Source organism: Miscanthus floridulus, chromosome 8, assembly GCF_019320115.1.
Source record: "Miscanthus floridulus cultivar M001 chromosome 8, ASM1932011v1, whole genome shotgun sequence".
NCBI lineage: Eukaryota > Viridiplantae > Streptophyta > Magnoliopsida > Poales > Poaceae > Miscanthus > Miscanthus floridulus.
In genome coordinates, this window is record NC_089587.1 from 216,868,129 (window position 1) to 216,939,347 (window position 71,219).

The following is a 71,219-nucleotide window of genomic DNA, read 5'->3' on the forward strand; positions in this document are numbered from 1 at the left end:
TGATCATCGGCTAAGTTAGACCTATGCAATTGAGTAAATGATAATTGCCGATATGCTCATTTTTGTTTATCAGGCATCATAAATATGCTGGATATCGACTCTCTAGTTGATAGCCTTGTATCATCGGCTGCTTACAGTGTCCTATTAAGTCATAATCGAATTAAAACACTATTGTGATAGAAACATTTTTTGGAATAGAAGGAGTATATACTCGTGAACTGATCATAGATCACTTGGTTGGGTTTCTTATGGTGGAACCTGCCCACTTGGGTTCAAGTCCTCAACTTGGCACGACTGCTCGTATTTTCTTGGATTTAACGACGCTATGCTTTACGTGGTAGGCGACGTCCACGTCGACAGCGAGGCATTTGTGGTGACTTTATGAATCTCGAGACCTGTTGACGTCCACGTCGACAGCGAGACACCTGTGGTGACTTCGTGAATCTCAAGATCTGTTGGCTTAGTCCTTTAGACTAGAGGTGCTCATAGGGTAGAGTTTGTGTATGTGTGTTCAGATGGGTGAGTGTGCGTGCGTGTTGTGGACGTCTACGTTGTACTGTACAATTCTAATGACCAAATTTATAGAAAATAATATAATATTTCTATTTTTAATAAATTTATTATAAAATATATTTTATAATTAATCACATGATATTTATTTGGAATCATATAGTACTTTCATGTATCAATTTGATCAAACGTTAATTTGTTTGATTAATCGGAAAGTGAGAGTTACATCTTCTTCTTTTTTTGAAACGGAGGAGTAGTGGATAGAAGACCTTTTTTATTAATAGGTGTGGCATAAGTATATAAGAAAAATATTCCACGAAAAGGAAAGTATGTTGGAGCAAAAAGGAAAAAAATTGTTCGGGGTCGGTGTGGGTATATGGTAATATATAGAAATAAAATCATTTTGCACAATAATTACTCCTGATCGCCCTTGCATGCAAGATGTTTTTTTTTGTTAGTTTAATTTAAAGATAGAAGAGGGGAAGGGGGGAAGGCTCACGGCACCTGATCACCCGGTGGTTGTTCTCTTCTTCCTAAATTCCCCACACCTAGGTCAAATAGCCGCCAACCAGTCTCGCTAAAGAAAACCGAGTCGGTGGATATTCAATTCATCCTACAATCTATCAGTGGAATTGGCTCCGATCTGCCTCTGCCGGTGGTGTCGGTGGCCTACTGCACTTGCACGACGAGAAGCTCCACTCATATCGTTAACATCAGCTCTCATCCAGGTCTGCTTCGTCTTTATGGGTCTGTTCTTGCCTCCTTTCGTTTATGATCACAATCTGGATTATAACGAAATCTATCTATCGATCGATCCATCCATCTCTCTGTATATATGAGTATCCGAAATGCAGGCAGTTTTGATGTTGATTTTTGAAGAAAGCAATTGATTTTTTTTTACGTTAAAGCAATTGATATTATTGAATTGGAATATAATTTAATTTCAATCTTTGTTGCCATTTTTATTTTAATCTGGACGGGTTGTACTGTGTAATTGATCTTTTATATTTTTTTGTGTTAGATCTGTTTATAAACCCTGGAGGCTTATTCCATTCGCCTGTGGCACTACCAGACAATATGATGACAGCCATGCAGCCACCGTGATGGTGCCATTATACAACAAGAAGCGTCTATATACACTCTACAGGAAGAATTTTTTAAGGTGATCTTGCTGACCGTAAGGTGAGTAAGTGCTTCAAAAATGACCAAATCTGTTTTCCCATTTTTTTATCCATACTCACGAATGAGTCACGAATCTAGCCATTCAATTTTTCACCGTCTTGCACTGCATGCAACATTGCTAAGATGAGTAAATGCACCGGTCACTAGCTAAACAAGTCTAATCATCGTTCACCTGTGACACTAAAAATAGTTTTAAATGTGATTTGACCATTTATTTTATCATTTACCCTGTAAACTAGACTCATACCCTGCTTGTTAGCATTTAAATGTCGTTTAGACGTCTTAAACACTTGTTTATTAGGCGAAGATAGCGTGTCGTACTAGATACTTCGCCTTAATTCCTCCTAGGACACTGATATATTTCTGATTAAAATTTTGAGGTTTATATCTGCACCATTTTTCTTTATCTCTACCCCTATATAATACACCAAAATTTACTTAATTAAATTCACCCGCTCAACCACCCCCACAGTCATGCCTAATCTAAGTCCACCCAGAGTTTTATACCAAAGTAATCTAACTTCTAGGTACCAGCATTCTTGTACATGCAGCCCGATGGCTCGGCCCGAAGCCCGCCTTTTTGGCCCGGCCTTCTTCGTGCCTGTGCCGGCCCGACCCGGGGTATCAAGCCGTGCTTGGGCTGCTCCCCCAACCCGGCGGGCGGCACGGCACGGCCCAGCCAAAAAAGGGAGGCACGGAGCCAGCCCGCTAGCTAGGGGAAGCACGACGCGGCCACTCTCACCACTCCCCCTGTCAAACCCTAATCCCCATTCCCAGTGGGAATTTCCCACCCATCGGCCACCAATCGCGGCGCCTCTCTCTCTCTCTCTCTCTCTCTCTCTCTCTCTCTCTCTCTCTCCTCTCTCTCTCTCTCTGCCACCCCCCGCGCCCACCAGAGGGCAGAGGATCCTCACCTCCGCTCAGGCCCTCACCTCGACAGATCTGGCGTCATGCGTCAACCTCCACGTGGCCAGGGGCTCCTTACCTCCACGCGGTCGCGCCCTGGAAGCGCCGCCGCCGGCGTGCCCCTATGCCCCTACCTCCTCTTGCCGCACGTGGCCGTCGGCGTCGGGTGCGGCCGGATCCGCCACGGCCCTCTTCCTCGTCTTCACCCCCACGCCTCTGGAAGCCGACGACCCCGTGGAGCAGATCTGCGGGAACAGCAGCAGCCACTACACCGCAAACGACACCTACCATGCCAACATCCAGCGGCTCGCCGCCATGCTCCCCACGAACGCCTCCTCGTCCGGGAAGCTCTTCTCAACGGCCACCATCAGCAAGGTCCCCGACACCGTCTACGCACTTGCGCTCTGCCGCGGTGACGCCGACTCCTCCTCCTGTAGGGCCTGCGTCCCCACCGCCTTCCCGAACTCACAACTGTTGTGCCCCTACAACAGGGACGTCAGCGTCTTCTACAGCTCCTGCCTGGTCCGGTACTCCGACCAGAACTTTCTCTCCATCCCCTTCTCTTCTCGCTGGATCCGGCGTCGAGCGCCGCCACCGCCTCCCGCCTCTCTCAGCCAGCGCCGCCCTTTCACCACCCGCGCCCCGCTTGGAGGCGATGACGCCGCCTCTGTTCCCCTCTCGTTGGGCTGCTGGGTCGGCATGGCCTGCTAAGATGCTCAGGCTTTTCAGGCCGGCCCGGCCCAAAAAATGGCCCGACAGGCCGTGCCTTGGCCGTTGGCTAGGCCGGGCGCCCGGTTCGGCACGGCCCGGCAGGAACAACGTGTCGTGCCAGCCCGACCACCATCGGGCCGTGCCTGGCACGGGCTCGTGCCGTGCCGGCCCGGCCCGGCCCAATGGACATCTACAGGTACCAGTGAAAACTTCTTAATATTAATTGGAAGTAACACCCGCACTAGTAGAGTTTTATCTCAAATTTTCTATCATTAAATTAACAAAATTAACATTTGCATGATATTATACATATAATAATTATGGCAGCGACAAGTTTATCATATCGGCGTGTAAATACTTTTTGACCCTTGTATCAACTACATCATCTTTATAGTTCAATGCCACCTTAGGGTCTCCACCTTCTCTATGTTGTAGGTGTTCTTCATGCCAGATACAATGGATGTAAGCACTTAGGACCTGCAGATTTTTAATTTGACAGTAAAGAATTGAACCCAGACATTTGGTATACATCAACCAATGCAAAAAAAACAGTCTTAAACATACTTATAGCGCCATTCACTTGCTCGTCGTCATGGAAAAGACAATCCATGTCATCTCTATTTACCCAATTATTATCGATGTTGACGAGTACCCTTTTTTCTAGTGTTGGTTTCATGTATTCAATTATATCAGTATCTTCTTTTGTACACTCGTAATCTATAGAGAAATTGGGTAAATATTTGTAGATTTATATAGTAAAGAAAAATTTGGTGTAATAAAATAATTTCTCTGTAGATTACAAGTGTACAAAAGAAGATGTTGACATAATTGAATACATGAAAGAAACACCAGAAAAAAGGTACTCATCAATAACGATAATAATTGGGTAAACATAGATGATATGAATTGTCTTTTCCATGTCCGCGAGCAAGTGAATGGCGTTGTAAGTATGTTTAAGTCTGTCTTTTGCATTAATTGATGTATACCAAATATCTGGGTTCAATTCTTTACAGTCAAATAAAAAATATTGCAAGTCCTTAGTGCTTATATTCGTTGTATCCGGCATGAACACCTATAGCATAGAGAAGGTGATGTTTATTTAGAAAATACATTTATTTCCAGCTTGATAAAACGTGACAGAGACCTTAAGGTAGCATTGACCTATAAAGATGATGTAGTTGATACTAGGGTCGAAAAATATTTACACGCTGATATGCTAAACTTGTCGCTGCCATAATAATTATATATATAATATCATGCAGATGTTAATTTTGTTAATCAAAAGATAGAAAAAATGAGATAAACTCTATTAGTGCATGTGTTCCTTCCAATTAATATTGAAAAGTTTCACTAGTGCCTAGCACTAGAGATTGTGAATGCTACAAAATGTTAGATGTCTTGGATTCTTACGAACAAGAACTATGGGACCGTCGAGATTTCAAAACTACGGTACAACTTAATAATTAATATATAGTTTCATATTGTATTTTAATTCAAATATTCCTTTCTAAATCTTGGTGTTTCGGTCACAACAGTTAAGAGGACTGGAAAGAGTAATAAAACTTACAGCGGTGCTTCTACATTCACTCGTGAGGAGGCCTGTAGCCGCAACTGCAGCAGCAGCGGCTGTTTCCTGCACCCGAACGCCCCCGTGTTTAGCCTGGTCGCTTCTGGTAAATCGTGTGAAGATGTGGTGTCTTGAGGGCCTTTCTACTGCTTGTGCCATGTAGACCTCACTTTTTGTTGTTTGATCTGATTTTGCAATGTGCTCAGAAAAACACAAGAAGTTGTATTACTGGGGTTAATGTTAGCACCAAGTGGCATAAACCTTGTGAAATAGTAACATAGAATGCTTAAAAATTATATAGAAGTGTTTTGTTACTTGTGTCAACAACTTATTATATGGAATAAACTGAGACCTCAAAAAGAATGTGACTTTGTAAGTATATTTGTTTTCTCTTTTAAATGCACACAAAAAGAATAAATAAAGACAAACGGCACAACATGACCACAAATGGGTCATCATAAGACTAAGACATTTCTATTTTGAGATAAAATGGTGCACTATAGTAACTGGGTTTAACATTACTTAATTTACTATTGCAATCATTTTGTCTTGGTATATTGTTTTATCAAAGAATGGTTTAACATACATATTATATCTCCCTATAAGTGCCCTATGAAGTATAAGTATTTGTCCTGTCTAGGGATGAAAATGGATGAGATCGGTCAGGATAGACCCTTTTCTATTTTTCACTTTTACATTTTATTACGTAAATAAAATCAAAATCGGGAAGGCTGAGATTCACTGAAAATATAAAATAGATCAATTCGAACGGAAACATGTCGATCAGAATATGGAACGACAAAATCGGAACATCGGCGCATAGAACCAAGGATCATGGCTTCACATACTGACCTAACTGACTTGATATGGCAACACTGTTAACACATAAATAATTATAATTCTTATTGTAAGGTTTATAAGATGACAAGAGTATAATAAGAGCGTAGGACCATAATTAAGTCCATAACAAAACAAGCCAACCATTGGTCTACCATGACAGGGCTACTTACAGTGTGATATGGTCGATTAAGCTATATTATTGCTGTCTCTAAAACAGGATATCTTATGTGGGTAATAATGGAATATTATAGTAAAAAAAACAAAAAATGGTTGAAAAAAATCGTTGTTTGCGTCCTGTTTTTAGATTTAGCAAAACCTGAAAAATAAAAAACTATCAGACCGTCAATACAAATTTTAGCGGGTTAAATAAAGGGTAAAGTTCACTTTAGGACCTCCAACTATCGTAGAAGTATGGATTTCAACCTCCAACTTCAAAACCGGATAACATTGGCCCTCCAACTCTCGAAAAAGTTCACTTTAGGACCCTGGCCGGGTTCCCAGGCGGTTTTGCATGGCACTGTAGCAGTGCTGACGTCAGCAATGACGTCAGCACTCCTTTTTTATTTGCAAAATTGATATCTTTTTATTCGGAGCTCCAAATATAGCAAATAATATATCAATTTTGATCGTCTCGACGAGCTCTTTGCAATGGTGTACTCCGTCTTGTTGTTTGAGATAATTTTATTTCATGAAAAAATAAATATTTCTACAAAACAAGTTATGCAATTAAGCTAACGTATGCAAGTATTTTATATACTTTGTATATTTGTATATGTACAACACCAACGTAGTCAGTATATAAAACAGGGAGTTGGACGGTCAATCAGACCTGCCACGATCGCTTAGATATTTTTGAATTAACCTTCCCTAGCTGCGGTTAACTAACTGTCAACATATGACACGATCAAACGATATGTTTACTGCTCCTAGTGTAGTTTTTTTCTGTTTTTGTGGTGAAATTAAGTAGCTAGTGGTAGTAGTAGTAGTATATTTATCTTGTACCCAAATCCGATACAGTATACAATTCGTGTACACCTGTCCTTTTTCCTTTCCTACGGCTACTATTGCAGCACACAGGAACTGGACGACCATTCGGCCGACCTGTACGTATCTGTTTCCTGGCTGGCATGGCATGAGTATGACCGCATGAAGTGGCAGTGGATAGCTAGATTGAATTGAGGGAGCAGGTAGCAGCAATAGTGAGTGGCTTACTCGTGGTCTAGAATCTTGTGCGGCATCGGTAAGTTGAGCGCGTGCTCCCGCGGGAAGGTCGTCCGGGCGAGGATCTCCGTGGCGTCGGCGTTGCGGTGCGCCTCGTCGCCCTCGCGCCCGCCCGACGCGAGGTGGCAGCACACGAAGCAGAAGCTCGTGTCGTGCAGCCAGAACCGGACGGACACGGCGCCCTTGTTGAATTATTGCAGAAATATTTTGAATTATTGCAGAAATATTTGCGGACCGGGCGAACACGAAGCAGAAATATTTCTACAAAACAAGTTTTGAATTATTGCATTTCAAAAATGGTCAAACTTATATATTCTATGGTCAAATGAACCTAAAAAGACAACATTTCGTGTTACATAATAATAAAAATATTATTTATCTAACAAATTCCACGAGTTCTGTTATTCTAACTTGTTTTGTAGAAATATTTATTTTTTTCATGAAATAAAATTATCTCAAACAACAAAACGGAGTACACCATTGCAAAGAGCTAGTCGAGACGATCAAAATTGATATATTATTTGCTATATTTGAAGCTCCGAATAAAAAGATATCAATTTTGCAAATTAAAAAGAAGTGCTGACGTTATCGCTGACGTCAGCACTGCTACAGTCATGCAAAACCGCCAGGGAAACCGGCCAGGGTCCTAAAGTGAACTTTTTTGAGAGTTGGAGGACCAATGTTATTCGGTTTTGAAGTTGGAGGTTGAAATCCATACTTCTGTGATAGTTGGAGGTCCTAAAGTGAACTTTACCCTTAAATAAATACAAAAATCGGAACGGACCGAACAGAATTTATCCTGACCGTTTTCACCCATAATCGTGGTGTACTATAGATGCACGGTCCAGCAGTACTTAAACCGTCGTGACTTTTCATCTTACAACATGTTGAAAATGGTTGTTACATGCTCTAACCCTTTCCGCCCACGGAGAAATGTTAGATTGATCGAAGGCTTGATCTAGCGGTACTTAAATTCTTGTCACTGACCGTCGTCCTTGCTGTGACGGTGACCGACGACCACGTGACGCGATGACGTGAGGAGAGAATGGATAATAACTAGAGTGCCAATGTGTAGTAGTAGCAGGATCATTGGCAGTGCAGCGTGTTACTTTCGTACTTTATTTATATAGGCATTCTCTGTAAGACTGTAACGTGAATAAAGGGGCATTTTTTGCTACGACAATACCAAAACAAATCGTGCCATGGAAGAAGGCAGCGTCTACTTTACAACAAACAACACCTCATCTCTGGCCCTCTGGGCAAGAGGAAGGTCGGTGGATGATCACCGGGACAGCCACAGCCGGCGCTCGGCGCTCCTACTCCTCGTCCTCCTCCCTCTCCCTGGGCACTGCCCCGAACCGCTCCACCAGGAGGTCGGCCACGATGGGCACCAGGTCCTTGCACGGCACGGACTTCTTGTACACGTCCGCCAGGTGCGAGTCGCTGCCGACGCGGCCGCCCACGAAGATGTCCGCCGCCTCCACGACCTTGCCGTCGCTGTCCTTGGTGAGGCAGCCCATGAAGCCGATGTCCGCCACCTGCACCTGGCCGCAGCTGTTGGGGCAGCCGGTCCAGTGCATGCGCACCGGCCGCGGCACGGACACGCGCTTCTCCACCTCCTGCGTCACCTGCAGCGCCCGCGCCTTGGTCTCGATGATGGCCTGCCCGCAGAACTGGTTGCCCGTGCACGCCACCAGCCCCCTCAGCAGCAGCGACGGCTCCGGCGAGAACCGCTGCCGCAGCAGCGGCTCCGCGAGCAGCGCGTCGAGCCGCTCGTTGCTCACGTTGGGGAGCACGATGTTCTGCTCCACCGTGAGCCGGAGCTCGCCGGTGCCGTACTCGTCGGCGAGGCGCGCGAGCTCGAACATGTCCGCGGCCTGCAGCCGGCCCACGGGCACGTGTAGGCCCACGTACGACAGGCCTTCCTGCTTCTGCGGGTGCACGCCGAGGTAGTCCCGCCGCTCCCACGTCTTGTCGATGAGGTCCTCCGGCGCGGCGCGCTCCAGCACCCCGTTGGGCATCCTCTTCTCCACCTCCGACCGGAATACCTCCATCCCCTGCACGTACGCCGCATCGTGTTAGCCACCATTGTTCTTCTTTGTTATTGTCCAGCCGACACTTGTCCAGCATTATTATCTAACTGAATGAGGAGGATGAAACTTACGAGTTCGTCGATGAGCCACATCATGCGCGTCTTCTGCCGGTTGCCCCTGAAGCCGAGGTCCCGGTACGCCTCGAGAATGGCTTTGCACACGGGGATGACGTCGTCGCCGGCGACCCAGGCGTCGAGCGGCAAGGCCTCGGCCCACCTCTTGGGGCTGATGAACCCACCCACCAGAAGGTTGAAGCCGAACTTGCCGTCCTTGACGGCCGGCATGTACGCGAGGTCGTTGATGTGCGGGTGCTCGTACAGGTCGTGCGAGCCGATCACGCAGACGTTCCATTTCCTCGGCCTGCAGTTACCGGCAACAGCGTGCGTGTCAGATTGGTGACACAGTGTCAACGCAATAAGCAGAGAAACAGAGACACTACTCACAGGTTGGAGATGGTGGGGTTCCCCTGGGAGTTGTTGGTGATGTAGGAGGAGAGCAGGTTGGTGTAGGGGCGCGTGTCGACGATCTCGTGGGGGTCGACGCCGGCGAGCGGGTTGCCCACGGGGTTGCGCACGTTGTCCATGCCGCTCTGCAGGCTGGTGAGGCCGACGGCGCGGAGGCCGTTCAGGATGGCCGGCACGTCCGGGAGCGTCACCCCGCGGATCTGCCAGTTCTGCCGGGTCGTCACGTCCGCGCACCCGTCCGCGCCGTACGCCTCGATGACGCTTGCCAGGTACCGCGTCTGCTCGCTCGTCGTCACGCCATTGGGCAGCTTCAGCCGCATCATGAAGCGCCCGTCTGCAGCACGGCAAAGCCATGGAGAGGGGTCGTTACTCGTTAGTTAGCAAATCACCATTTCGTCTTCATGGTCTCAGGCCCAGAGTGAACCCAATCCGAGACGTCTCTATCCTCTGTAGGACCAATGAACGGATGGTCCAAGAAAGAACGAAACTGAAACCGCTGGTTCGGGATAACAGAAAGTATGAAAGATCGTTATTTGTGAATTGTGACGCAGGTATATTCGTTGTCTATAAAAAGCTACTATAAACAAACTTTTGATGTCACATTTGACCGCACAGATAACATAACTTTCACCAGTTCATCATGGAAAAAAAAATGCACGACGAATCAGGAATCTACAACTAGCATGTTTGAACTAGTGAGGAAGTGAGCCTAGCTCAATTAGTTGGGTGGGAGGTGTTGACATGCATCTAACCACCCAAGTTCAAGTCCTCTCCTGATTGAATTTGGGTGTCTATTTCTCTTCTTAATAAAAAAACCACCTATTTCCTTCTAAGTTGGATCTTGCAGGTTTGAACTAGTAGTACATTACCATTATAGAGGTAAGAAAGGAAAAAACAATTCCCAAGCGTTGGGTGTGTCATTTCCTTTGAATTTTGCACACCTGGGATGACCTTTGGCTCTTCAGGTGTATTTTATTAGGTACAGACATTTAGCTGGATGCTTCTATTAGTACAGTATGTACCAACCTCTTGATGCGAACAAGAAATTTTCTATTCCCTACTATAAGTCCAAGCTGAGACTTCTTTTTTCAGTTATGTCTGAGGGGGTTTTTAACAGTCGGCAGGAGATCTGCTGAACTTGTATTGATATACGGGAGACTATAGTACCGGACTATTGGTTGTGATTTTAGGACAGAAATTTTGTGCATCCGACTACAGGGCTCCCACGCAGCATACTCATACGTATGCGAATAACCACTTTGCAAACACGTTGACGTAATTACTCTAATATAATATGCATTAATCAGCTCTGAAACGAAAATAAACAAGATTCAGATTCCAGAACGAGGCCAAAAGTAACATGAGCGCGCGAAAATGATCAAATGGAAGCATCGAACGTGCAGGCTGTGTACGGAGCAGTCATGTATACGCCATTATCCACCAGAAGCGAGCTCTAAGCTGTTAAGCAATGATTGACACACATTGTATCTCGGAGACAACGTTGTGCAATCATCTATCTATCACAGATACAGTACGTGAAGTGCATCAAGAAGTAACAGACTCGTCTGAAATCGGGTTGCAAGTAAACTAGCATTGCAGGGGGCGCAGAGTGGACGTACACTGGTGCTTGCGGCGGTGGAAGAGGCCGAGCCACTTGAGGCGGACGTCGACGTCGTCCTTGGTGAGCTTGGCGGCGTCGATCTCCTCCATAGGGATCTTGGCGAGGTCCTTGATGCCGTCCTCCATGAACAACCCCATGGGCTCCTTCTCCAGCTTCACCTTCTCCTGCGGGTTCAGCCCCGTCCGGTTCTTCTCCTTGAGAACCCAGTACCCTCCCTCCCGCTCCTCGACCCTCGGCTCCAGCCGCTCCGCGGGGACCTCCCCCGTCGCCGGCGGAGACGATGATGGCATGGAGACGGCCGCTCGGGCGCGGCCGTTGCGGCGCCGGGACGACGACGCCGGCGTCGCGTGCGGGGAGGGCGGGAGGAAGCGCTGCAGGGACGCTGAGGAGGCCATGGTTGGCGGTGCCGGTGGCACTGCTGCTGCTGCTGCTGTGCCTGTGCTGTGGTGGTGGCCATGGGTGGCGAGCGTGTGGTTGTTTATTGTGGGGCGGGAGGGGGCGCGCCGCGCTGGTTTACTGGCTCTTGGGGAGTTCAAAAGGGCAGGCAGATGCAGCTCGAAAAGGCAGGCAGCCACCGAATGGGCTCTCAACTCGCATATAGAATGTGTTATATTCATGTTGTTTTTTTTTTGTCTCTTCTTTGCCCTGAAGCTGATTTTCCTTTGTCAGGTACTCATTCAGTCATACACTCTTACCGCTATCTCGTTGACATAAGCTACTCCCTCCGTCCCTAAACATATAATCGTTTTCGCTTCCTGAGAAACCACTTTAACTATATATATATATATAGAGAGAGAGTATATTCGGTAGCCAGCTACAAAATAAGTTATTCTGTAACCACCTTCATTTACGATAATTTTATATACTAATTTACGATAATGTCAATACATATTTACGATAGTTGGGTTACTATAACACATGGGGATATTTACCGTAACGTTATAGTAAACCACTTAGCAAGGAGTTACTATAATCTTATAAATTAACATAGTAATTATCGTAACTCAAAGTGGCTACAGAATAAGTTATTTTGTAACCAACTACAGGACAGTAGTTCTATATATATATATATATATATATATATATATATATATATATATATATATATATATATATATAGTACATAATTAATATTGTTAAATAGATATTTGAATATAGTTTTTTAATAACTACAAATTAAGTCAAACTTTCCGCCACTGTTCACCTAAACGGTCGTTTAGCCCGTTTAAACACCGTGTAAACGCTACACGGTGGTGCATCGTTTTTGTTTAATCACTCGTTTATCCCGTTTAATTGGCCGTTTAGCCCGCTTAATGGAACGTTTTGCCCGAATAATGGCTAAACGGTAGGTGACCGACTGTTTACCGTTTAGCGTTTCGAAAAACACTGCTTTTAGCACAGAAAACAACAACGACAGTTAATTGGGGACAGATACTGTCGGTGTTTCGGACCGGGGGGTCCTCAACCAACCAGTGAATTTGTTCTGCGTGCTCCCGATTCCGGACGGTGATACAAAGAGACACAAGGTTTATACTGGTTCAGGCAATCGAGGCCCTACGTCCAGTCTGAGAGATCGATCTTGTATTCCTTGCACCAAGGTGCTCATAGTAGGGGGTTACAAGCTAAAGGAGAGAGGGAGCTGGTCCCAGGTCTCGGCAGGGTGTCGTGCGGGCCGCTTGAGACGTTGCTCTCAGGCAGCAGGGATGTGCGTGTGTGTGTTACAAGGTGTTCTTTTTTCCCTCTTCAAACAGCCCAAGTCCTCTCCTTTTATAACATGAAGGGAGGACTAGAACGGTACATGAGCTAACTATACGGCGTCGTGTGAAAAGAGGCGGCGTGTCCGGGCCCTGTAGCCTGTTCCTGTGGCGGCGTAGTCGTCGGAGTAGTCCGTCCTTGGAGCACTGGGGCGGCGTGGCCGTCCCATCAGATCCTGTGCGTCGTGGGAGCCCCGGGACTGCCTCGGAGTGGATGTGGCGGTGAACGTGCAAACCACTGTGGACGGACTGTGCGCGAGGCCGAGACTTGGTCGGTGTCGAGGCTGCACCGTGGTGGAGGGGTCTCGGCAGGCACGAACCCCAAGATAGCCGAGACCTTGGTGTACAGTGCCGAGGCCTCGAGTGGGCGGCTGATCGTGGGTACAGTGTTAGGACACAGTGGCCGGTAATCCCCGCCGTGCCCTATCCCGGCCGGTATGGCGCTGATGTGACCTCGGGTCGCGTCGGCCATTCTGTGGCATTGAGCCGTCGTCCGGCTGAGATTGCGGGAGTGGTTGAAGCATTAATGGGACATGACGCGTTGTCTGGAGGGTCGGTCGAGGCGGGGGGTGACGGGCTGCGGGCGACCCGGCCTCGAGCGACACGGAGACTGAGGCCTCACGCGAGACGGAGATCGGGCTCCTTGCCGAGGCCTTGCACGAGACGCCTCGCGCGATACAGAGAATGTACCCCCTGTCGAGGCCTTCCCTAGAGAGCCTCAGGCGAGACGGAGATGGCGCTCCCTGCCGAGGCCTTCCCTGGGGAGCCTCGCGCGAGGCGGAGTTTGTTCCAGGATGCCGAGACCTCCTGCTCGAGGCTCGAGGCGTGGTGGAGGAGGACCCAGTGGGCCCGGTCGTGGTAGGTGAGGGGCCCACGGCTTACCTTCTAGCTTTATTTTTTAGATGGGATTTTAGCGACCAATTTGATGTTTGCTTGGGGTACCCCGTTCTAAGGTACCCGACAGTAGCCCCCGAGCCTCGGGGGGAGTGCGTGCACTCTCCCTGAGGGTTTGTCGAGGCTGGGTTTATGCCTGCTCCGTAGGAATTGGTTTGTTTTTTGAGGTTCCGGTGGGTGCGCGCGAGCGCACCCGCCGGGTGTAGCCCCCGAGCCCCTGGAGGAGTGAAGTTACTCCTCCAGGGGCTTTCTCCATTTTCGCGTTTGAGCGATTAGTTCTTATTGCATTTGCCGAGCCCATAAGCGCAAGTTCGGGTTGCGGGGGTCTCGGCGAGGATGCAGAAAGAAAAGCCCTCTAGCCTCCGCACGGAGCGAGAGGATCGTCAGGGGCCCCCCTGACTTTGGGTATGACCCTCACGCTTCCTTTCGCTCAGAAGAAGGGGTGGAATGTGCCAGGCTACCCTCGATGGGCGCGAGCGTGGACACTTCCGGTGAGCTGTTATCGGGTAGTCCGAGTGGAGGCCCGAGCCCCGTTCGCTAGGGGACGGCTAGCGGTCCAGAGACGTACTCCAAAAGTACCAGAGGGTTTCTCTAGTGGGTGCCGAGGCCGTTCGCTGGGCCTCGGTGGCTCGATGCCACCCTACGATGGGATCCCATTCGGATACTTCTCTGCCGGTCTCGGACACGACTTAGGACGCCCCGAGCGACTGTTCGCTCAGGCCTGGGCCATTCGTAGGCTCGCCCCGAAGTCGTCCCTGACTCTGTTGCCCTGGGGCGGCTGTCGAAACCTCTTGGAGGCCCAGCCTTTGAACCCCTGGACCGTAACGGGCTCGGTGCCCTTTATCGTGTTTTGTAATGAAACCTCTAGCATGGCTTTGAACCATTTGTCTTGGTCTTTGGGTGCAAGAGGAGCCCCCGAGCCTCCGCCTGGAGCCAGAGGACGGTCGGGGGTCCCCTGACTTTTTCATCCGCCCCTCACATATCCTTTTCGTTCGGACGGAGGGTTTGTTTGCGAGCCCATTCTGGTCTCGGTAAGGTTGCAGGAAGAGCCCCTAGCCTCTGCGCAGAGCGAGAGGGCCGTTGGGAGTTCCCCTGACTTTTTATACGCCCCTCGCGCGTGAGGGTTTGTTTGCCGAGGCCCCTTTTGGGCGCGGGCCCGAGTTGTGGGGTCTCGGCGTATTTGCAGGAAGAGCCCCCTAGCCTCTGCACAGGGTGAGAGGGCCGTCAGGAACTCCCCTATCTTTTTGTACGACCCTCACGCTTCCTTTTCGCTCGGAAGGAGGGTTTGTTTTGCCGAACCCCTTTGAGTGCGAGCTGGGGTCGCTGGGTCTCGGCAAGGTTGCAGGAAGAGCCCCCTAGCCTCTGCATAGAACGAGAAGGCCATCGGGGGTTCCCCTGACTTTTTGTGCGACCCTCGCGCTTCCTTTTCGCTCGGAAGGAGGGGTGGAATGTGCCTCGCTACCCTCGATGGGCACGAGCGGTGGCACTTCCGGTGAGCTATTATCGGGTAGTCCGAGTGGAGGCCCGTACCCCGTTCGCTAGGGAATGGCTAGCGGTCCAGAGACACACTCCAAGAGTACCAGAGGATGTCTCTAGTGGGTGCCGAGGCCGTTCGCTAGGCCTTGGTGGCTCGGTGCCTCCCTACGGTGGGATCCCATTCGGAGACTTTCCTCCGGTCTCGGACACAACTTTGGGCGTCCCAAGCGTTTCGCTTGCTTGGGCCTCAGCCCCGTATGGGCTCGCCCGCGGTCGTCCCTGACTCTATTATCCTAGGGCGGCTATCGAAACCCTTTGGGCCCAGCCTTCGAACCCCTAGATCGTAATAGGTTCGGTTCCTTCATACAAAAGGAATAGGCCGCAGGGAATATCTTCCCTATTGGCTCGGTACGGGCGGCGCGCCTTTTGAGGCAGTTTCATGGGGAGTCAAAACGACACCTGCTGCCGTAGTGGCCGAGCATGGCGTGGTGGATGGGACGTAACTGTCCTCGCATTTAATGCGGGAGACGTGGGCGCGTGGGCCGGCGAAATCGGCTCGTGGTTAACCGCGCCGGATCGGGGGGAAAACCTCCCCGATTTCGTCGCCCGTTCGTTTCGTCTCCTCCCCGCATAAATACCCGAAGACTCTCGCCCCTCCTCGTCTTACCTTGCCTGCATTAGCGCCGCCCCCGTCGAGCCGTCGCTAGAGCAGCGAGTGCCGAGAAGAAGAGGAGGAAGAGCGAGCCTAGGGAGAAAGCGAGAAAAAAGCGAGAGCGTGGGAGGGAGAGAAAAGACTCACCGCCGCACCTGATTCCTCCATCGCACCCATGGCCGGTGACATCGTTGTTGTCGAGGCGGACCCCTAGGATCCGTCGGACGTCACCGAGGAGATGCTCCAGTCGCTTGTCGACGGTGGGCTCCTCCGCCCGGTGACCAACTCCACTAGGCTGGAGTGGATTGCTCTGTACGGCGAGCCGGAGCCGAGGCCTCATGACGGCTACGTCGTAAGCTTCGTCTCCTTCCACGAGCGCGGCCTCGGCGTCCCGGCGGACCGGTTCATGCAGGCGCTCCTGCACTACTACGGCGTGGAGCTCCACAATTTTAATCCCAACTCCATCGCTCAGGCAGCTATCTTTGTTGCCGTCTGTGAGGGGTATTTAGGGATCGCTCCCCATTGGGAGTTGTGGCTTCATCTGTTCCGGGCGGGGCATACTACAAAGCCGACGGGTACGTCGGGTAAGAGGAAGGCGACGAGGGCCGGAGGCTGCACTCTCCAAGTGCGTCAGGACCGCCTGCACCTCTACATCCCGGCCCAACTCGCGTCCTCCAACCGCCGGTGGTACACGAGTTGGTTTTACCTTCGTAACGACGACGGAGGGCTTCCCCCCTACACCGGGCGGATTGTGGGGAGTTGCCCGGAGAAGTGGAAGTGGGGTGTCCCGAAGGTCGACCAGCCCAAGCTGGAGCCACTCCTGGAGGGGCTGGCGAGGCTGCGGGGCCATGGCCACACCGTGGCTATGGTTGTGGCCGCGTTCCACCACCGGAGGGTGCTGCCGCTGATGGCTCGGCGGCGGTGGCTGTTCGAGATGAAGCCGGGTGAGCCCATTGAGGGCACCCGGATGTCCTCCTCCACCCTTTCCGAGGAGGAGATTCTTCGTCGGGTGGGGGAGACGGTAGAGGCGAAGCTGAGGGGCGGCAACTTGACCCCTATCGCGATGCGGCCGTCGCGGGGGTTCCTTTCATTGGTAAGTCGTGCGCCGCTGTAGCCTCTGAACCTCCTCAGTCTCCCCTTACCCCTTGTTCCCTCATGTGCGTTTGTCGTTCCTTCAGGGGATGAGGGACGTGCGCTCCTCTCCACCGCCCGTTCCCGAGGACACGGGGCGGCGGGCGGTCAACCACGCTCACGCCGATGCGTAGAAGAGGCAAAAGGACGCCAAGGCGGTGAAGCGCATGAAGCACATCCTCACGTGCGAGGAGCTGGATAAGCGCCGCCGTCAACAATGGAAGGACGGTCTTCCGCTGGAGGAATCCCCGTCGACGTCGTTGTCGACGAAGGCCTCGGACGGGGACGACAAGGTCGAGGGAGGGCGAGGTCCCCTGGACCACCTTCCTGATGTCATGGAGGTGGCGCCCGAGGTGTCGGCAAGCAGCCCGGCACCCCCGGGAAGGGGAGGAGAAGCGGACCCGGGGCCGACGGTTGCCCGCTCCGGGGCCAAGGCCGACACGCCCGAGGCGCGGGCGTTAGGCAAACGCACCGTCAGCCCGGTAGGCTCGGCGGCTGTGGTGGAGCAGGTGGCGGCGGAGGCGACGCCACCGCCCCTACAGAGGACCGAAGGGGTGCCGAGGTCCGCTGAAGACCGACCGGCGTCGATGGATACGGAGGCGACGCCTCTGCCGCCGCCTCCGCCGCTGCGGATGAGGTTTGCCGTGGCGAAGCGGGGGCCGCCCCGTTCAAGGCAAGTGTATTCTTGGCAGGGTCATGGTGTCTTTCGGTCTCTTTTTTAGTTTTGCGCTGACCCTGTAGGTTAATTTTCCTTAGTCGGAAGCGGCCTACGGACGACCTCCCCTTGGCGCCCCTTAAGGCGCTTAAGGCGAGCCCCGGCTCCTCCGCCCACTGGGTGGCGGAGGCACAAGCCGCTATCCAACGCGGCGCGGCGTCGGCGAGGGTCGACCCAAAGGGGCCGGTAGCCCAAGGAGGGGCTGCCGAGGTAGCCCCTACACAGACGAGGGAGGGAGCGCTTCCGCCTCGTGGGGGCGAGGCTCACAAGTCGGATGGGGCCGGCGTGCCCTTTGTTGCCGAGGCTCCCGGGGTCTCCGAGGCTGAGGCGACGGAGGCTACGGCGCCCACGACCGCCGAGACCGCGGTGGCCACGGTCGGTGTCTCTGCGTCTGCCGAGGCCACGATGGCGGAGGCCAGAGCCCCCGAGACCGCCGAGGCCATAATTGCAGAGGCCGGAGCCCCCGAGGTCACCAAGGCCATCATGATGGCGGCAAGGCCGTCTGTGTAGGAGGCGAAGATGCAGGCGGCGGAGGCCTCGGTGGTGCCCTTGGTTCAGGGCCCGCCGTTGTTGCGAGAGAGCGCCCGGGAGGTGGTGGTCTATCCGATCTCCTCCGACGATACTTCTCGGGCGCGGGAGGTGGTCGACTCCGAGGAGACTGATGCCGTGGAGCAGCCGGCGCCGCTCTTGGACGAGGGAAGCTCGGCCCTCGTGCGGGTCCAGCCCGAGCCTCGCGGGTGGGATCACCCACGGGTACTGTGGCAGAGCCGGGACGACCCTAAGGGGGAGCCTCTGTTCGCCCTTGAGGACGTGGCCGAGGGCAGGCGCTGGAACACCTTCGAGCAGTACCGCCAGCTGGCGGAGCAGTCGCTATGGACGGCGCTGTCCGTGGTGGCCGACGAACCGCCCGGAGTCACCCAGGTTCGTGTTTTCCTTTCTCGCGCGACGTTTCCTTTCCTGATTTTGTTGCGACCAATGACCCTCGTTCTGCTTCCCCAGGAGCTCGAGACCCGGTCGCTTGGGAAGTCGGTCTTTCTCCGACGGGAGAGGGGCGTCTGGGACCAGCTTCAGCGGCAGAAGGGCCTTCTTGCCGACGCTAACGAGCTTCTGTCGGCGCGAAGCGCGGAGGTGGAGGACCTCCGCCTTCGCTGTGCCGACGCGAAGGTCGAGGCGGCCACGGTCCAGGCGTAGCTCGCCCCTTTGGCGGCGTGGGTCAAGGAGCTGGAGGAGGAGCTTACCCACGCGGTCAGCGATCGGGATGCCTTCAGGTCCCGGGCCGAAGAAGCGACGGCCTCGGGCAAGGCCCTCGCCGGGCGGCTGGGGGCAGAGGAGAGTGCGCACCGGTTGACAAAAGGCGCTCTGAACGAGGCCCTTGCTGCGGTTGAGGCCTCGCAAATCGAGGCTGTGGTTTTGAAGGGGGCGGTCGAGGGTGAGTTCCAGCCCCCTTGTTTTGTTTCCCTTTCCTTATGTTTGCTCCCTGACTTCCTTGTATGACGCAGAGCTGGGCAGTGAAGCTTTCAGGCCGGCCGAGGCCTCTAGGTTCGAGGCCCAGCGGTTGAAGGAGAAGGCCGAGGCCTGTCAAGCCGAGACCCGTCACTGAGAGCAAAAGGCCAAGGGTGAGTTCCGTGGGCTTCCGTCCCTAACTTAGGTTGTCCTTTCTCTCGCTCGACCTCATTCCATCTTCCGTGGTGCAGAGTCAGAGGCAGAGATCATTCGGGCCGCCGAGGCTTCCAGCGCGGTGCAGACGGTGCTCAAGACTGAGATCGGGGAGCACGAGGCGCTGAAGCGTGCTGCCCTTTCCGCCTGCGAGGCCTTGGAGGTCGAAGGGGTTCAGTCAGGTAGCTCCCTTGGGAGCCGCTTGATTGCGCTGAGCAGCCAGATGCGCGAGCGGCTCCGAGGGGCACTGCACACAGGTGTCAAGCGAGCGCTAGCCGTCATCTCCTCTCACTACCTTGGCGTCGACCTCCCGGCCATCAGTGATGGCTATGTTCTGCCTGATGATGACGAGGAGGCCGACGCGGCGGTCGCGAAGCTGATGGAGGCGGCGAAAGGCCCTGGCACGGCGCTGGCGACGCTCTTCGAAGAGGAGGTGGTTCCTCCCCTGCAATCTGCCGGCGCTGAAAGCCCTGAGCCTTGATCTGGGCCCCGGGGGCTATGTAAAAAATAGAATAGGGGTTATTTTTTTGTATCGTAACGCTTATGGCCGTCGAGGCCTTTACTTTTGAAGTACTTGTGTTTCTTAGTTGTTTTTTCTTATGTTTCCGAGCTTCTGCCCTCTGTCGCTCCTGATCGAATTTCGTTTGCAAAACACCCCCTTGGGGCCTAAGCCGTCCCTTGAGCGAGAGGTAGTGAGGGAGTACCGTAGCCCGGAGGCGTAGGCCGTCTTGTGACTCTACCGGCCTCTTGCTTAGGAAACATACCTTGGTCCGAGGGGTTTTTACAACTGATTCGTCAAAGCCTGCTAGGGACTTAGCGTAGGAATTTTTGAAAAACAACTGAAGAATGGTGCATGGGACCTAGGGGACGCCTAGGGGGTCCCCTATCTAGCCCCCGAGGGGGGCTTGGTTCTGCCGAGGCCTACGATGGGCTCGGGGGGTTTCTCGAAAAGTTAGACCAACTAAAGAACGCTTTTTAATTGTATTTCGAGAAACGATATATACAATGCTTGGAAATTTAGGGATAAAAGCGACGTAGCTGTTCTATGTTCCAAGCGTTGGTGAAGACTTCGCCCTTCTTGTTGGCCAGCTTGTAGGTCCCGAGCTTCAGCACTTGGGCGATGATGTACGGTCCCTCCCATGGCGGGGTCAGCTTGTGGCGACCCTTGTTGCTTTGCGCTAATCTCAACACCAGGTCGCCTACCTTCAAGTCTCGGCTTCGGACGCGTCGGGCCTGATAGCGCCGCAGGCTCTGCTGGTATTTGGCCCAGTGCAGTAGCGCGACGTCTCGGGCTTCCTCCAGTTGATCAAGGGCGTCCTCTCGGGTGGTGCGGTTACTTTGTTCGTTGTAGGCTTGCAGCCTCGGAGAACCATATTCCAAGTCGGTGGGGAGGACGGCCTCGGCCCCATAGACTAGGAAGAAAGGCGTGAATCCCGTGGCTCGGCTTGGAGTGTTCCTTAGGCTGCCGGGGCTGCCGGGGCGTAACTTCATTGTCGGACGGTGGGGCTCGAGGAGTGAGGAGTACCATGTCGTACTCATGCCCTAGAGACATGAACTCTAGGCTCCCGAACCAAACCATGGTGCCGAGACGCAATGGTCGTACGGGGTCTGCCATCCGGAACCTGCTGGGATGACGAAACCGACACGCAGCGCCCCCTACCTGGCGCGCCAACTGTCGGTGTTTCGGACCGGGGGGTCCTCAACCAACCAGTGAATTTGTTCTGCGTGCTCCCAATTCCGGACGGTGATGCAAAGAGACACAAGGTTTATATTGGTTCAGGCAATCGAGGCCCTACGTCCAGTCTGAGAGATCGATCTTGTATTCCTTGCACCGAGGTGCTCGTAGTAGGGGGTTACAAGCTAAAGGAGAGAGGGAGCTGGTCCCAGGTCTCGGCAGGGTGTCGTGCGGGCCGCTTGAGACGTTGCTCTCAGGCGGCAGGGATGTGCGTGTGTGTGTTACAAGGTGTTCTTTTTTCCCTCTTCAAACAGCCCAAGTCCTCTCCTTTTATAGCATGAAGGGAGGACTAGGACAGTACATGAGCTAACTATACGGCGTCGTGTGAACAGAGGCGGCGTGTCCGGGCCCTGTAGCCTGTTCCTATGGCGGCGTAGTCGTCGGAGTGGTCCGTCCTTGGAGCACTGGGGCGGCGTGGCCGTCCCATCAGATCCTGTGCGTCGTGGGAGCCCCGGGACTGCCTCGGAGTGGGTGCGGCGGTGAACGTGCAAACCACTGTGGACGGACTATGCGCGAGGACGAGACTTGGTCGGTGTCGAGGCTGCACCGTGGTGGAGGGGTCTCGGCAGGCACGAACCCCAAGATAGTCGAGACCTTGGTGTACAGTGCCGAGGCCTCGAGTGGGCGGCTGATCGTGGGTACAGTGTTAGGACACAGTGGCCGGTAATCCCCGCCGTGCCCTGTCCCGGCCGGTATGGCGCTGATACGACCTCGGGTCGCGTCGGCCATTCTGTGGCGTTGAGCCGTCGTCCGGCTGAGATTGCGGGAGTGGTTGAAGCATTAATAGGACATGACGCGTTGTCTGGAGGGTCGGTCGAGGCGGGGGATGACGGGCTGCGGGCGACCCGGCCTCGAGCGACACGGAGACTGAGGCCTCGCGCGAGACGGAGATCGGGCTCCTTGCCGAGGCCTTGCGCGAGACGCCTCGCACGATACGGAGAATGTACCCCTTGCCGAGGCCTTCCCTGGAGAGCCTCGGGCGAGACGGAGACGGCGCTCCCTGCCGAGGCCTTCCCTGGGGAGCCTCGCGCGAGGCGGAGTTTGTTCCAGGATGCCGAGACCTCCTGCTCGAGGCTCGAGGCGTGGTGGAGGAGGACCCAGTGGGCCCGGTCGTGGCAGGTGAGGGGTCCACGGCTTACATTCTAGCTTTATTTTTTAGATGGGATTTTAGCGACCCATTTGATGTTTGCTTGGGGTACCCCGTTCTAAGGTACCCGACAGATACGTTAAGAACAGCACAACATTTAAGTATTATATATGCCTCTGGAATAAATTTTGAGAGTACATACTCAACATGTTCGCTTGTTGGTTTCAGCCAGGGCTTATCAGCCAGCCAACAGTGTTTTTCTCTCACAACAAACTAGCACCAGCCGGGCTTATCAGCTCAGAAATCAACCAGCGAATAGGCCGACTGTCACTGAGGTTGAAAACGAACATCCCGTCCCGACCCGACCCGTTTTCTATATTATGGTATTGTTTTAGAATTTAGTCAAACATAATAAATTTTTATTTTCAATTGGTTTCACAACTATTTTTTATACACTTTAATCACTAAAATTTACAAAAATTTTGTACCGACCGTTTCCGTTTTCTATACTGTAATACAATTTCTGGCCGTTCACATCAAGCAGGCCTCGTAACCACCAAACCAAGGTTCTGGGCGAGCAGCTGTTTCGGATCAATGGAAAACGCAAACGAAGAGGCAGAAAAGAGCTGCCCCGGTTTTCAGCAGCTGCTTGCTTATTGCTGAAGCAGAGGAGGCGTCGTTCCATCCCACCCAAACATCCCCAGGGCCAAGAGCCGGACAGTTTGGTAATCTCGCGGCAGCAAACTTACGTACTCCGTACGCGGCAAACATGTGGGGGAAGGGGGCCACGAGCAAGAGCCCGTGGATTAGTTAAAGCGTACACCAAGGCCACATACACGAACGCGATAGTTTAAACATGCCTGCAGTAGTGCAAGGCGCCCCATGAGCCGCCTAAAGGGTCGGCGAGACGCTCCCGCACGGGTCCGGCGAGAGGCGTGCCGTGCACTGTCTTTGTATCTGGTCGGACCGGGCCGCGGTGGTACGGACCAGGATCCTCGCCGGGTCGACCGGTACTGGCAATCTTACCCTGCAGGCGGCAACTGCCGAGACTGCAGCGTGGCTTGGCGGCACCAACGGCCAACCACGCGTTTGGAAGCCACACGCCGCGGCCGGGTGGCCTTTGTCCTTTGATGCGCGTGCAAGGGCGACGTGCCCATCCATCGTGATGTGCCAGACAGCTGTGCTGGGCGGGCGGGCGCCTCTTGGACGACGCCAACCTTCCCGGCCCGGGGGCGCGTCACGGCCACGAGCCCGCAGGCTGCAGCCTGGAGGAGGCAGCTACGCTACGCACCCAGCGTAGCAAACACGTCACTCGTTTTGGTTGGGCGTATTTGGGCGAGAAATTGTGAGCATGCAAGCTGCTGTTGTTTCTTGTTCAGAAAAGACGAAAGAGGTAGTTCGAAAGTCATTGGCTGAGCACAAAAAAAAAAACTTTAGAAAACTTAGGCCATGTTTGAAAAAAAAAATCTAGTTCCCACGTTTTTCATGTAAAATTGATCTAATTTCTGTATGATTCCTGTAAAAATTTTATCTTCTAAATGGGGCCTTAAGGAATTGACACAATGATTATGCGCCATAAGAACCATGCTTGTCTTACCAAATTTTGATGGTTTTGGCCACAGGACCACCGGTGGAGCTTGTGCCAAAATTTCATTAAGGTCTCCATCTTACGTGACACTCTACTTCATTTTGAGACCCAAAGTTAGCCGCTCGAGTTGGCCACCTGGCCCCTCTAGAGTTCATTTGATAGAAAAGCAATTCGATCATAAACCAATTAATTACCCACTCTGTTTTTAAATATAAATTTATGATGTTTTTTTTTTTGCGAGACGTAGACGCTCATATACACGAACACACACTCACCCCTATGAACGCACGCACTCCCTCCCCTATGAACACTAAATTTATGACATTTATGACAGGCCAGTTAGTTCAACAAACTAATTAGATTGTCATTGATGTCATATATACTAGAAGGACGCCCTGCGCATTGCTGCGGGAATTGCTGTAGAAATTATACTACTTATATTTACTAATATAATTGAATAATATCATAATACATGTTAGTGGATGATTTTTAGCATTATGATGTGAACAGCTAAATATATATTAGTAAATAACCTGGTTTGCTAATGTGAATCGGCCTATTCGCTTGTTGGTTTCAGCCAGGGCTTATCAGTATTTTTCTCTCACAACAAAGCATGACACGTGGTAGTTGGGTACGTTAGTAGATGCTGATGTGAACACTTTGCATTGTGAGATAGTTGAATGTATTAGTGGGATGGTCTAGTGGATGCTGATATGGACACTTTGTATGGAAAGATAAATTACTAGTGGGGTTTATCTTTATAAGAGATATAGATTTAAAACGGAGAGAGTTCATATTTTGTAGTCTAATCTAAAGCTCTAAATGCCATTCGTACATTAAACAAATGGTTTGAGTTACGATAATAACTTATTCTGTAGCTGGCTACAGAATAACTTATTCTGTAGCCACTTTGAGTTACGATAATTACTATGTTAATTTACGAAATTATAGTAACTCCTTACTAAATGGTTTACTATGACGTTATGATAAATATCCCCATGTGTTATAGCAACCTAACTATCGTAAATATCTATTGACATTATCGTAAATTAGTATATAAAATTATAGTAAATAAAAGAAAATAACTTATTTTGTAGCTGGCTACTGAATATACTCATATACTAATTTTATATACTAATTTACGATAATGTCAATAGGTATTTACAATAGTTAGGTTGCTATAACACATGGAAATATTTACCATAACATTATAGTAAACCATTTAATAATAAGTTACTATAATCTTATAAATTAACATAGTAATTATTGTAACTCAAAGTGGCTACAGAATAAGTTATTTTTTAGCCAACTACAGGATATATATATATATATATATATATATATAAAGGCTGCCGAGTGTTTCGATACGCTGGTAACTAAATGGAGCACTACAATTTCATCTGCAAGCGACGAGCCTATATATATCCATTTATGTTGCGTGGAATAAGATGCTTAAAGGAACACTCCACGTGGATTTGAACAACTGCAAAAAATCGCATATATGATATTAAATGCCTGGAGAAAATCAATACCATAGAAATATTACACTGAAACAACCATACGAGCAACAACTTCAGTAATCTTGTCTCCTGCGGAAATGCCTGAGAATGAAACTGTCCGCATACATGGGGTACTTTTGTCGGATGAGACCTTTGACGCACTTCCAGAATGAAAAATCAACTTGCTCACCATCCTTCCTAACTATGAATAAACACCTTGAGTTTTCGAATTCTGGATGTAATCCTACCTGCAAAATGATACTAAACGTTAGTTGCCAAATAAGCCAGATGAACAACTAAGGTATCACCTACCAATAGCATTCGATATGATTGAAATAAAACTGCCATTAAAATTTTAGGGCTAACCATTCACTAGTGTAGCACACTGAACAAACTATTCGAATTTTCTCAAAAAGAAAGGGAAATATCTGTTCAGAACAGAAAAACTCTGATATTTGCTGCTTCTTGTGATTATATTGTGTTTAAGTCCTTGACACAGTCACAACACAAAGTTGACATACACATTGATTGGGACTGGGAGTTCAAGCTGTAACAATAAGATACTGACAGTTGTGCATGTTTACTCTCCACTACGTGAAGATAACAACTAGAGTAATTTGTTCGGTCCATTTTCAAGGATAACATACCGTGATGTAGTCAATACCGCATCCAATTTTCTTATCATATTCTGGATGGTATGGAAGCAAACGTTCCAAAATCGCCTTCTCATGTTCAGGACTCAGCCGATCACCACTTTCATATCTGCACCAAGTTTTCAAAGTGAAACTATGACAAAAGAGAACAATACAGCAATCATAGCACATAAATTGCAAGCTACGACAACTACCACAGGAAGAAGTAATACTTTCTGTTGGTGTATCCTAAGCCTTTTGTATAGATGTATAGTCAGATCAGTTCTAAAACTGGATCCTGCTGATTGTTGGATGATCATAGAAGCACATGCCATGTCCGATACTATATAAGACATGTTATCATAAAGTAAGCCTAGTGCTGACTTTGTGTGCTTCATTACTCAGGACTCAGGACTCAGGACTCAGGACTCAGTAGCCATACACTAACAGCATATTGGTTTAAGATGCATATTTCCACCGTACAATTGCTGCCTCGCATGGAAACTAATCAAACACACAACAATGCTAATTCAATGCATATACACAGACACACAGTGCAGAATAGTAGAATGGATCAATGTTTACACCAGTATCATGGTCTATATACCAGTGTGAAGACTCACTTTTTCTGCTGAACTTGACACCAGATAAAGCTTCGTTTTTTTGGGAACATGCATTGAACGTGTTCCATTAAGAGAGTAGCTACTAAAATTTTGCCAAGGTACATTTTATTCATGGCGGAAAAGCGAACTACAAAGCACTGAAATGACACGAAGTGGCATGGAATGGTTTCTTTGAAACATCATGGCCTATTTGGCTGCCTTTGCCTAAATTGTTCGAAAGATTCAGCAAGCGATGCAAGTAGCTCTTCGGTTCTCTAGCCTTCCTCAGGCTTGAGGCTCCCTCTGGGAGCTTTGCTAGTTGTGGCTCCTTTTTTGTACAGTTTCTTCTTTTTATTAATAAAAATCTCTAACAGTAGGGACCTCCCCTGCTGTATTTTCCGTTCAAAAAAGTAGACAATAAAGGTTTTGTCTGAGTGAATCCACCACCTAGATAGTGTCATGCTTGTATCAAGTAGTAATGAGTATTTGTTCACCATGTGCAGTTGTCAATAACTAGGAACATGTAAACATCTCTAAATGTTTACAAGGATGGACAAGGGGAGATGGTGGTTCAGTGATGCCTTGCTCACAGTCTCATGCAGTTGAGATACATCAAGGAGAGGTCTTTTGCAAAAGGAGGAAACACATTGTGGAATCAACTATCTAAACTACTATGCATGTTAAAATAGTGCAGGTTCCTCTCAAAATGAATTATTGCTCTCAAAAAAATTAAATAGTGCAGGTACTTCCACAAATATCAGTGTTTCAGAATTTGGCTGGCACATAGCCAGGTGTTGCAGCCAATCGAGACCAAAACATATCAAGTGCACTCAGGTGATAAGAACTAGGATTAAAAGCAAACGCTCCTATAAGAGTTTTAGATTTTGTCATTTTTTTCTGCAGCATGTCATGGCACCTTCCCCTCAAATTGTGACATGATAATTTATACTCTTATATATGTAATACATGATAGATTAATCTACTGCATGCCTTGTGGTGGAATACATCTGTGCAACCAATTGTGCAAAACCAATTGAACTACCCCTTCCATCCCAAAAAGAATACAAATCTTGGTTCTCGAGGAGTCAATCAATCCCAAATTTGACCAAATATATACAGAAAATTATTAAGGCCCCGTTTGGATCCTTGGAATTGAATTCATTTTAATAATCATAATTTAGACACATATTAATTAAGCTAATATGGTTGTATATGGATTATATTTGTATATTATTGTTGGCTATACGAGAGAGATACTTATATGTTGCATTTCTACCGTAGGAGAGCGAGTTGAAGAACGTGTGTCAAGGGCCTCGACGCCCAGGGTAGCCGGCCCTTGGCTACGGAGGTTGTAGCCGCGGTCCGTGTCGTCTCCGGTGAGGTTTTGCCCCTCCACCGTGAGTTTGGTTAGAGAAGAGAGAGAGATTAGGGATAATGATCTTTCTTAATTTCCAAAGTGCCGGATACAATAATAAATAGCCCCATGGCTGGAACGGCCATGCCTACAATCTAGGAAAGCCAACAAACTAATAGGAAAGCCAAATAACTAATTGATACTTGCTAAACTTAGCCACTAACGGTGGCCTTCCCAGCCGAGAGCTGGGCGCGCTCTGCAGCGCGGCGCACGTCACGCGCACGGCGTCTCACGTACGTGCGCCCCCACATGACATCTCCCCCTTCCTCGAGAGCCAGCGCGTCCTCGAGCTGGAAATCTGGGTACTTGGCGGAGAAGGCGTCGACGTCTTCCCAGGTTGCCGAGGCAGGCGACTCGCCCTTCCAGTGAATCAACACCTGGCGCACACCGCGCGCTAGGCGCGTCTTGACGGCGCGTTCTGGCTCCGGAATAACAGCACCATGGCGGACAGCAGGGAGCGGTGGTGGTGCATCCGGCGGTGAGCCATGGAACGGCTTGAGTAGCCCAACATGAAACACGTCGTGCAGGCGGGCACGTGGCGGCAGAGCGAGGCGAACCGCGACGTCGTTGACGAGCTCGGTGACGCGGTAGGGCCCGTAGAAGCGCGGGCGCAGCTTGCCGGTGACGGACTGGGGCATGGAGGCCGTCGGTCGATGGCGTAGGCGGAGCAGCACCCAGTCCCCCACCTTGTACAGCACTTGGCGGTGGTTCTTGTCGTATTGATGCTTCTGGACCAGCTGAGCTTGCTCCAGGCGGGCGCGGATGTCGGCGAGGAATTCATCCCGCTCTTCCAGGGACTGCGCGACAGCGGCCACCCTGGTCTCTCCCGGCGTGTAAGACCGGATGGATGGGGGATCCCGGCCGTAGACGACGCGGAACGGCGTATCCCGCAGCGAAGACTGGTAGGCGGTGTTGAAGACGTACTCCGCCCATGGCAGCCACTGGAGCCACTGCCTCGGCCGGTCCCCAGTGAGGCATCGCAGGAACATGATGATGACGCGGTTGGCCGACTCGGACTGCCCGTCGGACTGGGGGTGAAAGGCTGTCGTCATGTGGAGCTGGGTGCCCACCAGCCGCATCAACTCGCGCCAGAAGGTGGAGGTGAAGACCGTGTCCCTGTCCGACACGATGGACTGTGGCACGCCGTGGAGACGAACGATCTCGGCGAAGAAGACTTGGGCGACCGACTCCGCGGAGTATGGGTGGGACAGCGGGATGAAGTGGCAGTACTTGCTGAACCTGTCCACCACCGTCAAGATGACGGACTTCCCCCGGACCCGAGGCAGCGCCTCCACAAAGTCGAGGGCGATGTCAGACCACACGCCTTGGGGCACGGGCAGCGGAAGGAGGAGGCCTGCCGGATGGAGATGTTCCGACTTGTAGCGCTGACATGTAGGACACGCCCGCACCCAGTCCTGCACGAGCTGTTTCATGTTAGGAAAATGGAAATCTCGCCGCAGTCGGTGCAGCGTGCGTTGAACGCCTTCGTGGCCTTCCGCGTGAACGGCTGCCAGCAGCTCGGGCAGTAAGGGCGAGGCCGGTGGGATGTACAACCGCCCGCTGAACTGGACGAGCCCATCCACCAGCGCCCATGGTGAGCCTCTGGAGCCCGCGGCGAGCTCTTCCTGGAGGGCGACGAGGGCAGGGTCAGAGGCCTGTGCCTGGCGAAGCCTGTCGATGAAGGCAAAATGTGGAGCCGATAGCGCCAGGATAGAGCCCTCCGTTGGTGTATCACGGCGTGACAGCGCGTCGGCCACTGCATTCGCCTGGCCTGGCTTATATTCGACCGTGAAGTCGAAGCCAAGCAGCTTCCCCACCCAATGGTGTTGAGGTATTGTCGCGAGCCGCTGATCGAGCAGGTATTTAAGGCTGTAATGATCAGTTTTGACGGTGAAGCTCCGTCCCCAAAGGTACGGCCTCCAGTGCCGAACAGCGTGCACGAGGCCGATCAGTTCACGCTCGTAGGCCGCAAGCGCGCGATGGCGAGGTGCCACCGGTCGACTGAAGAAAGCCACAGGGTGGCTGTCCTGGACCAGCACGGCCCCGAACCCGTGGGAGGACGCGTCGCACTCGACGATGAAGGGCTTGGAGAAGTCCGGCATGGAGAGAACCGGGGCGGTGGTGACTGCTTCTTTGAGGGCGTCGAAAGCCGCCGAGGCCTCACTAGACCACAGGAAGCCTTCCTTCTTCAGCAGAGCGGTGAGCGGCGCGGCGATGGTGCCGTAATTATGCACGAACTTGCGGTAGTACCCCGCCAAGCCGAGGAAACCGCGAACAGCGCGGGCCGAGCGCGGTGTCGGCCAGTCCCGCACCGCCTGTACCTTGGCCGGGTCCATGGCGACGCCTGCCTCGGAGATGACGTGGCCCAGGTACGCGACGGAGGTACTGGCGAAGGCACACTTGGCGCGCTTGAGGAAGAGTTGTTGGCGCTGGAGCTCGCTGAGGACGGCGCGGATGTGTCGAAGGTGGTCCGCCCATGTCCTGCTGTAGATTAGGATGTCATCAAAAAACACAAGAACGAACCGGCGGAGGAACGGCCGGAGGACGTCGTTCATGAGCGCCTGGAATGTCGCCGGCGCGTTGCACAAGCCGAACGGCATGACCAGGAACTCGTAGAGGCCGTCGTGGGTGCGGAAGGCGGTCTTGTGGATGTCGGCTGGCCGCATCCGCACCTGGTGATACCCCGAGCGGAGATCCAGCTTGGTGAAGAAACGCGCCCCATGGAGCTCATCAAGGAGCTCGTCGACGACAGGAATTGGGAATGCGTCCTTGACCGTAATTGCGTTGAGGGCGCGGTAGTCGACGCAGAAACGCCACGACCCGTCCTGCTTCTTGACGAGAAGGACAGGGGACGAGAACGCGGAGTCGCTGCGGCGGACAATGCCCTGGGCGATCATGGCGGCACACTGCCGCTCCAATTCATCCTTGTGGGCCGTCGGGTAGCGGTAGGGGCGAACGGCTACCGGCTGCACACCGGGTTTGAGGACGATGTTGTGGTCCCGGCCACGCTGTGGAGGTAGGCCAGAGGGCTCAGCGAAAACCCCCTGGAAGGAGTCCAACAGCTCGTCGAGGAGGTCCCCTGCGCCGGCTGTGGCTGCGAGAGACGGAGCCGGGCGCGCAGCCACATCTGACCAGCACACCAGTCGGTCCTGGCGAGCGAAAGACAGGGTGCGTGCCTTGAAGTCCCACGTGATCGGCCCCAGGGTCACCAACCATTGAGTCCCCAGGACGACATCGTAGCCCGCCAGCGGCAAGACGAAGAGATCCACCTTGAACGCCTCGCCCTCGACGGAAATGGGCGCCTGGCGTAGGACGCCGGGGCACTGGAGCTTCTCGCCGTTCGCCACAGTGGCGGTGAGGCGCGGCTTGGGCTGGATGGCCAGTTTGCAGAGGCGCGCCGCTTCCTCGGCGATGAAGTTGTGAGAGGAGCCAGTGTCAAGGAGGGCGGTCAGCGTCACCGCGCCCACCCGCACCCGGACTTGCATCGTGTCGCAAGGCGGCACCCCGGCCACGGCCTGCAGCGAGAATACCGGAGCCTCCGTATCGGGCCCGTCCAGGGCGGCGTCTTCGTCGTCGTTGAGCGTGACCCCGGCTATGTAGAAGAGACGGCGGCAGACCCGATTATGGCCGCGGGAGTACTTCTCGTCGCAGTTATAACACAGCCCCAAACGACGGCGTTCCGCCTGCTCCTCCGTCGAGAGGCGTCTCACCGGCTTGGGCTCCTGGCGGGCACCCCCGGCGGCCAAAGGCGGTGGTGGCGGCGGTGCAGGAAGCGCGAGACGCGGAGCCGGTGCTGGGAGCAGGCCGCGGGGTGCCGGTCGGGCAGGAGCCGGCGCCAAGGCCTGCCTGTCAAGCTCCATCAGCTCCACCTGGCGGGCGAGGCTCATGGCGGCCGCGAGCGACTGCGGATTGTGGATTCGCACCGCATGGCTCAGCGGCGGCAGGAGACCCCCCGTGAAGAGCTGGACGCGCTGCGTTTCCTCCAGGGGCCCGGCGCGGGGTAGGAGCGCCTGGAACCGGTTCTGGTACTCCTCCACGGTGCCTGTGCGCCGGCACTCCGCGAGCTCGAAGAGGGGTGCAGAGCGCAGGGGCGGACCGAAACGCAGCTGGAGAAGGTCCTTGAAACGGCTCCACCGAGGAACGCCCTCGTCATCCCGGAGCTGGAGGTACCACAGCTGGGCCACGTCCTCAAGATTATACGAGGCCATCCACACCTTCTCCTCTTCCATGATCCGCTGTTGATGGAAATAAGATTCACAGCGGCTGACGAAGATGAGCGGATCGACCGTACCATCATAGCGCGGGAAATCCATCTTCTGGAACCGCGGAGGGCGATCGTTGTGGTGCTGACCGTCCATGCCCGCGCCCAGACCTGAGGACGACGAGGACTTGTCCTTGTCCTTCTTCAAGGCCGCGACGTCGGACTGCAGGGAGGCGATCGTGCCGGTGAGGCTCTCGATCATCTTGGCGATGTCGGCGTTGGAGGGATCCGCCATGGGAGATGTAGCGGAGGCGGCTGATGGTGGGGAGTCCGGTGCGCTGGGAATAGGCGCGACAGAGGTGGGCAGCGTGGCAGCGGAGGATGAAGCGGCGGCGGCGGCGGACGAACGGGATCGGTGTGACCGTGATACCAGGTTGTCAAGGGCCTCGACGCCCAGGGTAGCCGGCCCTTGGCTACGGAGGTTGTAGCCGCGGTCCGTGTCGTCTCCGGTGAGGTTTTGCCCCTCCACCGTGAGTTTGGTTAGAGAAGAGAGAGAGATTAGGGATAATGATCTTTCTTAATTTCCAAAGTGCCGGATACAATAATAAATAGCCCCATGGCTGGAACGGCCATGCCTACAATCTAGGAAAGCCAACAAACTAATAGGAAAGCCAAATAACTAATTGATACTTGCTAAACTTAGCCACTAACGGTGGCCTTCCCAGCCGAGAGCTGGGCGCGCTCTGCAGCGCGGCGCACGTCACGCGCACGGCGTCTCACGTACGTGCGCCCCCACATGACAACGTGTTATAAGTTGCAAAGTAGAAACATGGAATGGTGATCTATAGAATTAATTTACATCTCTCACTCTAGGAATTTGAGATAGGCTTATATGTGAACTTTGGAAAGTGGTGGAATGTCAAATTCCAAGGCAAATAGCCTAGTTTATTAAGTAAATTTCAATTCCTCCAAATGAAAGGATCCAAACAGCCCCTAATATTTTTTATGCCTAATAAGTATTACTAGATTATTTATGGAATCTATTTTCATAATAAACTTATTTGAAGATACAAATGTTGATACTCTTTTATGGTGGGGAACGTCTACCAGCGTCGCAAGAGGAGCCGTGGCTGAGGAGTGGGCCGTGCCAAGGAACGCCAGAGCGCGGTCACCAGCCAGGGCGCGCCAAAACCACACCGCCAGGAGTTTGTTAGCCGATCCAGTTGATTAGGAGAGATATTTCCTTTGAGTTGATTATCCCTTAAAGTTAGCAGAGAGTTTGTTAGGATTGTGGTATAAGTATTGAACATTTTTGCTTAATAGAGATTAGCCAGAGATTGAGTTTATCTCTCTCGCTCTTTGGCGTTCGTGTTTTCCTGAACTCGCTCTCGCTCATTCCTCGACGCCGGCGTCCCAGCCTCGTCGCCGCCGGGAACCCAAACCCCGTCCTCCTACTTCTCACGACTACTACCTACGCCATCCCAGCATTTCCAACACTATCTTTCATAAACCTAGTCAAACTTGGGACTGTTTGACTCCTCATTAACTGAGATCTCCATTCTTTTTGGGACAGAGGGAGTAATTCACAGCTTTCTCTTTTTTAAATAAAAAATAGTATACTATGGTTTTAAAAAATAAATAAATTCGCAGCTTTCTCAACATTGTCCATAGTGTTCTGTCCAGCATAAAACCAACTGTGGCCATTATAGCAATGGAGTTGGATAAAAAAAGAGAAATATAACTGTAATTGATGACTCCATCAATGGAGCATTGTCAGCATTCCAGGCTCATGCACACGGGCGGATCCATATATGTCCGACTGGGTGCGGCCGCACCCACACCAAACTACGAAATATGATGTAGTATATAGATTTGTACTGTATTCGCACCCCTCCGATCCAAACGTCTGCACCCACAGCCCAACTCAGCCAACAGAGAAAGCCCAGAACAGCCCAAAGATCAACTACGCTCCGCACGGGAGACGGAACTGTTGGCCGGCGCTTCGACTCACGCGCCGCCACCCCTCTGCGCGGCCGCGCCCCTTCTCTCCCCTTCGCAGTTCCCCGCGCCCATTCTCTCACCTCGACGCGAAGTGGCCAAGTCCGGTGGCAGGCGGTGGGATAGCCGATGGCCGCAACACTGCTGCGTGCTGGCCAGGCGGCTAGCCACCAGCACTCGGGGGCACAGGCACCAGGACTCCAGGATTGCAGTTTGCCCGCTGCCCTGCTCTATTTTCCGTTCAATCTTGATCACAAGGCAGAGTAAGCAACTTCAAAGCTTCTTTACTTTTTTTTTCAATTTCCATCAATCGGATCATCCAAATTGGTTTCAATTTTATAGTTCTTCCTTCCTTGGTAGTTTGCCCAGATTCTAGGGTCTGACTTTTTTATTCTCTCTCGAATATCTGGTAATGAACAACCGAATCAACTAAAATATAAATATCTTTTGTGGATTTTAGGAAAAGCATGAAACTGTTTTCCAAATGAAAAGCACCATACAGGGAGATTGCAATATTAGAAATGGAAGATGCATATATTCATCCCAAAAATTCTAGGAAGACCGTCTAGCTTTGTAGATTTGAGAGATCCTAGCCACCAATTTTGCCTCTACTTGGCATATGTGATTTTTATTTTTCAATGGATCATTCTATTGTCTCTTTGCTTAAAATTTAATGGTTTGAGGATTGACAATTGCATTTTGTCAATGCCACAACAATCTTTTTTATATATAATTGTGTTATTCTCTAACTATATTTTGGTAAACAATAACCACTATTGCCGCTATTTCATTGTTAGTATATACCATTATTGCTTGTGTTTAATTATTGATGCTAAAATCTTGCCCGTAGCAGTATTAAGTTACACTATAATTGCTACTCCGTATGACGGAAGCCTAGACGGCCGCACCCCCTCCATATTTCTCTAGCTCCGCCACTGCTCATGCACAATAAGTTTACCTAGCAGACATTCGGTTCAATGAATTGCGACAGCATCAATGACCTACGGTATTAGGCTATTCTAAAATTTATTAGCCTGAATGACAAAGTTTGTGATGAATTTCTGGTGCTAATCAACAAAGCAGAAGGCAGGAAGAGGGAAATGTTGCGTACTTGCCGGAGTGGAGGATCATCCGTACGAAGCCAACGAGCGGCACGGTGTCCTCGAGGATAAGATCCTCCCAGTCCACCCACTCCCTCTCCGTCGCCTTCCTCCTCCCCTGAACCCCTTCCTCTTCGGGCGGCTCGTCCTCCCCCGGCCCATCAAACGAGGACTCCGCATCGGTCTCCCTCTCCTCCTCCGTCGACGTCACCGTCGCTACCTCCGGCCGCCGCAGGAAGGCCGCCGGGTCGGGCGGCGCGGCGCCTTGCTCGCGCGCCCTCACCGCCGCAACCGCGCGGCCGTGCCCGCGCCCTCGGCCCCGGAGGACCAGCAGGCAAGAGGTCGAGGCGGGGTGGGCCACGGGGACGAGGCGAGGGCGGGCGACGGCCGGCGCGGCCATGGCGTGCGCGCGCGGCGACGGGAAGTGCATGTGTGCGCGGCGAGGCGGCTGCGGCTCCGTTGGCAATTACGGCATGGGTACGGGCGGGGTGCGCCGTGTCCCAGGCCCGGCCTCGCGCGGCGGGCCGGTCGGCGGAGGGAGGGAAGGGGCGTCGCGTTGCGGTAGCTCGTCGGGGGGGTTTTCCGAGCTGGAGGGGCCGGGGGGGTCTGGGTTGCGCGGCGGGTGGGGATGGCGCAAGCAGTGGCTGGGGAGTTAGCCGCGATGCTGCATGGAGTGGATAGGTCTGGCTCTGTGCGCAGCACGGGAGTGAGCACGACTGAGCGCCAGTCCGAGACCTCGTTGGCGTGGTTGCTGCTGCGCAGCGGCGAACGGACAGGAGCCGGTGATATTTGAGAGGGGGAAAAAGTTATTTTTCATCTCTATAACTCTGGTTAAATTATCGCAGTAGTTCTCAAAGTCTAACCAGTCAACCTGCCTCCCAAAATCTACGTTTAAATTATTTCGCTATAACTTATCAAAAAAAAAACTCGCTGTCCTGTTTAGGCCCTGTTTGAATGTAGTTGAATTCATATCATTCCACATGTGCTGAGGTGGATTGGAGTGAAACTTAAATTAAATTTCACCTCCAATCAACACCAACATATATGGATTAAAGTGAACCCGACAACATCCAAACAAGACCTTAGAAATTATCTCAAGGTGGTTTTATTATTATTTTTAATTATTAGAAAATATAGTAAACAATTAATAATCTCTGAATTCTAAAAGCTATGCATCGAGAAATGTTAGCACGACTTATAATTTAGAATGGAGTGAGCAAAATTTTTGAAGCACAAAAAATATCTTTGAAGCTTCTAAATGTTTCAAGAAAAATCCTAAAAGGTATATTAGCACATGATAAATTCAAATAAAATACTCAAAGCTCATGAAAATGAATCTATAAGCATTGAGAAATTAGATTTAGTTCTAGGACAATGGGATCAGCCAAGCCCTCTCGGGGGCTTGCTTAATAAGAATAAGAAAGAAAGAGGAATCTAATGAAAATAGCATGAAGTAAATGTTTATCCTATTTATGGGTATTCTGAAACTATCCCAATTGGTTGTGGTTGTTAATTCATGATTTGGCATATATACAGAATGAAAGCTTCATTCTCGTTTCTACCAGGAATTTTCAGAACGTATCTATTTTTTTGCCTAATTCTTCAGATGATGATCGATTTAACCTCTGACAAAAAAGGTATACCTTGTGTCGGTGTTTTGTCAACCGAGTAGTGAATTTATACGTGTATCGTGCTGCTCTAGAAAGGCGATGGTAGCATCAAAAGGCACAAGGAATTATACTGGTTCAGGCCGGAGCCCTACGTCCAGTCTCAGAGAGTTCGAGTTTGTGTTCCTCGGTTGACTGCTCTGAAGTTCTTACAATGGGGTATGTAAGGTAAGGAAAAGAGGTAGGAGAAGAGAGCTGGACGAAAGCCCGAATGAAGTCTTGAGTCCGTCCCCCTGGATGGGAGGCCTAGCCGCCATTATATAGAGTTTGCGGGCCAGGTTACATATAGAGAAGGGTTCTCCCAACCGAGTGGTCGTGAGCCCGAGGGAGGGAGAAACTAGTAAGCTTGGCTCGCAAGCAAGGTTCTGTCCTGGCATCAACGCACGTTCTGGCATGGTTGTCGTCATGGTCTTGCTCCCACGTCACGGCATGGCGTGACGTGATGCTACAGTGCTGGCCGCGACAGCACTGTTAACACGGTGGTGGTTCACCAACTGTCGTGCGCGACGTGGTCATGCCGTGGCCTTCGTCATCATCTTCTATTCTCCCGGTGGCGTCGTGGCAATAGTACGGGAGTAGGTAGTCGCTCCCGGGTCATCGGTCGCCTTTGTTGGTCGTGGTGCCGGTGGCCTCGACCCTGGACTGCGAGGTCGAGGTCCCCAGTGGCTTGGCCGGTCTTGAAAGTCAAGGCCGGGGTCATGTGCCCTATCCCATAGTGGGTGGGGTCGTACGCCCGTCTTGTCAGGCTGTATTTGGACGGTAGGATGTCGTACCGGTCGTCATCGTCTGGCGGTGTTGTCTTGTCCACGCAGCATGGCGCAGGAGTGGCGTCTGTCCCAAGATGGGTGACATTTGTCCCCTCAGTCATCCTAGCGGAGTGAGTGGGGCGTGCATGTCCTTGTCAGGGTTGACGTACTTGATGGAGCTCGACCTCTTTCCGTTCCCTCCTGGGGGTGGTCGAGATGGGGGAGAGGTCGTGCAGCGCTACGTAGCGTGCAGCGGAAGGAGAAGGAAGAGGTCGTGATGGACCGTGCGGCTTGGTGCTTGGCCCGGGGCCTTTGTAGTTTAGGTGAATTGCAGTTGCTGGGCCTCTGCTAGTTGGGTCGGTGTGGGCCGTCCGAGTGACTAACTAATCGATGTGTTGAGATACCTAGGATGTCATAGCCCCGACACCTTGGTTCTATTTTCTCTTCGATAAGTTTGGTAATAAGCATAATGATCCTATTGTTCCGATGGTGAGAAGAACCTATAGTTAGAGTTCTTTGAGTTGAGTGAGGCAGATTATTCGATTTTAAAGCTCGAGGAGGAAAACCGAACTATGAATGAAGGTAGTTCAGGAGGGAAAAAAAATAACTTCTTTCCTTTCGCAAGGAGAGGTGCAGTGGACCTGTACATCTCGGCCCAAAGGCGTTTGTGCAGAAAACCAGCCTGTGCATGTGCATCGTCTTAGGCCAGGCCGATCCTTTTGGGTCCAGGCCCTGAGGATCTACTTGGAAAGGCCCAGGATCTTATACCGCCGACGGCCGAGACGCGCGCTGCTTTGCACCTTGCGCAGCCCATAAGCACGACTTCGATCCAGCCGGAGGCGCGCCGCCGGCTGCCGGCGCCGCAAGGATTTCTCGGTGGCGCTGCGGCTGCGGCCTTTTTCGTTCCGTTCCATTTTGAGCTGTCACTCGAGAAGCTAGTAGTACTCCGTACTCTCTCCGTCCTTAGTCGTCACGATTTAAGCGCGGATAACTTTAATTTAATTTATAAAAAATATGTATAACATTTCTATTTCTAAATAAATTTATTAAAAAATTATATTCAAATATCTATCTAATGATACTAATTATGTATCATAAATATTAATATTTTTAATATATATTTAATCAAAGTTGTTTCTCGGAAAATGAAAACGACATACATCTAGAGATGGAAGGAGTACGGTACTACCCTAGTAATTCGCTCCGGCGGACAGGCTGAGATTGAGATATTGGCCCCGTTTGCGTGCCCTTAAACCTGGCTTGATCCGCTTCTTTTTTTCATCCGGAACAGTATTTTTCTCTCACAAATTCCTCCAAACCATCCAAATTCCTCCAGATGCATACCATCCGAACGGGGCCATTGTCATATTGAGATGTGAGATGTTCCTGCCCTGTCATCCTCCTGTCTAATCATGAAGGGCCTCTTCATTTGAATTTATCTATCGACTTATCAGTTAGAATTTACGATATTTTTTTCTCACAATAAAACAACTTCGATCGACTTATCAGCTGGTTTTAATATCAGTCAAACGTGACCGAAGTCCACATGATGTGCAGTGCAGGGCAGGCTTTTGAGCCTGGAGGGAACGCGTGGAGCCATCGACAGTTGGGCACTGTACTGCTGCCCGACCTTGAGCAATCACAGGGGAATCTCCCTATTCACCCACGCTGTGCATGCAAAGATGCAATCATCACCCCGGTAATTAACAAATACTGTACGTAAGTACTGACAAAACGAGGCATCACGGTAAGAAGTGATGGACGGATGGATCGATGGGCCGACGTGCATTGCACTCGAGAGTCGATCGAGACTGTCGAATGTGGCCATACCAGCATAGCAGAGCACATCTTCGCTGGGACGTATTTGGTTTATAAGTTATAACTTATTAGTCAACGAATAATATTTTTCTCCCACACTAAATCAGCAGTACTTTCAACCACGACTTGGCATGTTTGGTTCCTTAGACCGAATTTTAGTCCCTGTCCAATCGGATGTTTGGACACATGCATGAAGTATTAAATATAGACTAAAAATAACTAATTATACAGATTGCGACTAATTTGCGAGACGAATTTTTTAAGCCTAATTAGTCCACGATTTGATAATGTGGTGCTACAGTAAATATGTGCTAATGATGGTTAATTAGGCATAATAAATTTGACTCGTAAATTAATCTCCATCTATGTAATTAGTTTTATAATTAACTCATGTTTAGTCCTAATTAACATCTGAATGTTCGATGTGACATGGACTAAAATTTAGTCCGTGAAACAAAGACACCCCAAATCAGCCTAAACGAACACAGCGATGGTACGGCCGGCACGGGCCATCCATATATCCTTGGTCCTGCCCCGTGCGTGGCGTGCAGTAACCCCATACCGTGGCCAGGTTTCCGGCGTTCGCGCCGGCCCAATCGCCAGCATCAGACAACTGATCCGTGATGGCCAACCAACCCGGGTCGTGCTGTCAGGTGGGGTCGCTGCGTTGAAAAGTCGCCCGGGCCCCTAGCGCCGCAGCATGAGATACCAGCACAACTGCACAAGGATACTGTTACGAACCAACGAGTTCTTCCGATTGAGACAAGTAGCAGTTGATTGGTAAGGGGGCGAAAGGAGAGCAAGCAAGGAGGAAGGTTCAGAAGAGGGCCGAAGGAACGAGTTGATGGATACAATTTCTGATACCTCTCCCCTCTAACCTATTACACATATATCCGGTCCATATCTCCGATCACCGCTTCACGCCGTCGCCCACTCATCCCCGCTGGTGCGCGTGCTCGGCACCCTTGCTCTACTGGAGCGCCTCAGGTGTGGCCCAACCCCCTGTGCTGTTGCCTCCTCTTCAGAAGCCGGCCCAGGCCCATGTGCTGCTGAAGACTTTGCGTGGGTCCGCATCATGGGCCATGACATCCTCTCCCCCTTGCGCGCCAAGCCGGCTCCAGACGGCGGCGCGAGGAAACTACTGCCGGAGATGGTCCAAGTTCTCCCAAGTAGCTAGCGAAACTGGCAAATGAGACCACTGGATCAGTCCTTGAGAGATGGAACGCGTACCTTTGAGCACTGACCGAACTTGCAAGATCCGCTCAGGAATACTCTAGATCACATCAGCTGAAGGAGGGTGAGCTGTGATAGTTTGCTGTGCACCAACGGACTTCTTCAACTGTGACACATGAAAGACCGGATGCACAGATGAAGAGGCCGGCAATTCCAGCTGATAGGCCATAGTGCCCACCCGTGCAACCACCCGGTATGGTACGAAGTACTTGAAGGCTAACTTCTGATTGGCGCGCTGACCCAATGAAGACTGAATATATGGTTGAAGCTTCACAAACACCCAATCATTAACCTCAAAGTGGCGCTCAGAACGATGTTGATCAGCATACTTCTTCATGCGTTGCTTGGCACGGTTAAGATGCTGTCGAATGACATCAAGCATAAGATCTCTGTCAGCCACCCAGGTATAAGGATGGCAACGGGTATATACCCGTCGGGTATCGCCGGAACGTTCTCTTCCCCGCTACGGAGAATTCATCCCGTCCCCATCCCCATTAACTGTCTCGGGTATAGATTCTTGCCCATCCCCGTACCCGTCGGGTATCCGTTGGGTAACAGATACCCGACGGGTACTGCATACCCGATAAACAAGGACACTTGGGGTCGCAGCTTTGCAATCGGAGACGTTTCTTCTTCACCCAGGTATAAGTGTCGGAGTCTCGGAGATGCCGATGAGAAGGAGCGAGGTTGCGAGGAGGACGAGCAAAGGTGGCAGAGAGACCGAACTGAGGAAGCGAGGGGCACGAGCGCTTGTGAGACAGGCATGCTTGTGCTGCTGGCGGAGATGGTGAGGAAAAATTGAACGAGGGTTCCTAGAACACACAAATTATATATATGACTGTTCAGATTTAGACCAAAATATCTATGTTGAGCTTCTTTGGGCCTAATACTCGCATGACAGCTCAAATAATCGGGTTCCCCAACGGGTAACGGGGACGGGTAAACAGGGAACGTTCCCGTACCCGCTATACCCATCGGGTATGGATTCTTGCCCATTTAGATGCCCGCGGGTAAAGATATGATCCCATCCCCGTCCCCTAATGGATCAAATACCCGTCGGGTATCGGGTATCGGGTCCCTATTGCCATCCTTACCCAGGTAGCCAAATCTGCCACTAGAACCTCCGAGCTTGCAGCAAGACCAAAGTGCCTGGGAACATAACCATACAAAACTTCGAATGGTGAGCGGCTGAGAGCAGAATGCCAATTTGTATTATACCAAAACTCCGTTGGGTCCAGCCACTGCCGCCAATTGCGAGGACAGGCATGAGTGAAACAGCGAAGAAATGTTTCCAGACACTGATTCACCCGCTCAGTCTGACCAACGGACTGTGGGTGGTACACCGTACTCATGCGCAACTCAACACCAGCCAACTTGAATAACTCATGCCAAAAGTTGCTATTAAAGATCTTATCCCGATCTGAGATGATGGCTTGGGGAAGACCATGCAGTTTATACACTTGCGAGACAAATAGCTTAGCAACAGATGCAGCAGTAAATGGATGCTTGAGGGCTAGAAAATGAGAGTACTTGGAGAACAAATCGACCACCACTAAGATGCAGTTGAAGCCGCCGAAAGAAGGAAGCCTTTCGATAAAGTCCATAGAGATGACTGACCAAGCACCCTCAGGAATTGGAAGAGGTTGCAACAGACCTGGAAGTTTGGCTCGGTCTGACTTGGCCTGTTGACAGACAGTGCAAGCCGCTATAAAAGCCTGGATAGCTTATTTCATTCCTTGCCAAGCAAAGAGTTGCTTGAGACGGCGATAAGTAACAGCGACACCGGAATGTCCCCCAATAGCTGTGGAATGCACTGCTACCATCAATTTAGCTTGCAGATCCTTGTGGTGACCCACCCAAACTCGATTGTGATAACGGAGTAAGCCATCCCTCAAAGTGAAACTCGGCACTCCATCAGGTGTAACGGAGAGCTTAGTAAGGAGTTCTTGAGCACGGGCATCCTGTGCATATGATGAAAACATGTCCGCAAGCCACTGTGGTTGACATACTGAAACCGTAGCCAGCTGACCAGAGGAAACATGAGACAAGGCGTCGGCCACTCCATTGTCAACACCCTTGCGATATACAATCTTGTACCGAAGGCCAACCAGTTTAGCAAACACATTCTGTTGCCAAGGAGTGTGCAAGCGTTGCTCGGTGAGTTGCACAAGACTGCGATGATCCGTAACTATCTGGAACTCAGCATGTTGAAGGTAACTGCGCCACTGCTCTAATGCCATTAGAATGGCCATATACTCCTTATCGTAAGTGGACAAACCCCATGAACGAGGGCCCAAAGCTCTGCTCAAATAGGCCAATGGGTGACCACCCTGCATCAGCACTGCTCCAATACCAGTACCACTTGCATCAGTTTCAACAGAAAATGGCTTACTAAAGTCCGGAAGGGCCAGCACGGGAGCTGAGGTAAGTGCCTGTTTGAGAGCCAAAAAGGCCTGCTCCTACAACTCTGTCCAGACAAAAATGGCTCCCTTGCGTAATAGCTCAGTCAAAGGACGCGAGATAATGCTGAAATTCCAGACAAAACGCCTGTAATACCCCGCAAGACCCAAAAAACTACGCAGCTCCTTCACTGTCTAGGGAGACGGCCACTAGAGCACTGCTTGAATCTTCTCCGGGTCAGTGGTAACACCTTCAGCCAAAATGATATGACCAAGATAACGTAACTGGCGCTGAGCAAAGTGACATTTGGACATCTTGACCTGCCACTGATCACGCTGCAGTAATTCGAGCACCTGACGAATGTGCTCTATATGTTCTTCATAAGTATGGCTGAAAATGAGGATATCATCAAAGAACACCAACACACACTTGCGCAAGAGGGACCGAAGAGTGGTATTCATTGCTTTCAAGAAAGTAGCTGGAGCTCTAGTGAGACCGAAGGCCATAACACAAAATTCATAATGGCCCGAATGAGTTTGAAAGGCCGTCTTAAATTCCTCACCAGTTTTCAAATGGATCTGGTGGTATCCAGCAGTGAGATCCAGACAAGAAAACCAAGAAGCATTCGTCAACTCATCCAGTAGCTCCTCAATAATAGGTACCGGATACTTACCTTTGACAGTCAAGGCATTCAACTGTCAGAAATCAACGCAAAAGCGGAAGGTACCATCCTTTTTCTTGACGAGCAACACTAATGAAGAAAAGGGACTATTACTGTGTTGAATGGTTTCGAATTGCAGCATCTCTGAAATCTATCGCTCGATCTCATCCTTGACAGCTGGAGGGTAGCGATACGGATGGACCGAAAATGGACTGGCTCCCGGTAGCAAAGGAATGGTATGATCACAATCACGGGCTGGAGGATAACCTGAAGGAGGGGCAAAGATTGACTGAAATTCAGCTAAGAGTGCTGAGATCTCTGGTGGTACTACTCCAGGATCAGCAACTAAATCATCTGATAACACTGCTGATACCTGCACCACCGAACCTGGTGGCAGAGCTGAAAGAGAACCCTGCAAGAAGCATTGCTGTTGACCTTGTGTAATAAGCAGCCACTTGTGTTGCCAATCAATGTGCATTGGACTATAAGAAGCCAACCAATCCATGCCAACAATGAGGTCATAAGAAGACAGCGGCAACACCTTAGCTGGAGAGACAAAATCATGAGACTGAACATGCCAAACTAGGTTCTCAAATTGATTGGAGCAAAGCAACTGGGAACCATCAGCCACCATGACCTTGAGTGGAGGTGAAAGCACCGACTGACCTTGCAACTGAACAGCAAGAGTAGCACTGACAAAGGTGTGAGTACTGCCAGAATCAATGAGGATGCAAACTGGATGACCCTGAATGTGCCCCATGAACTGAATAGATGTGACAGAAGGTGGACCACCAGAAGCAGCCATAGATATAGCCACACACACTTGAGCTTCCGTAGTTTCAGCTTCCAAGTAGACATCATAGCCATCCTCCCGATAGTCCCCAGAGAAACAGACCTCCCACAGCTCTTGCAAAGCATGCAATTGGATTGCTTCCGGACAGCGATGATCACGGGCCCACTTCTCGCCACACCAGAAACAGAGACCACGAGCGCACCGATAATCACGCAACATAGAGAGCTTGTCATCCATACCACAAGCACGATGCTCTGGAAGCTGATGTGGTGGCACGGGCTTATCTTGATGGTCCAAACGTGGCGGCGGATTCAGCAGCGGCAGAGGTGGACCGCACACCGGAGCCTTTGCAAAGGTAAATGGTTCAGGGCGCCGAAGCTCCTTCGTAAGCACAGGATCCACCAATTCCTCCTGCAACAGAGCAAGGACACAGGTAGTATCCAAATTCTGGGGACGTTGCATATGAACAGCAGCACGAATGTCGACACGCAATCCATCGACAAAACGCATAGCATAGTAAATTGGATCGGATTTATGGCCATAAGCAAGTAACTGATCTACCAACCTAGTGAATTTGTCAATATAGTCTTGGACTGTGGCTGACTGGTGGATGTGAAAGAGTTGACAAACTAGCAGTTCATGCTGATCTTTACCAAAGCAGTTCATGACCAGCTCCTGAAACTGCTCCCATCCCCCTGAATGAACCTGCTCCTCCACCGATTGCAACCAACACGCCACGGCGCCAGACAGGTGCATGGTGGCCACCTTGACCCAACGGTGGCGTGGAACAAAGTACATCTCAAAATAATCTAAGCAACGCCCGAGCCACAACTTTGGGTTGGAACCATCAAATGGGGGAAAATTGATTTTAGGTAGATGAAAATTGCCCCCATCCCCATCCTTATGACCACGATGCCCCTGAGACCCATGTATCCCTCCCGAACCGCCCTGAGTGCCAGCAACGAGAGCCGAACTCGAATAGGATCGATACAGCTTGGGTTTGGAATCGGGATCAGGTGGTATGAACGTACCCTTGACCGGGGATTGAGCATAAGACTCAAATCCCCGGTGACTTGATTCCTCGTGGGGCCCTAACGGGCGGAAGTGAGTCCAGCCAGCGGGAATCCACGCCGGAGACTCCTTGGGATGCTGCAGCACGCCGGTCGGCGCGGCCTACGTGGCGCCGAGGACGGAGCGGCTCACTGACTTGCGCAGCGCTGTCATCTCCTCCCGTAGCAGCTCCACCCTCTCCTCCGTCTTCCTGAAGGCCCCAATCTTCGTGCGCAGTTCCGCCACAGAGGCATCCATCATCGGCTTCCAGGCGTCGAGCACCTTCGCGGCGTCCTCCAAGGAACCGACGCGGGCACCGATGGAGTGCTCGACTGCATCGATGCGATTTGTGAGGTTGGTTTGCACAGACTTGAGCTCATCAAGAATGAGTTTGGTGTTGAGATCCATGGCACCGAGCTGCTTGCGGAATCGGGGGAAATGCTCATGGTCGATTTGGTGGGGCTCCAGGGTGAATCGATTTCCGGTGGTTGACTCCTACACCGAGCGGATCAGCCTCGGCACGGACCTACGGGTTCATCACTCGTTGCCGCAGCACCGAGGACGATCAACCAGCCATCGGGGGTTACGATCTAGATCAAGGCAGAGGAAAATAAAAATCGGTCGAGAATCGAGGGCTCTGAGTACCAATTTGTTACGAACCAACGAGTTCTTCCGATTGAGACAAGTAGCAGTTGATTGGTAAGGGGGCGAAAGGAGAGCAAGCAAGGAGGAAGGTTCAGAAGAGGGCCGAAGGAATGAGTTGATGGATACAATTTCTGATACCTCTCCCCTCTAACCTATTACACATATATCCGGTCCATATATCCGATCACCGCTTCACGCCGTCGCCCACTCATCCCCGTTGGTGCACGTGCTCGGCACCCTTGCTCTGCTGGAGCGCCTCAGGTGTGGCCCAGGCCCCTGTGCTGCTGCCTCCTCTTTAGAAGCCGGCCCAGGCCCATGTGCTGCTGGAGACTTGTGTGGGTCTGCATCATGGGCCGTGACAGATACCATCCTCGATGACAGGTGATCGATCACCGTAGCCTACTGCACATACTAGTACGGTACGGTGTACTACGGGCTACGCAGACCGATGATGCATACAGTAGTTCTCTACAGGAATGTCCAGCAGATGCTACCATCGCCACTGCATCGCTGAGCGAGAATTTGCATTGCAATCTCACCGCAAAACGGATCAATATAACTGCATACAGCGGTGGATTCAGAAAAAAAATTTAAGAGGCTGAACAACAATATCTCCAATTGCTGCTCGATCGTAAGTTTTAGTCATACCTACACTATAGAACTTTGCCTAAAAATTCATAGAGACTCCAGAGTGTTCCACTGCTCCGGTATGAGGGTATGAGTAGGGAGGCCCTGAGTGCATGTGAATTCTTGATGGGGAAAGCCGTAAAAAAGGAGGAGCCTAAATGCTTTCTTCTCGCATAAACGGGGCCGTTGACCCGTGGTCCATTGAGAGTTGAGATCCCATCTGTCGAGCGTGTGCCGAACTGTGCAAGGTGACCTCAGACAACAAGGAATGGGGTTGGAGCAAATTTTGCCCGAAGGCAAGCGGGAATGGAGAAGCTTTTGGCGTGCTAGCGAGCAATGGGATATCGTTACAAATTAAAAGTGAGCGGGGCCGGTCGCCGCCGCTGATTCTTTTTTATGACCTTCCACGTCGGAGTGTGGAAGGGCCTGATCGTGGTGACCACCATTCACGCACTGACCTGCATATACAAATACCAGCTGCAAGAGAGAGGTTACTAGTGTGCTGTTGAAGTCATGTTTCTCCATTGCTAGTGTCCTTTTATCGGTGAGAAAAGTGACCAATAAGTAAATATTTATCGTTTTGTCGTACGTTGTGATCGGATGTGGCCTAGCACTCAATGACACAGGGTTTATACTGGTTCAGGCAACGTGCCCTATGTTCAGTTTGAGTCGATCGGTGACTTTATTCCTGAGCCCAGGTGTTCAAAGTTTGCTATGGGATTACAAACGAGTGGGAATAAGATGGGAGTGTTAGAGGTCCGGTCGGACTCTGGACTGAAGGGCCGAGAGTGACGGGAGCTCCTACGTGCGCTAAGTATTGAAACATATACTCTGTGTATCTTTAGAGTTCTAGAGCCGTGAAGAGTTCGAGTGCTCAGAATGTCTAAAGCTAGCAGAGAGAGTCAGAATCATCCTTGTTAGGAGAGAGCGCATTCCCTTTTATAGATGAAGGAGACGACCTTACAAGTTTGAGAGAGAGAGTGTATGCGCCCTAGTCTTGTTGCCCACACCATCGGGTACAAGACAGTTTATCGGCGCTCACAATACTGTTGACGCCTAGATGCATGTGGTAGGCTCCATCGTGTTCTTCTGGTATGTCAAATGTTGGCGCCTACCATACTGTAGGACAAATATCGGCGCCTACAACACTGTTTGTGTTCTGACATGTCTGCAAGGCTGCAAAGCACCCTTCTAGCATAGCCTGATAGTACTGTCCTGCAGGTGTGCAGAGTACACTCCTCGGTATTGCGGTTTGACTTGAGCGTCTTACCTTATCCGCTTCGCCTGTTTCTTGGATCCTCACCGAGCGGGCGTCCCCGGTTGGTTGTTCCTAGTCGGTTCTGACCGCGCCGGTCGGAGAAGAGCTATAAGCAAAGGTTCGGCGTATTCCCGATCGGAGAAGCGGATCAGAGTCAGAAGCGAGCGTCGTCCCCTCCACAACAGGCCTTTCGGTCAGAAAAGTGGGTCAGAGTCGGAAGCGAGCGTCGTCCCCTCCTTAGCCAGGCCTTCCGATCGGAGACTAGATCGCTCTTTTGGCCTATCGTTAGGTATCTAGGCTGGCCCAGGAGTTGCGCATCGTTTGTAATATCATCTGCTGGGCTGAGATTTTACTGCAAAGCGGGCCCATTAGGGACCTCGGGTTTATGAACCCGACAGGAGCCCCCGAGCCCTTAGGTAATTCGGGTAGAATCGTCTAGGGGATTTTTTATTTTATCAGTGGGTGCGCGCGAGCACACCCGGTGGGTGTAGCCTCTGAGCCCTCGGGCGATTCGGGTAGAATCGTCTGAGGGATTTTTGACTTGCCAGCGGGTGCGCGCGATAGCACCCGGTGGGTGTAGCCCTCGAGCCTGCGTCCAACTGGTGAGTTAGTTGGAGGCTGAGTATCTTGGTACTCTTTCCTAGGGCCGCAGACTCTTGTGTTTCTGTCGGCAGGGGTGTTCGCCCGTGTTTGTCCCGCCCGCGACCTACGCTGCCGGTTGGTTTCCCGACTCAGCGTCGGGTGACCCGAGCCCCTGAGCCCCGTTGGGTTTGGTAGGGGTTGGTATAGTTCCATGCGTTACCCTGTTCGTGATTTCCGCAACCGGAGGGCTGAGCTAACGTCACTTGCCTTGATGGCTCGAGGGACGCGCTCGGTGAGCTCACTAACGGGTGCGTTCGAGTGAAATCTAGGTCCATCATTCGTAATTGGGTCGACATAGCCCTCATGTGGCATTCTACTACTCCTTAACCCGCCTCCTAGCAGATGCCTGTGTCATTCTGGAGATTGACTCAGGTGGCCCACTGGCCTCCCTGGATGGAGATTTTGTGAGCATGGCTCAAGGTTAGGATCGAACGAGAAGGTCGAGATGACCCTGTCTGCTTTTGAGCATACCAGGTGAGGGCTGCTAGAGCTCATCCGCATTTTCTCCCCTAGCTCTATTTGATGTGAGGCGGCCTCAAGCCCTTCGCGGGCCAGCCTTCGAACCCTGGTCGGTCGTTGCTCATGTTAAATGAGGCAACTTCAGCTTCGTGACGCAACACGAAGCGTCGTGATGCATTAATTGCATATGTGATGCTTTGGATGTATGGGATGAATGAATGATTGTATGAATGAATGTGTGAATGTGTGTATGAGAAAGGATGAATGAATGATCATGCATCAGAAAAATAAAATAAGAAGGTTTGGTAAAGTTACCTTGATGACTTGAGTGATGGGTTTGAGAAGCTCTTATCGGATATGTCCGAATGGGATCCATGTCCATCATTCATGACGGAGTCAACGTAACCCACATGGGGCATCCCACTACCCCTTACCTATCTCTCGATAGTCGTCTGAGCCATTCGATCGACTCAGGTAGCCCGTTGGTCTCTCCTCGATGGAGATCCTATCAGTGGGCCCTTCCAAACCATGCTTGGGAAGGCAGAGGGTCATTTGCATGTGATTGCACCTTGTTTTCCTCCGCCTGGGTTGTGGTAGTGGTGTGCCCAACCCAGGCCATGTCCCATTTTAATCGGGTGATGTTTCGTTGGGCATGGTGCATCCCATCAGTCAGGATGCGTCCCATCATATGCCTATTCATATTTAAATAGGGGAAGGGAGAGGGTTTTCATCCTATTCCTTCGCCTTTCTCCATCTGCTGCCTCTCCTCCTTCTTCCTTCTTCCCAAGCGCATTCGTACGCCACGGCATTTTCTGAGAGAGAGAGAGAGAGGTTAAAGCGAGGGAGAGGAGAACTCATAGATCCGTTCATGAGTTTGGAGCACGATGCCAAACTAGAGGCCATCCAATGTAGATGAGGCGGTGCTGGCTGCCTTCGTCGAGAAGGGGCAGTTCCTGCCGAAAGAGGTGGTGCAATGGAGGGCTCCTACGCTAGAGGAGGCTATTCTGTGACCTTAGGCCGACGAGGTTGTCTCCTTCCTTACCTTCCATAAGCGTAGGCTAGGATATCCCATGCACTGGTTCTTGCATGGGCTCCTCAACAAGTAGGGCCTAGAGCTACAACACCTCAATCAGACTGGGGTGTTGCACATTACCAGCTTCGTCACCGTCTGCGAGGCCTTCCTCGGGATGGAGCCGCACGTGGACCTCTTTCGATGAATCTTCACCGGGTGAGCCTTGTCAGAGGGGAAGCCACCCAGGACCGCGCCGGTTGGGGGCTTCACTGTGTAGAAGAAGCCGAGGCTATCGGGCTCCTACCCCGCGTACTCCCTCTGTGACTCCAATCGAGGGTGGCATGGGGAGTGGTTGTACATCAGGAACCCAGCAGAGGCACCGTTCTCACCGTTCATCGGAAGAAGACCGAAGAGGCAAGAGAGCTGGTCGTGGGGGCCCTCTAGTCGGTAGAATAAGCTAGAGGTCATCGAGGCAGAGCTCCAAAAGCTAGTGCAGTATGGCCTCGACGGGCTATGGGTGTTCCACACCTTCTTTCGCCGTCGAGTCGCCCCGCTGGCCGAGAGGAGGCGACTAATGTGGGCCTACTTCGGCCCAACGAATCCCAACAACACATCACCTGAGGAGTTGGCGAAGGACGAAGTCTGGAGTTAGCTTGATCGGGTGCTACAACTGAGGGACAAAGAGTCCCTTGAAGGAAAGTCTGGACCTCTTCATGCCGTGAAGCTGTCCAATTTGGTATGCTCCCCTCTTCTCATTCTGTTTCCTTTTCCCTTTTTGCTCTCCTATATTTTGACTTCGAGTCATCCATTTCGTAGGGACTTGTGGGTTACAAGTCCTGGCCACATCTTCCGAGGGGATCGGAGGGCGTAGCTTGGCAAGCCGCTCTGAAAGAGTAGCGGTTGCCAAAAAGAAGAAGAGAGCTGAGAAGGCCCGAAGGAGGCATGAGAAGGAGAAGGAGATCGCCCAGTGGGTGTAGGCCAGTGAAGACTAGAGCGACGTGGAGGCGGAGCTTGAGTCGAAGGAGCCCACGAAGATGGGTGGCGATGCGAGCACCTCCGAGGATGACGGAGACAGGGGTGTCATCGCGACCTCGATGGAGCATCGTGCGTTTGTGGCCATGTCCATCGGTGGTGGGTGGGATACGAAGAGGCACAGTGATGTTCCCTCATCAAGGAAGCACGCCACAAGCTCGGACGCCGCCGTCAAGTGAGAGGCGAAACGGGCATGGTCGCCGCGCCCTTCGGAGGCCTCGTTGGCTTCGCTCCCCTTGCTCCAAGCATGGTGGGGCACACATGGCTGATCGGAGGAGAGTGCTCATACCCCTACATCTTCAGGTTAGTGCGTGCGAGCGACCCACAATGGGGAGATGCCTAGTCAGTTGCCCCAGCGGCTGCGCCACGAGCCGGCGGTCGTAGCGACTCATGGGCCAATCTAGAACCGGCCAGGTCGGCTCCTCCCTTGGTCTATGTGAGGGGGTGCGAGTCATGATCTGTGAGCAGTCCTCGTCCAGCAGGCTCGTTGCCAGTGGGTCATGGCTTTAGGGCCCTACCGCTTTTGTCTAGGTATGCATCCACGTTCCTTTTTGATCTCACAGTTGAGTTTTTTTAGCACGATTGACCTGTACTTATTTGACAGTGGCCAGGGATTGATGGGTCTGGGCATCACCCCGCCTCCCATGCGGGAGGATTGGAGGCCCAGCCTGCAGCAAGTCGCGATGAGAGACGGAGAAAGCAGACTAGAGGCAATGCGACCTTCCCTTCTAGGGGTTGTGTCCTCCTAGCTAGTTGCGAGTACGGCGGCGATGGCGGTGGTGCTAGCGGCGATCCCCATGGCGATGGCGGAGGTTAGGTCAGAGGTGACCCTTGCGATCCCTCCCCCAACGGCCATGGTGGAAGAGAGGAGGGAGACCGGGCTCCCTGCCTCGCCTGGTGGAGGAACACACGGCTCGCCCTCCTAGTCGGAGCTGGACAGGTCTGAAGGAGACGTGGTTAGGCTATGTAGTTTCTATAAAATTCCTGTAATATAAATGCACATCATATATATTCAGTGATCATTAAAAATAGGGGTTATGCACTGGGGCTTGCCTTGGGCAGGCGACGGGTCAGTAAGGTTAGCACCAAACAGCTCTAGGGCTCCCTCCTGCGCGAGGATCTCCTCCTCATACTCCTCAATGACTTTGTTGTACTCCTATTCATCAACGGGCACGAATTCTACCAGCTCGTGATCTACATGCATGAAATGATGATGCAATACTTAATAATCCAGCAATAGCAGCACTTAAAATAAAGTAATTCTGTCTAACTACTATGCTAGAGCTACCGACCACGGTACTAAGTTATCTATTGCTACCAATAACAAGTATGAAGTATGGCATTCATTATTATAGCAACTACAGATATCCTTACTCCTAATGTTGATTTATGTTATATACGATAAAGCAAGGATAATAGCTACTCTACTTATCAACCTACTCTAGGGCTACAAAATTTACACATAATAATCTAGTGAGCCTACTGTAAATTTTAATAGCCATCTCTATCACCAATCTACCACAGAAATTCCTACAATTATTATTCCACATAATATTACGCTCTCTAGTTTGAATTTATGACCGCATCATTGTCGCAGCTAACTGTAATCTAACTATACTAACAAATAGATGGTATTTTTGCAAATCTAACAAAATTAGTCTCACTATTTTTAGATAACTACACAATTTACTACAATTTATCAAAGTTCAACTAGAATTTAAATTGAATAAACATTTGTAATTCATTGGATAATGGAAACATGAATTTCTACCACGCGGCCCGCAAGCGACGGCCTGGCCCACCCCGACGTCCCGCTCGCGCGCAGACGCAGCGATCGACGCGGCCCACTCAGCGATGCGCGACGCGGCCCACAACACATGGCCTACCGCAGAGCCCGCGCGCGGCTGGCGCATAAACAAAGAAGCCCTCGTTCTTTACCCTATTATCAAAACTAACACGAGCACTATAACACCGAGTCACAGATTTCTCATCTACCACCCTACTTCTATTCGAATTTGTGTTTTACGAAGTCCCTGGCTAGACTAATAGGGCCGTGGCCTCGCTAGCCAAACACCGATGAGCACCGACCTCTTTGGCACACACCAGCACCCCCATGAGCATCTACGTACCATGCGTGACCGATTGAGGTAACAAATGCACAGAACGACGAACCACATAGGCGTGGCCACGTGCCGCGGCGGGGTCTGGCTGCGGTAGCTCGACGCCGGTGAAATCATCTACCCGAACGCCTCTACTGCTACTCAGTGACCATCAGTAGCCTAAAAGTAACCACCTTGAAGCCCTAATTGCATAGCTACTGTGCCCAACTAAGCTGGCCACAGGAGCGGCGTCAAAGCCAGTTCAACGGTGGCCGCCCCCGCGCTCCGGTAAGCCTTGGCCCTAATTGAGCCAACTAGCTACTCTAGAAGCAAGAGGACCTCACCAGCGATGTGACGTATGGGCTAGGCAAAGTCATGAGGAACGGGAACGGCCTGGCCACGCGCGTGAGGTGGTTTCGGTTCACGCCGGCCACGGAGAAGACATTCCCGATGACTTGTTGCACCGTCGACAGAACAACTGCACAAGCGAGATAGATGAGTCAAGGAGAGGGAACAGCCATGCTCGATTGAAACAAAAGAGCAAGGAGCAGTGCTCCAGGCTGAGAACTCGTCTCGCCGGCCATGGCAGACCGTCGAGGGGAAAACTCTCCCCATTACCTCACCGAAGGACGTAATCCCGTCGAATTGACTCCAACCGAAGGCTAACTACTCTAGCTGTTAGGACACAAGGTGAATTGGAAAGGGATGGACTGTACCCGACCAATTTGGCGAGCGACGGTGCTCGGCTAAATGGGTTCGACGGTAGGGAAAAATCCAACAGAGGCCTCTAACACCGTATGGCTGCTACAGCAGCAGCTCGGCACAATGCTAGACATCAATGCGACCTCTAGATGTGCACATAGGTTGGTACTCCAACGTGCGACTACAGCTCCGCGACACATAGGGCGAGGGCGGCACGGCACCGCGTGTAGAGGATGGCATGTCCGAGAGCAGGGCAGAGTGGCTTGGCGTGAAGCATGGATAGGACAGCAAAGTTAGGCGCCTGGCAAGGCCACGCGCGTGCAACCGCAGTGTCAACGACAATAACGGCCATGCAGGCGGTGCGTGTGTGCATGCTTAGGCGAGTGCGACGGTGAGCAGTGGCGTAGGCAGACATGATGGAAGGGCAGGGCATCCAAGCCCGCTGGCCCCAGTGCGTGCGTGTGTGCGAGTCGTGAGCCAGGCATGCAACAGCAGTGATGACCGGGCGGTAGTGGCGGTCAGATGGCCAGCGCGCTACGACGACGGTGGCAGTGGCGACAGGGTGCGTGCGACGTGCGCGAGCCACACCAGAGCATGGTGGTAGGAGGTCATAGCCAGCAGCGTAGGAAGCCACGTGTGCGGACGCGGCTACACAGACGTGACGGTGGCAACGTGGCTGGCACGACAGTGCTCGCTGGGTGACCAGAAGTGGACCCAGGCCGAGCTGGGCGGTGACCGCGGCCAGCGCTGGCTTTGTTCAAAAATAGGTGAGTTGCACGCTTTTTAAAGTTGTTGAAAAATCCTACCCGATGGTCCAAATGCCAAACCAATTCTTCTATACTCAAGAGGGTACGTAGGGCTATCGACCTAAGCCACGACATCTCGCCACTTCTTAAGATGATCGCTCTACAAAAATTGCCGAACATGGCTCCGTCGACCCATTTACAGACTTACACGGAATGACTAAACTTCGAACGGTTTCACGTCGAATCCTTTTTTTAAGCTACTTGATACACTAGCTAGCGAACCTCATCCTCGACCGCACATTTTTCATCGCCGCCTACAAAGTTTGGGCTACCAACTTTACTACGTTTCGCCGATGCATTCCATAGCATTTTCGTCCGATAAAAATTCATTTAGAATCCTAAGTGATAATACGTGATACGAAATATAACATTTGTTTCATGTTTCAACTAAATGTTTTAGTTTTTGAATATTGAATTATACTTTATAACACGCACATTTACTCTCAAGTATGATGCTCATGCAGTATTTTAGCAACAACTGTACAATGTAACACCGAGGGTGTTACAATGAGGTCCTTTGGCTGGTCCCGCCCCTCTCAAAGTTAGTCTCACGGGGTTGGGAAATCAATTGAAGAGAAGGCAAGAGAAAGGGAAACTTATGAAGACGATGTAGCCTGGCTCCGACCGCATCAGAGGATGCCCCGACACCAGGTAGATGAAGTCGAGGGTGGCACCCACGTCGTCCCACAAAGGCTCCATCGCCTCTTTGATGCGTTGCGTGATCTCAAAGTTGGGGAGCGTTCGCTCAACGAGCACCGTTCCATCGAACGACGCCTCGGGCGCCATCACGTATAGCAGGAGCGCACTCGTCATCAATGACGCTACCTGATAAGGACACGCCTACAATGTCCAAAAATTTGCCCAATCTTTCACGGTACAAACCAACCAAATCAACGGCAATAATATTCAGATAATTTGGCACTCAAAAAATCCAAGCAATAATGACTTTACTTGGTCAACTGAAAATAGCTATGATTAATTTAAGCAGCCCAGCACAGTAGAAGTAGTAATTTGATTGGAGAAACTGACGGCAATAATATTTGAACCAAAATCAATATACGTGAGGCAACAGCAGGACAGCTCGGCAGATAATCCTCACGCAAGGCAATATTCAGAATAAAGTATTGGATAGCTTGAATAAATATCACGTAGACAAACTGATCGTAGGTTCCAACCAATCCGTACAAGCAAATTCAAGTCGTGCAGATAAACAAAATCAATTGAAGGATAATATACTCGGCTTACAAGTACTCAACGTAGATGCAATCTGAGCAGTAGAAGTTCTCCAACCCGTGCTCTAAAACCAATTAGGGCACGATCTAGAGAGGGGGATTCCACAGAAATCCAAGCGACATACTCAAGCCGTAGCAGCTTGATCACGCACTCCACGCAGATCCATAAGAATCTGGAAGATAATCTTCAAGACGAAAAAACTGATAGAAACACCATCTAGGATTTTTCGAGCGGCGGCTCAACGAGGAATAACTCCACAAATAAAATCCAGTCTCCTCTGTTACAAGGGGACACCCCTAGATAAAGACATGCAGGCCCAACTCCACCGAACCAGACTTTGGACCAAGTCGGACATGGCCTACATGTGCACGACGCCAGAATTGGCCTGGCCAAAATTAGTGCACGCAGGCACCATGACACATACAGGGATAATAATATAATATTTCAGCTACTTAGCTAGTTACCATAAACTTTATTTTAATTAAGCAAATAAATGCATCACGTGCTTAGGTTGGACAGCCCAAGTCCATGCGTGCTCAGGTTGGACTACCGTTCATATCTCTACGTCTGGATATTTGATATTACCCACACCTCTCCAATTATTTCTCCACAGCCATAACAATTCAAGTGATATCAACATGTGTGGAGCCAATAAATATATTGTTTCTTGGCTTCATATTTTGCGCTTTCTTGAATGTCACACCGCCAAATATGATATTTGAAGATAGGCCACGAGTAGTAAATTTCTCGATATTTGTGATCTGTTTCTCATTAAAAATGACAGCTCCAAATTTAAGACCAGAGGATTTCAAAGAATTATTGGCAGCTATATTTAAATTAATGCTAGAATTATCTGCATGAATATTTTGTGGATCCATGGGCTCATCATCCTCCCTTTCTTTAAACAAAGCCGTCCTCGGCTTTGGCTCAATCCTAGCATCTTCCTTCATCTGATCATCATCAGCGTCATTATCTTTAGACTTACATTGGGTAGCAACAAGCATGTTTCGTCCATTGCCCTTCACTCAGCAACCTGAGAAACGTCATGATACAAGACAGGCTTTCCCTCTAATATTTCCTTGAATGAACCATTATTAATTGAAACATCAGTCAAGTCACTCTTGGTTGCAACTAGCATGTGTTCTCGGCCAATCAAAGTCACATTATTTGAAACATGGTCATAAGTACTAGCAGATGCAATCTTGGGAATAGAATCCTTGCTTGAGCTCTCACAAGCAATAATTTGAGAAGTCACTGTCACATCACTACCCTCCTCGTGTGGTAGGCCCCGATAATGCCTGACCCTTTTAGGCCATTCTCCTTCAGGATGTGGATGGCGGCGATGTGGTCTCGGATCTTCTTCTTGTACTTCTCCGGCACGCCCCACTTCCTTCACTGCTCCGGGGCCTCTTCGATCAGGCACCCGGTGAACTCCGGTAGAGGGGTGGCGGTGTCATTCTTAAGGTAGAACCACTGTGAGTGACACCCCTTGTTGGACGTCAAGAGCCGCATGGATGGGTACTCGACGACCCGATTGTTTTGAAGTTGGATGCCGGCGCACCTCATCGGAATGTGCAGCTCCTGCATGCTGCCCTTCTCCCTCTTCCTCTAGAGGCTGACGGCAAAGAAATACCTCCACAAGTCAAAGTAGGGGCTGATCCCCAAGAATCCTTCGCACAGCGCAATGAACGCCACCATGTGCTAGATCCTGTTGGGATTGAGATGCTACAACTCAATCTTGTAGAAGTGCAACAGCCCCTGGAGGAATTTGTCGGTGGGGGTCGCAAGCCCACGCTCATGGAAGTGGGCAAATGACACCACGTAGTTGATGGGCGGTGACGACGAACCCTCATCGCCAGGCAGCAACCACTCCTCGGCCGAGGTCCATGCGCGGAGAAGTCCGTGATAGACGAGGCCCTCCATGCGCTGGAAGGTGATGTCAGAACAGCACCACGGATCCATTGGAGGTGTGAGTTAATGGATGCGAGCTCAACGACGGCGAAGGTGTGGAGGCAGGAAACCTAAGCATTGGCGGCGGTGGCATGGCTACGGAGGCTAGGATGTAGGCATGCGTATAAAACCCAAAGGGCTAACCCTTTGGTTTTATAGGGGCAACGGGTGCGAGGAAACCAACCGTCCGCCTAGATCTCCGCGCCTACCATGACCTGTCACCACATCTCGTCGAGGGGTGTGCGCACACAACCTATGGCTGTCCCCTCGAAAAACGCGTCCGACGTTTCACCTCCCCAAATGGGCCATGACCCATCACAGGTAAGGGGGATACAGAGCTAAAAAACGCTCCTACGGCCCGTCTAAGCCTAGGAGTTTGAAGGTTGGCCCACCGACAGGTTCGACAACTACTCTGGGCACTTTTAGAGTGAGGGGTGTAAAGGGATGGGCCCGCTAGCGGCCAGTACCTGGGTGCACGAGCGCCGCAGGCGTCCCGGCCCACGTTTGAGCCTCGGGCAGATTCGATCCATGGTTTTTCCTCGAAGAAAGGTAGAGAGCCCTCGGGACCGATCGAATGGACCTGAGAACTATATGGATTGACCGCTGAGAATCTAGAGTCGGTCACCAGCTGACCTAATCCGAACCCCCACGAATGGGATGTTGGGGCCCCACTCTGACTAGCCCATTAACAACTCATCGAGCACCATGGCTCATCCATAGAGGAAAATCATGGCACAGCTCAGCCCCACCATTTTTATCAGAAAAAAATGCTTGAGGAAAGACGATCACGAAGACGAGCCGGCCCGCGACCGGACCCCTGCTACGTGCAGGGGTTCGAGGAAAGTTGGACTCGCAAGGAGACCGAACGCATGGTCGTAGAACGACAGACCCCCATAGGGGTCGAAATTAGGAAAGACCTTTTCCGACCCACCAAATCTCACGGCTATACCCCTGAGAGGCCCGATCACGACGAAAGGGAATCGTTGTCCCCAAGACACGCTGTGGGCGACAAGAAAAGGCCAAGGCCCTCAGAGTCCTCCTGTTCAGAAAAGAATTCGAAGGAGTATTCTACTCCTCTGTAGGCTCGGGGGCTACTGTCGAGGACCAATACTAGGGTACCCAAAGAGGAGGAGCTAATGGTCATCAACATTGATTCAACCGAGCAGTCAAGAGTGCGCCTATAGCTCCAACCGACCCCTAGGTGTGCGGGCTCTGCCTCGCTCAACCCCAAGGACGTGATCTCCGCCTCGCTCGACCCCGAGGCCACGATCTATGCCTCGCCCAACCTCCGAGGGCGGGCTTTGCCTCACTCGACCCCTAGGCCGCGATCTCCGCCTCGCCCGACCCTGAGGCCTTGATCTCCGCCTCGCCCGACCCCGAGGCCACGGGCTCCACCTTGCCAGACCTCTTGGGTGTGGGCTTCGTCTTGCCCGACCCCAAGACCACGGACTCTGCCTTGCCAGACCCTTTGGGTGTGGGCTCTGTCTCACCCGACGGGGACCCATACCGCCGCCAACCACTCTAGGTCCAAGTATATGACCCTGGGTCAAAACTCTGACACCAAGAAAGAGACCGACACGCCCTGATGTAACCTGTGGCCACGATAGGCCATACCTGAGGATTCACATCAAGAATAGCGTTGGGCGTACTAGTGCTGTTCTGCCTAACCCTCGTACGAACACTGACAGGTGCATCAGTCCACTAGGATGTCCGTTAGGACGGAGTGGAGCGCCATGACCAGCGGATGATGCTTGCGCATGGCGCTAGTGATGGACAGGACCGTGATATGGAGCCGTCCCTGTTGACATCTATAGGATCGGTGGGACCCACATGTAGGAGAAGAAGGACCCAGCGATCTTGGAGGCCTTCCTCTCTCTGGTTCTTCTCCTTTTCCTCCGCTATAACCTACGCTTTCCCTTGGCCTATAAAAGGGAAAGCAGGGCACCCCATGAAGGGGATCTTGGACGGATCAACCCATCAAGATCCGATATAGATCCGCATAAGAGCACGACATGAACACACAGTCGAGCAGCGATCGAGCTCTCAACACCCACTCACTCATTTCACCAGAGACTTGGGATCATTTCCCTCTCTTGCTCATTTGTAACCCCTACTACAAACTTTCAGTGCAAGTAACACGAGCAGCAGCGATGAACTGGACGTAGGGACTTTTTGCCCGAACCAGTATAAACTTCGTGTCCTCTAAGCACATCATCCGATCCAAACACGCAATACTAGAAATTTACTTATCGGTGGTAACTCGAAACACCGACACAGGAGGTAAGACTCTACCTGTGCAATGCAAGCCTTGCACTTATTTCTCTTTTGTTATTTCTGAAATTACAGATTAGCACTTGCTGATGAATTCTCGCTATTATATATTCCTATGTTTCCTCAACATACTATCTTTGTGGATTGTCAGGGTGTCGTTCCATCTCCCCACACTGCATCCTCATGTTAAACATGCCACAACCTTGTATTTGTGAATGAAAAGATACATGGTAGTTTCAATTTCTTCCCAAACTTCCCTCTTCCAATGCGTGCCGAGTATATGCAGACTATCATTTGCAATAATCTAAATAGTGTCTGCCTATCATATTTTAGGATACAAGATTGCTGAGATGATCAAGGTATGCTTCAACATTGCTGGTATGTGGTTTGGTTATCAACAGTGCAGGGACCATGGGGTAAGGACAAACTTTGGTAGCCAATGAGCCAAAAAAAACTCCCTAATAATACTCCTGTTATGGCTACAAGGAATATATCAGGTTTTGTTCTGAATCGCATATGTCTTTTGAAGCATGATATGTTGCTATGGGAACTAAACAAATGGTCTCATGCTCTGTATATATCGTCAACCGATACAAATGCTCATTGTACTTAGGAATTGCAATCTCAATTGGACAGCCACGTTTTGTATGGTGCTAATCTGTTAGAAATAGAACGGCGGTGAACACCGGCGAGATGAACACGAGCGGCGGCGAGAGAGAATGATCGAGCAAGAACACAACGATTTTGATGCTGCCTGAAAGCACAGCTTTTATGTTCTATCTTTGCTCTATTTATTCTAAACATTACAGCAGAGCCATGCAAATCATAGTGCGCACAACACGAGAAGTGTGCGCGTCCATCCCCACGCACCACGTCGTCGTCCACGACTACATGCCTAGGCTCATGGCTGAGTAGCTCTCACGCCACGACCTCTGACTTGCGCGCGGCATCCACAGCCTAGAGCCTACGCGCGTGCATCTGAACTGAAAGAAAACATGCAGTGCAAACTTATCTAAACTTAGCACACAAGGAGTATCTAACAAATCTCCTCCTAATCCTTGTGTATATGCTGTACATTATGAACTCCTATCCTAGAGCATAAGTTGCAGAACTGCTCATGCCCTAGGGCTTTCGTCAGTATGTCCGCCAGCTGCTCCAAGGTCCCGATGGACTAAAGTTGAACCCTGTTCTCCTCAACACACTCACGTATGAAGTGATACCTGACATCAATGTGTTTGTTGCGGTCGTGGAACATAGGATTCTTGCTAAGCGCGATGGCGGACTCATTGTCAATCTTCAAGCTGGTGGCACTGGCCTCTCTGCCTCTAAGTTTTGAGATCAGCCGTGCCAGCCAAATTCCCTGACAAGCAGCTGTAGTTGCAGCTATGTACTCTGCTTCATAGGATGATAGAGCTACAACCTTTTGCTTCTGAGATTGCCAGGTGATGTGGTTGTTACCGAGGAAGAAGAGGACGCCGGTGGTGCTCTTTTGCGTATCAATGTCACCCACCTGATCGCTATTGCTATAGCTGAGTAGATGGGCCTCCTCCTTCTTCTTCCTCTGGTACTAGTAGCCATAGCTGAGGGTCCTAGAGATGTACCTGAGGATCCTCTTGACTTCCCCCAAATGCTCGGTGGTCGGGTTTTCCATGAACTGACTCACATAGCCCACCGAATATGCTAAATCCGGCCTTGTATTCACCAGATATCGTAGGGACAACATAATGCTTCTGTAATGAGTAGGATCAATAGCCAGGGTAGTGCTCAACTTACTGAGTTTCAGGCGTGGTTCAATGGGGGTGCAGGTTGATTTGCACCCAGTCATCCCTGCCGTCTCTAGAATCTTGGCAGCGTATGTGTTCTGGCATAGGGTGATGCCCTTCTCCGATTGGGATACCTCCAGGCCGAGGTAGTAGTGGAAGCACCCCAAGTCGCTCGTTTTGAAGGTGGAGCGCATCTCTAACTTGAATGCGTTGATGTCGACTTCATTGCCACCGGCGATGATAAGATCATCGACGTACACACCCACCACGAGGCGACGGTCCCTAGCACCATGGAGGTAGACGGCATGCTCGGAGGTACTTCTCTAGAACCCAAGCCTAATCAGGGACTCATCGAGTTTGGTGTACCAGGCTCGTGGGGCTTGCCGGAGCCCGTAAAGTGCCTTGACGAGGTGGAGCACCTTGTGCTCATGGCCCCAGAGGATGAAGCTGGGGGGCTGCTCGACATAGACTTCTTCTTGCAGCACACCATTCAGGAACACAGACTTGACGTCCATGTGATGGACAACCCAGCCTTCACACACGGCATGCGTGAGCAACAGCCGCACGGACTCTAGGCGCGCCACGGGAGCAAAGACTTCATCAAAATCGATCCCTTAGCACTGAACATGGCCCTTGGTGACCAGCCGGGCCTTGTGCTTAGTGACGATCCCTGATGCATCCTTCTTGGCCTTGTAGACCCACTTGAGGCCTATTAGCCGGGTGCGGGGCGGTGGCTCGACCAACTCCCACATGCCACTCGCTTCGATGGAGGTCATCTCATCCAGCATAGCATGGCGCCAGCACTCATGGCGTAGTGCCTCCTCGAGCGAGGTTGGCTTGATGTCGCTTGCAAGCAGCAGGCGCTCCTCCAGCTCCCGGTGGTGAGGCCAGCCCGATCATGTTGTCGACTCGTCGGAACCGAAGAGGTGCGTCATCGTCGTGGTCGGCGTCCAGCTATTCGCTGGCTCCAGTTCCCGGCGGTGACGCGAACTCAATGTTCTAGTGTGGCGCTGGGCTTGACGTCGCGGACGTAGAGCCGCTTGATGTAGGGGTCGCCACGGATGGGTCCACGGCTAGTGGCGGTGATGCTGCTGATGGAGCAGGTGAAGCTGAGCCTGGCGCCGAGTCCATAGCTAGAGCGCATGTCGTCGCTGCACTTGTGGTGGTGATCACCGCGGGTTCCAAGGGCTCGGTCTCCTCGATGACGAAGTCGTCGGGGTCAACGTCGTGCTCAGCAGACCATGCCCACTATGCCGCTTCATCGAAGATGATGTCGCGGCTAATGTGGATGCATCGGGTGGTCGGATCGTAGACGCGATACGCCTTGGAGCTTGGCTCATACCCGATGAAGATCATGCATCGGCTGTGGTCGTCCAGCTTCTTCTAGTTCAGCGTGGTCGCTTTGACGTGAGCGACACACCCAAATGAGTGGAGGTGGTGCACTGCTGGCGTGCTCCTGGTTCACAGCTAGTACGGTGTCCTTCCCCCGATGGCCTTGCACGACGACCGGTTCAGGAGGTACACAGCCGTCATTATGGCTTCTCCCCAGAACACGTCGGGAAGGGACTTGGCCTTCAACATGCATCGAGCCATGCCCACGATGGTCTGGTTGCGGCGCTCCACGATGCCGTTCTGTTGGGGCGTGTACGGCACCGTGAGCTCACGTCGAACTCCGAGGTGGGCGCAGTAGTCGATGAAGTTCACCGCGGTGAGCTCGCCCCCGCAATCGGTACGCAGGGTGAGCAGCTTCTTCCCGGTCTTACGTTCGGCCACGACTTGGATGTTCTTGATGGCGGCAGCAGCAGCATCCTTGCTCGGCAACAGGGCGATCCACATATACCGTGAGAAATCGTCGATGAGCAAAAGAAAGTACCAATTGCCGCTGGGTGTCATAGGCATGATGGGACTATAGATGTCGCCGTGGAGAAGTTGCAGCGCCTCCGTCGAATGTCCGAGCGCCTTCTGTGGGAACGGCGCCCGGCGCTGCTTGCTAGCGAGACACGCCTCGTAGACCTGCTCCACCTAGCTGAGTAGGGGCAGACCGCAGACCAGCCGCCCGCGCACCATCTTGCGCAGCGCGGCGAAGTTGATGTGGCCGAACCGCACGTGCCACATCCAGGCAGCGTCGTTAGAGCGCGCGGCCAGGCAAACTGGGCGTGCTATGGTGACATCGAGCACGCACAGTCTGCCTAGACTCCGTGGGATCTTCGTAAGCAGGCGGTGCTCCTCGTCTTGTATGCGCATCATGCCTTCCTCCATGAGCACTTGGAAGCCACCTTCATCGAGCTGGCCGATGGAGATGATGTTGGCGATGAGGCGCGGTAGGTAGTAGACGCTGGGAAGCGACCAGTGCTCCCCGTTCTTGCAGGTGAAGAGCACGGTGCCGCTCCCTTCGATCTGCGCAATGGATCCGTCACCGAACCTGACGAAGCCGATGACGCCGGTGTCGAGATCGGCGAAGGCAGCCTTGGACCTAGACATATGATTGGAGGCGCCAGTGTCCAAGATCCATCACCTTGGATCCAGATCTGCGTCGTAGTCGAGGGCGGTGAACACCTTGCGCTTGATGAGGTGGAGGGCAGGGAGCATCGCCGGTGTAGAAGTTGAGTGCGGCGTTGGCGGCGGAACTGATGATGGCGCATCGGAGGGGAACAAGGCGATGACCATCATGAGTGTGGCCTCTTCCTCTTAGGTCACATGGGCCTGCTCCTCCCTCCTTTTCTTGCGGCAGTCATGGGCCGAATGGCCTTTCTTCCCATAGTGTTTGCAGGGCTTGTCTGGAACGGGATGGCTCGCGTTGGAGCCGGACCTCCCTTCGTCGTTACCGCCATTGCCATGTCCCCCGCCTTTGCCGTGGTGCCGACCGCGATCATCGGAGCTAGAGCCGCCGTGGCCAGACTCTTGGCCCTTCTGCTTGTACCACTCGGCTCACTGCTCTTCGGTGAGTAGCAGTTTGTCGGTAGCGGTTTGCGGCGGAGGTGGCTCAACATCATCGGCCGCCTTCAATCTCCCTGTGACCTCCTCAATTGAAAGCTGAGAAATGTCGAGAAGGGTCTCAATGGAGATTACCAAATGCTTGTAGCATGGGCGAACGATGCGTAGGTACATGGCCACCACCTTCTCGTCGAGTTTCGGGTCACCTAGCATCGCTAGGTGCTGCACGATGCCCGTCATGCGTAGAGCAAAATCCTCGATGGGTTCTCTGTCGTGGAGGGCGATGGACTCGTACTCCGCTCGGAGGTTTTGCGCAGTTGCCTTCCGCACCCGATCATCGCTGATGCGGAAGGTCTTGATGGCCTCCTAGGCCTTTTTCGTAGACGCCTTGGCCACCAGGATGGGGACCATCTCCGCGGGAACGCCACTATAGATCGCGTCGAGTGCGCCGTGATCGTCGTCATAGTCCACGTCGTCATACTCGACGTCGTCCCACAGGTGGCGCGCCTGCATTTTCAGCTGCATGCGAAGCGACCACTCATGGTAGTTCATCTTCGTCAACTGCGGCTAGTTGCCAGAGCTGCCTTCCTGGATGATTCGCTCGATGACGACTTCCCGCGGACGACGTGCGTCGCGGGTGCGCGAACGGCTTGCGTCGCACGTGCGTGAATGACGGGTAGGGGAACAGGTCGGCGAAGGCGTGCGATGCAGTGTCTTGGCGCCTGAGCCGCTAGAACCATCGTTCTTCTTGGGGTCATCCTTCTTCCCGGCCGGTGAACGGCCACGAGGTCTCGTCGGAGACACCATGGCGACGGCGGGATTCCTTGCAACCTAGCTCTGATGCCACTTATTAGAAACAGAACGGCGGTGAACACCGGCGAGATGAACACGAGCGGTGGCGAGAGAGAATGATCGAGCAAGAACACAACGATTTTGGTGCTGCCTGAAAGCGCAACTTTTCTGTTCTATCTTTGCTCTATTTATTCTAAACATTACAGCAGAGCCATGCAAATCATAGCGCGCACGATGCGAGAAGTGTGCGCGTCCATCCCCACGCACCGCGTCGTCGTCCACGACTGCATGCCCAGGCTCGTGGCTGAGCAGCTCTCACGCCACGACCTCCGACTTGCGCGCGGCATCCACAGCCTAGAGCCTACGCGCGTGCATCTAAACTGAAAGCAAACATGCAGTGCAAACTTATCTAAACTTAGCACACAAGGAGTATCTAACATAATCTAGGTACATCTCTCAATTTTAGATATGTAAAATCTGTAACTGCTAGGATATCAGCTTATCAAACACCACTGCAAGATCCATGTTTGTCCATATAATATCTGAACCTGGTATCATGCCAGTAGACATATAAAGTTTATCAACCAAACTGTCAATGTTGTGCTGTTGTTGTGATCTTTTCAACATATATCAGGGCACTCGGATTTTTTGTGTGCATTCCTGAGCTAAAGCTATGGATTAGCTTCGTTCTTTGATTCCTATTCTGTAGCTCAATTCTGCTGCCAGTTTTCATTTTGATGGCCAATTCCATTTTCTTTTAACTGCTCAGGTCTAGGCACAGTTAGATTTCCACCTTCGGGGTGGTATATGATTCCATCTTGTTGCTTTCCACTTGGTAACATTTTCATCATTTCCTAATATTGTGCGTTCAGATTAGATTCGTGAAATAAATTCACTAATCCAGTCACCTTCACAAGGTTACCAGTGTCCTACTATTTGGCTCATCAATCAAAGCAAAGCCTGCAACTTAATACAATCAAGTGCAACAACTGGGTTTACTGGTCAAGATCGTTACTAAGTCTCGTTTATTGTTCTGTGGACAAAAAAGGGTGTTGTGCCTGCACACAGGTGACGAATGCGTGTTGCTGAAGGGGACGACGTGGTTGTGGCTCTGCTCCCTGATCTTCGACGGAACGTGGTAGCCGAGGCCGAGGAGGCGGACGTTGATGGCGTGGCCGTGTCTCTGCACTAGACCCCTTGGGAGCTTGGGTGCGTTGATGGCGTGGTCATGTCTCCGTCTGTTTCTGCACGTTTGATTCCTGTCAGCATGGTTCCTCCTGTCACCTTGGTGGACGATAATGTGCAGTCCTCTTCTTTTGCCTCACAACAGCCACGTCCTGCGGGTGTGGAAGGCGAGGCCCTGTTTCCGCTTACTGAACTTCCTCTCGTTCAGTTAGGCGTTGTAGCAGGGCCTGTGTCTCCACCCATCAGGGAAGCTCTTCAAGTTCCTATTGGTGGCGTTCAGGGGGGCGTGTTGGTCTCCGATGCTGCGGTCCCCTGCTCCACCAAACCTGTCATGCCATCTCCGCAGGCCTCCTCAATTGCTGCCTTTGTTTTCAAGGTGGTTAAACCGGTGGACGCTATCCTGCCCCCCTAGTTCCTAAGAGAAGGAAGAAGATCCTGCCATCCAACTTTGTGCCAAGACGGAGCCGCCGTGTTGCTAATCTTCCTCCAACAACAGCTGATCATAGTGCGGCAGTATCAGTTTGCCGTCAATTAGGCTTTGCTGATGGTGAGGAAAGGGTTTCTGTTGTCGCCATGGAACACTACGCCACCTTGTTTGACCAACCTCTATCCAGGGGACATCTGAAGGCATTGGCTACCATGTTCGGGTGGGATGCACCTCCTGGCGATGAAGTGCGGGCTACAGATGACATTCTTGTTGTTTGATTTCCTATAGTTGGTCGATCCAATCTTGTTATCTATGGATTCTTCTAGTATTTTAATTTGGAATGTTCGTGGACTCAATGACAAAAGCCACCGGGATATGGTTCACCAAGTAGTGCAGTCTTGTCAGCCGATGATAGTATGTTTGCAAGAGACCAAATTATCTCATATTTCCCAGCGTGATGTGTTATCTATTTTGGGGCAGAACTATAGTTCCTTTGTCGCTCTGCCAGCTCAAGGAACAAGAGGAGGGATTCTGGTAGCTTGGCGGGATGGATCATCCAATGTTGAACACTATCGAGTGCATAAGCATTCAGTTTCGGTCTTATTCCAGGATCATGGACAACAGCCATGGTGGTTCTCTAGAATTTATGGTCCTCATGAAGATGTAGAGAAACCTGCTTTCCTTGATGAGTTGCGTGAAGTTAGGAGTTTTTGTGTTGGACCTTGGATGCTTGCTGGGGATTTTAATATGATTTATAGTTCGGAAGATAAAAACAACGATAATATCAATAGGGCACTAATGGGAAGATTTCGTCGCTTTGTGAATGAGATGGAACTGAAAGAGATACCTCTGTTGGGTCGTCGTTATACTTGGTCAAATGAAAGAGTCTCCCCCACTCTTGTCAAGTTGGATAGAGTGTTGTGTACTATAGATTGGGAAGACTTATACCCTAACTGTATATTACAAAGCCATGCGACTGAAATGTCTGATCACTGTCCTCTTGTCCTTGGTCTTAAAGTTGGTGTCAAGGGTAGGAGGCGTTTTCATTTTGAAAGTTTCTGGACATGCCTTCCTGGATTCCTTGACATGGTAAAGAGTTCTTGGGATGAACCAGTTCAGACATCTTGCCCTCTGGAATGTTTCTCCATCAAGCTGAAGCGATTAACTCGTGCTTTGCAATCCTGGGGTGCAAAAAGAGTTGGACACATAAAAACTCAACTTGCTCTAGCTCGTGAAGTGTTGCATAGGCTGGAAGTGGCCCAAGATAAGAGGACTCTATCCATTGGAGAGGACTGGCTACGAAAGGAATTGAAGCGACTTTGCCTGAAGTTAGCATCTTTAGAACGAACTGTTGCTAGACTTCGTTCCCGGGTCAGGTATCTAAAGGAGGGTGATGCTAATACATCCTTCTTCCACAAGCAGGCTGCTTTTCGGAAGAGAAAAAATTTTATCTCCAAAATCATAGATGGTGATCGGACTGTCACTTCCCAGGAGGATAAACATAGGATATTGTATGATTTTTATGATAATCTGATAGGTTCAACCCCGATCCGAACTACGTCCTTAGACCTGCAATTCTTTCATCGGAATTCTATGGATTTATCAGCTCTTGATAATCCAATCATGGAGGAAGAAGTTTGGGAAACTATCAAGTCTATGCCATCAGATAGAGCCCCAGGTCCAGATGGGTATACTGGCATATTTTACAAGGCATGTTGGCAGGTAATTAGAGCAGATCTCATGGCGGCAATTATCACGGTTCAGCAAGGTCAAGCAATGAGGCTTGGACTATTAAATGCAGCTTATATCACTCTGATTCCGAAGAAGAATGATGCGGTGGCTGCGAAAGATTTTCGCCCCATTAGCCTAGTGCACAGCTTCGATAAACTTTTAACTAAGATTCTTGCTAATCGGCTGGCCTCCTTATTGGACTCATTAGTCTCTTCTAATCAAAGTGCATTTGTACGGGGAAGATGCATTCATGATAACTTCATTCTAGTGCAGCAAACAGTTAAGGTGCTACATCAACAAAAGGTGCCTAGCCTCTTTCTTAAATTGGATATCTCCAAAGCTTTTGATTCGGTGTCGTGGCCGTTTCTCTTAGAAGTGCTGCAACATTTGGGTTTTGGAAATTCTTGGCGCAATTTGGTGGCCAATCTGTTATCCTCTTCATCAACTCAAATCTTGTTGAATGGAGAACCGGGAGATCTAATACATCATCAGCGAGGTCTTCGACAAGGGGACCCTTTATCCCCCATGCTCTTTATTTTAGTGATGGATGTGCTGAACAGTTTATTTGTAAAGGCAGCAAGTGAGGGGCTGTTGCAGCTGCTATCCCCAAGGGTGGCTGGACAAAGACTTTCTCTGTATGCTGATGATGTTGCCATATTTATTAAGCCAATTGAAGAGGAGTTGCTGGTCACTAGAGATATTCTCAAGGTATTTGGTGATGCTTTAGGGTTGCATACCAATATTCAGAAAAGTAACATCATCCCCATCGGTTGTGCAGGAGAGTCCTTGACAGCTATTCATGATATTCTGCCATGTACTATCTCGGTGTTCCCATGCAAGTATTTGGGCTTACCACTGTCAAACAAAAAGCTTCTTAAGAGGGACCTTATGCCATGGATTGAGAAAATAGTTGATAAACTCCTGTGTTGGAAGGCAGCTCTCATGAATAGGGCTGGTCGTGCCACATTAGTCCGGTGTGTTCTTTCTGCCATGCCTATTCATTTGTTAATTGCCATCAGCGTCCCGAAGTGGTTCATCAAGGCAGTAGACAAAATCAGAAGGGACTTCTTATGGCAAGGAAAGGATAAGGCTAATGGAGGTTGTTGTCTGGTGGCTTGGGAGAAGGTCATGAGACCATTGGATCTTGGTGGCTTGGGCATACCCAACTTGGAGGTGATGGCCTAGGCTTTACAAATCAGGTGGCAATGGTTTAAAAAGACGAAAGCTGATCGTCCATGGTTTGATCTGGAACTGCCTTCGCACTCTAACTCGCTAGCCCTTTTTGCCATTGCAGTCATGACTGAGGTTGGGAATGGTCAGAATACTCTTTTTCTGGACTGATCGGTGGCTTCACGGGTGTTCGATTGAAAATCTTGCGCCATCTGTCTATGCTTGTGTTTCTCCTAGAATTCGCAATAGCCGGACTGTGGCTGCAGCTCTCACCAATGTGCAATGGCCAAGAGATATTCAAGGAGGTCTTTCCTGGACTGGTATTAGAGAATTCTTGCAGCTTTGGGATTGTCTCTTGGGATCTACCTTAACTGACCAAGAGGATCGTTACACATGGAGGCTAGATTCAAGTGGTTGCTACTTTTCCAAATCTGCCTATAAAGCGTTTTTCTGTGGTGCTGTGACCTTTGAACCTTGGCATCGGTTATGGAAGTCCTGGGCCCCAAGCAAATGCAAAATGTTTCTGTGGTTGGCAATCCGTAATAGATATTGGACGGCAGACAGGCTCGTTAAGAGGGGCCTCTCTCATCCGGATAAATGCCCCCTATGCGATCAAGAAGATGAGACAATACAACATCTGTTAACATCTTGTGTGGTGGCAAGACAAGTTTGGTTTATATTATTTTCTATTTTGAACCTAGCAGATTGTGTCCCCCACCATAACGAACTAAGCTTTGCTGATTGGTGGCGTAAGACTATTAACAGAGTTAACAAGGAGCATAGGAAAGGAGTGAATTCTCTAATTATTCTTGGGGCCTGGATTATTTGGAAACATAGAAATGCATATGTTTTTGAGGGAGCCTC

The 71,219-nt window shown here is 51.2% G+C and overlaps 3 protein-coding genes across 3 annotated transcripts; all 3 read right to left on the bottom strand.

Moving 5' to 3' along the window:
• Positions 1–8,026: 8,026 nt before the first annotated feature.
• On the bottom strand, positions 8,027–11,847 carry LOC136478161 (ferredoxin--nitrite reductase, chloroplastic-like). The gene is made up of 4 exons (XM_066476508.1): positions 11,114–11,847; positions 9,474–9,828; positions 9,102–9,390; positions 8,027–8,994 (listed from the first exon to the last, which is right to left on the bottom strand). Exons 1-4 carry the CDS (start codon positions 11,730–11,732, stop codon positions 8,254–8,256), a joined length of 2,004 nt encoding a protein of 667 aa, XP_066332605.1. The 5' UTR covers positions 11,733–11,847; the 3' UTR covers positions 8,027–8,253.
• A 13,430-nt stretch (positions 11,848–25,277) lies between these two features.
• LOC136474956 (protein DCL homolog, chloroplastic-like) lies at positions 25,278–35,878 on the bottom strand. Its single transcript, XM_066472516.1, has 3 exons — positions 35,261–35,878; positions 25,950–26,064; positions 25,278–25,550 (listed from the first exon to the last, which is right to left on the bottom strand). The coding sequence occupies exons 1-3, from the start codon at positions 35,677–35,679 to the stop codon at positions 25,377–25,379; spliced, it is 708 nt and encodes a 235-aa protein (XP_066328613.1). The 5' UTR covers positions 35,680–35,878; the 3' UTR covers positions 25,278–25,376.
• An 8,047-nt stretch (positions 35,879–43,925) lies between these two features.
• On the bottom strand, positions 43,926–45,323 carry LOC136470638 (uncharacterized). The gene has a single exon (XM_066468411.1). The coding sequence runs from the start codon at positions 45,321–45,323 to the stop codon at positions 43,926–43,928; it is 1,398 nt and encodes a 465-aa protein (XP_066324508.1).
• Between the last annotated feature and the right edge of the window lie 25,896 nt (positions 45,324–71,219).

Excerpts from the sequence above, each read along its gene's own strand:
- LOC136470638 (XM_066468411.1), bottom strand. The coding sequence starts at position 45,323 with ATGCACCTGTCTGGCGCCGTGGCGTGTTGGTTGCAATCGGTGGAGGAG.
- LOC136474956 (XM_066472516.1), bottom strand. The coding sequence starts at position 35,679 with ATGCACTTCCCGTCGCCGCGCGCGCACGCCATGGCCGCGCCGGCCGTC. Across the intron at positions 26,065-35,260 it reads ATGATCCTCCACTCCGGCAA|ATATGAAAGTGGTGATCGGC; the intron begins GTACGCAACATT and ends AACTTGGTGCAG. Across the intron at positions 25,551-25,949 it reads GCGGTATTGACTACATCACG|GTAGGATTACATCCAGAATT; the intron begins GTATGTTATCCT and ends ATCATTTTGCAG.
- LOC136478161 (XM_066476508.1), bottom strand. The coding sequence starts at position 11,732 with ATGAATATAACACATTCTATATGCGAGTTGAGAGCCCATTCGGTGGCT. Across the intron at positions 9,829-11,113 it reads CCACCGCCGCAAGCACCAGT|ACGGGCGCTTCATGATGCGG; the intron begins GTACGTCCACTC and ends GCCGTGCTGCAG. Across the intron at positions 9,391-9,473 it reads AACCCCACCATCTCCAACCT|GCCGAGGAAATGGAACGTCT; the intron begins GTGAGTAGTGTC and ends CGGTAACTGCAG.